Below are 72,089 nucleotides of genomic sequence, written 5' to 3' on the forward strand. Positions count from 1 at the left end.
GAAGAACACCTAACTCTGTTATTTGTTGTTTAAAATACAGGGCAAAATGAAAAATAAAAAATAATTAAAACAACAGAACTCCCAAACATGGGATAGTATCATTTAGAAGCAAAAAGATATAATGTCCCAAGAAATTTATGTAATAATTGACATTATCTTGGCAAATACCATTTAATCCCTACTACAGGACTACTCTTAATAGTTCTGCTCTTAATAGATCTCACTAGCTTGAATGTTGCTAGTGAGAAGGAAGTTCTATCAGGTATGGTCTATTCCTTTTATTGCTGCCACTTAAAGCCAGATATTTGCAAAGTTAACCTGTTCCCCCCCCATCACTCTACCATTCCAATCAAAATAATACCTGTGTCTTCATTTACCAATAATATCACTAAATCTTGAGTCCACATCTACCTAGAGCTCTCTTTCAAGAATATATCAGTTCTTGAAAAAAATTGGGGGCTCATTTCTGTGCTACCCTCCTAAAGAGTATAATACAGAAATGAACCAAAATTCTAGGTATATCTGTACAAAATGGTTGATTAAGATAGTTATTTACTTTAGGTAATATACTATAATGATATTGATATACTCTATTATTGCATTAGTATCTTAGGCAGTAACTTTAGATACATTTACAGAAATGGAATTCAAGTTATCATCAGGATGTCTTCCTTTTATATAAATTAGTTAACACTATAGGCCTAATTCCACACAGGTACAACATACCCACTCCTCAAGAGCCTTACATAATGGCCTCACCATGATGCAGGATGTAAGATTGTAAATCTAAGGTCAATGAAAGTCAGAAGATGAGCAAAATGGAATCTGAATAACATCTTTGAGCCACATAGACTTCATAGGATACAAAAATCATTTCATAAATGTATGCTTTTCACTTCTAGGTCAGACATATCTTAATTATAACCCCAGGTTCATCCTCAGCCTGCCCAAACACAATGCTTTGTTTTATAGAAAAAGCTAAAATTCTTAGGAATATATTTAGAATTATCTAATCACAATTCAAAAAAAAAAATCTGAACACATATATTGTGTTTCTTTCTTATTCCAGACAGAGCATGTCTGGAGTATATACTACATTTATATATTATAGCATTAATGTTTATACTATAATTTTTCTTTTCACTGGGGCTATCTTCCTTGATAGGAGATAATTTTTCCTTCCAATTTTATAACTCTACTATGTAGAAAGTTACCAGGAATAGAGTATATGCTTTCTTTGTATTGGGCAAGTAAATATGAAAGATTCACACTCCTTATCAAATATCAAGATATTATAAAGCTAAAACAATAAAACACTGTAAAATTGATAAAAATTTAGAGAAATAGACAAATGAAATGAAATAAAGGGCCTCAAAAAATTTCCACATATATATCAAATATATATCACAAAACAATGCTAATTAATAAAATATTGGACTGTTCTTAAACTGAGATAATAGACTAACCATATTAAAATGAAAAAATAGAATCCCTACCTCATATCATATGCAAAAGAGTAAGTGGCTAAATGTAGAAGAGGAAACTTTGTTTCATTTAAATAAAAGAGAAAAAAATATTTATAATACCAGAATAGTGAATATTTTAAAAAGGTGCTCTTGCATACACACACATTCACAAAGAACCCGTAAAGCTTAGAGGAAACTTCTGATAAATTTGACTATAATAAAACTTCAGTGCATCAAAAAGAATAGTGACTGGGGGAAGATAATTATAACAACAATAATCACAAAGAATTAATATTCAAAAAAAAGGCCAGACTCGAATAAATAAATATAAAAAAGAAAAAAAGACTCAGAAAAATGGAAAAAATACTTGAATAGGCAATTGACAGAAAAGGAAACCTGATTCACTAATAAACACCTGTAAAGATATCCCATCTCTGTAGTAATAAGAGAAATGGATATTAAAACCACAATGAGGTACCATTGCATAACAGAATAGCAATCCCCTCCAAAAAAATAAAGAAACACATACTGTCTGAAAATGCTGGTTAGAATAGAGCACAAGTATAACTTTTTCGTGCACTGCTAGTGAAAGTATAAATTCACACAACTCTGGAGAGCATTCCAATAATATCCGGTAAAGTAGAAATGTCTATACTCCATGACCTAGCAATTCATTCCAACATGGAACTTCCACATATGTGCATGGGAAAGCAAGTACATTTATATTCATAGCAGGATTTTTAACAGGACAAAACTTTGAAAATAATTTGCAATTGTCATAAAGCTGTTTGTTAATATTATGATTCTCCTCCTTGTGGGTGCATGGAAGAATTACACAGCTTTAACCTAATCCTTTGAAATTGAATGTGGCCATGTAATTTTCTATGGCCAATATAATCTGAACACAAGAAATATGGTCAATTCTGGGTGGAAGTTTTTAACGGACTGTAAATGATACACCTCAATGATTTCCCCAGCTTCAGTGACCAGGATATTGCAGATGGTGGAGGTTCTGTCAGTATGGGTTTCACCAAAAGTAGACATGTAATAGAAACAAAATCCAAACCAGAAAAAAATGAAATGTTTTATTTTAGACCATTGAGATTTAGGCATAGCATACTGTATCTTTTTTAATTTTAAAGATGTGGGGTACAATTCAGGGTTAGGTATACAAATGGTCATTGTATAGGTAAAGTCTGGGCCTCACTTTGGTCCTCACATCACCTGGTTTGACATCAGGTACCCTAACTGATGAAGTGTGCCCCCTCCCCAATCCCTCCCTGGCAATTCCCCACTAATGCCAATCCCTTTCTTATAGTATTATAATAATTGTTCAGGGTCCACTTATGAGTGAGAACATGTGGTACTCAGTTCTTTGTCTCTGTGATAGATCACTGAGCATTACAGACTCTAAATCCATCCAACTTGCTGCGAAGTTCATAATTTTGTCCTTTTTATGGCTGTGTAATATTCCATTGTGTATAGGTACCACATTTTAAAAATCCAGTCCACTTTCTGTGGGCAGCACGGTTGGTTCCGTGCTTCTGCTACTGTGAATATGGCTGCAATAAACATGCATGCACAAGTATCTTTTTTGTAGAATGATGAGTTCCTCCAGGTGTATTCCCAGAAGGAGGATTGCTGGGTCATATGGGAGGTCAATTTTTAGGTCTTGTAGAAATTACCACACTGTTTTCCACAGAGGCTGTACCAGTTTATATTCCCACCAACAGCATAGAAATGTTCGCTTTTCCCCACATCCTCTCCAGCATCTGTTGCTTTTTCAGTTATTGATGGCCATCCTGACTGGAGTTAGGTGGCATCTCAATGTAGTTTTAATTTGCATTTCTTTGATGATTAAAGAGACTGAGCATTTTTTCATGTATCTGTTGGCTGCTCATATGTCTTCTTTTGAGAAGTGTCTATTCACATCTTTTGTCCACTTTTTAATAGGGCTGTTTTTTTTTTCCCCCAGAATGTTTGAGTTTCTTGTGGATCCTAGGTGTTAGGCCTTTGTCAGATATACAGTTGGCAAATATTTTTTCCCAGTCTGTGGGTTGTCTCCCTGCTCTCTTGATGGTTTCCTTGAGTTTGCAGAAGGTTTTAAGTTTGATGAGGTCCCAGTTGTCTATCTTATCTCATGGCATGGGAACTTGGGGTTTTGATCAGGAATTGGTTGTCAGTTCCAATTTCCATAAGGATGTCTCCTGCATTTTCTAAGGCTCTTATAGTTTGAGGGTTTTACATTTAGGTCTTTGATCCATTTAGAGTTGATTTTTGTATAAGGTGATAGGTAGGAATCTTGTTTTAATTTTCTGCATGTGGTCAGCTGGTTTTTCCAGAACCATTTACTGAATTAGTCCTCCTCTCCCCAGTGGTTGTTAGTGGAAGCTTTGTCAAAGATGAATTGGCTGAGAAATTGAGGTTTTGCTTCCAGAATCTCTATCCTGTACCATTGGTCTCTATGCCTATTCTTGTACCAATACCAGGCTGTTTTGATTACTGTAGCCTTATAACAAAGTTTAAAATCTGGAAGTGTGATACCTCCTGCTTTGTTTCTTTTGCTGAGGATTGGATTGTTTTGTTTTGGCTATTTGTGCCCATTTATGTTTCCATATGAATTTCTGTATTGCTTTTTTCAGGTCTGAGAAGAACGATGCTGGTAATTTAATGGGTGTGGCATTAAATCTGTAGATTGCCTTGGGTCGGATAGTCATCTTTACAATATTGATTCTTCCAATCAATGAGCATGGAATATTTTTCCATTTGTTTGTGTCATCTTTGATTTATTTGAGTAATGCTTTGTAGTTTTCATTGTAAAGGTTTTTCACTTCTCTGGTTAGGAAGATGCTATGGTATTTTTTTCTTTCTTTCTTTCTTTCCTTCTTTTTTTGTCACTTTTGCAAATGAGGTTGTGCTTTTTATTTGGGTTTCTGTTTGATTATTGTTGGTATACAGAAATGTGACTGTCTTTTGCACATTTATTTTATACCCTGTGACTTGGCCAGGTCCTTTATCAGTGCAAGGAGGTTTCTGACAGATTCTCTTGGATTTTTGAGGCATAGAATCATATTGTCAACAAAGAGGGATAGCCTGACTTCCTTTTTCCCTACCAGATACCCTTGATTTCCTTCTCTTGTCTGATTGCTCTAGTTAGGACTGCCAACACTATGTTGAACAAGAGGGGTAAAAGTGGGCAGCCTTGTCTTGTTCTACTTTTCAGGGAAAATGCTTCCAATTTTTGTCCATTTGGCAATATGTTGACGCTGTGCTTATTGTAGATGTCTCCTACTATTTTGAGATATGTCCCCTCTATGCCTTGGTGTTCAAGGTTTTTTATCAAGAAAAGATGCTGGATTTCAAAAACTTTTTCTGCATCTAATGATATAATCATGTGATTCTTATTTTTACATGTGTTGATGTATTTAATTACATTTATGGTCTTGTCAGATGTTGAATCAGTTCTGCATCCCAGGTGTGAAGCCTACTTGGTCATGGTGGATGATTTTTGAGATGTGTTGTTGGATCCAATTTGCTAGAATCTTGTTGAGTATTTTTGCATCTACGTTCATGAGGGATATTGGCCTATAGCTGAAGATTGGACTCCAGTCTCTTCCAACCTGTAGTGTTTCTATAGATAAGTCTGCTGTTATTCTAATTGGTCTTCCCTGGTAAGTAGTCTGACCTTTCTCTCTTGCTGCCCTTAGAATTTTTTAAAGTTTTATACCTACTTTGTGTAAGCAGATTACTATGTGTCTAGGAGTTGGTCTTCTCATTTGATATCTTTCAGGGGTTCTCTGAATCTTCTGTATTTGAATGGTCACATCTCTGATGAGTTTTTGGATAATTTCATGGAATGTTTGTTCCAGGGTGGCCTCTGTTTCTCTATCTGCCTCAGGAATGCCAATTAATCTTAGGTTTGGTCTCTTGATTTAATCTTAATATAATATGCCTCCACTTGGAGGCTTTGTTCTGTCTTTTTAAGCTTCTTCTCTATGTTTTTAACAGTTTGAGTTAGTTCCATAATTTAGTTATCAAGTTCTGAGAGTCTTTCTTCTGCTTGGTTCATTCTGCTTTCTATGGTTGTCAGTTTATTTTGTTTGCTGTATTCTTTACTGCTGTCATCTCAGTTATCAACACTTTCATTATTTCCTTTTATCTCTCCTCATTTCTTTCATTCTCGCTATTCCTATCTTGATCTCTGGGTTTGTGATTTGGGACCAGTCATTCTGGATGCCCTTCATTGTTTGAGTTTTGATGTCTGTATTCTCAGGTGCCATTTTCCCAGAAGTCTATGTGGTACCTGTCTTCTTCTTTTGAGTCTTCTTCATTTGTGATGGCTTCCTCTCCCTTTCCCCTCCTTTTTAATTTCATTGCTCAGTGATGGGGGATAGTTTTCACTTCTGCTTGCTCAATCCCCTATTCTTCCTTATGTAGATCCTCTGGATTTGTTCAATTTTGAAGCTGGACTAGGGATGGTGGTTGTGTTTTTTGTAGTTTTGAGATTTGGTTAAAGTGTGATGGGGGAGCTGTGATTCAAAAGCTATCTGCATATCACAGTACACAATGACAGGTATGTGGGCCCCCTGGAACCCACTTCCCACCACCTTATAATCTGCCCACGTGGTGGGCATATATGTATGCCCCTGAGAGCAAAATGAGATAAGTAAAAAGGGAAGAATAAAAAATGAAAAAGGGAGACTAAAGGAAGATAAAGACAGAGGAGAAGAAGGAAAACAGACAGGCCCACCAACTAATGAATCAATGAAACAAAACAAAAACATACAAACAAGCAAACAAAAAACCCCTGATGATGCACTCGCCCTCAAAAATACCCATACGCAAACAGAAGAACAAAAAACACCAAAAAAAACCCCAAACCCAAACAAGTACTAAAACAAACAAACACAACAAGTACAAAAACAAACAAAAACAAGGAATTTGAAGAAAAAAAAAAGCTCCCTCTGCAGTTGTTTTTTGGAACTTCATGTTCCTTTCCCAAGCACCAACTGTCTCCAGCCCCTCCCCTCCACTCTCTGCACAGGCCACTCGGGTGGCTCTTAGCCCCAGGGACTGCTGTGGGAGGAGGGCAATCAGATCCCAACTCACCCAACTTGACCGCTGCAGCTACTGCTGCTGCAGCTGCTGCCAAGTCCTCCATACCTGATGTGTCTGTGCGTGGTCCAGCATGCGGATGGGGCGGCTGTCTCTCCAAGTTTGCTCCTGAAGTTTCCTCTCGGGATCAGCAATGGTGATCCCAGGGGGGTGTGGTGATCGCCTCTGGGTCTCAGGTTGAAGGCTGAACAGAGCCAGCGGGCCAATGCAGGTCTCTACTTGTCCTTGGGACAGAGAAAATGGCAGTAGTCAGTATCTCCTTACTGGTCTCAGGACTCAGCCCCAGATTTTCTCCCTGACGCTCTCCACGGTTTCCTTCTGCCAGTGCCTGGCCCACTGCCACGTGTGATGGCATGGACCGGGTGCCAGGTTCTGAGAGCAACTGACCTCCGCTGCCTCTGCTTGAAAGAACCCCCAAGAATGGTCATCCTGCACACTGGGGCCTCTGATCTCAAGGCAGTGGTAGGTTGCAGTTGCCTCTGGAGGGGAGCCCCAGGATGAGTCTCCTCTAAGAGACTCCCCTCAGTCCAACTTTCACTCACTCAGCACCATGCAGACTGTCTTTATGGACACTTACCCTTGCAGAGATTTTCACTCTCCAGCCGGTTCCCTCTCCATCCTGCCTCCTCTGTATATTGTATCATAGCCTGATGGATACACCATCTAAATGTTCACTGATAGGTGAAGGAATCACTAAGTTATGGTATATTCATACTATGGAATACTATGTGGCAGTGAAAACGAATGAACTGAAGGCATGTATAAATATAGATGAATCATACAGATGTAATGTTAGAAAAGTGACTTCCAGAAAAACACATGGGATTTCATCAATATTAGTTGTAATTTATTTCTTAAGCTGAGTGGTAAATACACTTGGGTAGGCTATTAATATTTGTATCACATTTTTATGAAACCCCAAAGTTTTTAATTAAATAACAGAACTATAGATCCTGTTGGTTAATTACTGAGCTCTAAAGGCAAGCTGAGACTTTTTTGTTAAAAATGTATCTGGTCTAGAAAACTGGAGAGTTCCTTCAGTTTTCTAGTTAGAGCTGCTGAGTAACAACATGAAAGGGCAAAGTAAAAGGTCCATGACACAGATGTTGGTTCTCCATGTCCTATCCACTGCTAGTCTTCATCTTTCATGACTACAAAAAACCATGAAGAAACACACACTGTATTTATTTATTAAGAGTTGTTTGGAAGAGTGGTGGTTGGGTGGCTGAGAGGGCCAGAGAGTGCAGTGAAAGGAAGATGCTGCTTAATTTGGAGAAAAGCATTCACATTAGAAAATAATTTACATTTTCTGGAACTCGGGAACACAAAATGGGGAGCGGTATTCCCCTTCCCCAGTAATTCACTTTTCTTCTTCCCATTTTGTTTCCTTTTCACAGCACAGAGGATATTTTCACTGGTGGCATTTTGTATCATGTTTGTAAGTACAGCCAAGTCATCATGAAAACTGCTAATAAACCTAGCTAGGGGATTTCACCCACTGGAAGCCAGGGATTACAGAATTGTTCCCATCTACATAAAGATAAGAATAAATAGCAACTGTTGTCCTAATTCATTCAGTAGCTTAAATGTCAGTTACAATTTATTACTATGATCTAAGATATACAAGAAAAAATAATTGTGTAGGTCACTAAAAAAGTGGCAACCAACAATACTGAAATTGCATATTCACAATTTGATGTCTTTGTTGCTTTTTAGTAACACACGTGGAAATCAAATGCTTTTGGGTCACTTTAAGAAAAGAACAAACAATGCCCTCACAAAACAATTATGTAGAGTACTGAGAATGCTGTTATATAAGACTTTTAAGTTTAATAAGTACTTTGATTTAAATCCATTCTTTTGAATGAAAAAAATAAATTTCACCATGATTGCTGTCTAAAAGACTTGAAATTTTCATCTCAGTTTGACATAAAGAAAAAATGGCAAGAGGTAATTAATACCAGGCTCAATTGCAGAGCTCTTGCTACTCAGAGTGTGGTCCATACTAGCAGCATGGGCAACACCTGGGAGCTTGTTAGAAATGCAGCATCTCATGTCCCATCCAGAACTAATGAATTCGAATCTGCATCTAAATAGCATACCCTGGTGAGCATGTTCTCATTAAAGTTTGAGAAGCCCTGGTCTGGATGATGGAATTTTACTTCATTATCTTGGGGTTTCCAGATGTTCTCTTCATTGAAGAGTTATGCCTCAAACCTGTACATTCATGATGCCTATGAGTGGGCAAGACAGGAATATATCTTTAACAGTTATAACTACAAATTTTTGTTGGATTCTAGTACTTTTCATAATATATAGTTCATAAATATTTTCCTAAACAAATTATTTGTATTCCCCTATCTACAGCAATCAATAAAAAAAATTCCCTGAGAAAAAGCTGAAACAAATTTTATTTCTTTCAACACTGATTTCCCCTGAATAAATTTTCCTTGTTTATGCTTTCTTACACTGAGATAAGAAATTCAATAAGAATAATTGCTCCGCTGTACAATGATCATTTGTATACCTAACCCTGAATTGTACCCCACATCTTTAAAAAAAAAAAAAAAAATAGCAGCTCAGGATGCTAGGACAAACATGTTAGTATTATCATCACCATGTTTATACAGTAGTTTCTGAAATATTTTTCCACTTTAGTATACTTCATCTTTTGCTTTTGAAAAATAACATTTATTAACTTTTCTGATTATAAGTGTTATGATATGCTAAGGGAGGCGTTTAAGTTAGATTCAGTATATTCAGGTGTGGCACAGTGAGGAATACTCAAACCAGAACAGTGAAAAGACTAACTTTATTACTCACAGAACCTGGAGAAGAAGGACGCGTGCTTCACAGGGCCAACAGGAAAGTGGTGAAGATGAGGGGAATGATATCTAGGACACAGCCATCAACTAGCAAATGAGGAGCAAGAGAAAGAACAAGGAGCCTGTGGGCCAAAACCTTTATTGGGATCTAGGGCATTACCTACGTCAGTTTCCCATGACAGGATTGAATGTACTAGTTTGAAGGAATGTGAAGCTAAGTACAAGAACTTAGGGGGTTATATTGTCAGCTCACAGGCTTAAGGCAGAAGTAAGATGATCAAACTCTTCAGGGTATGAGCTGTTATCTAGCTAGAACACAAAAATGTAAACAGGTAGAGACTGCCTCAAAATATGTAGATCAAGGGTTAGAAGCCTGAGACAGGACACTAAGAAGGGGACCAAGGCAGCATTAAGATCAATAAGAATTACAATGTAAGATCATATTGATTATTGTCAGAAAATTGGGAATTACATAAGTATATATAACATAAACCCAAAACTACTTATATACCTATAATCTAGAGCTAACTATTACTAGCATATTGATATATATATATTATTTAGTATTTTTTCTACAGAGATATACTGACACAATATTTTATGAGTATATCTCAGGTAATTAAAATACTTTTCTAACATTTTTTCAATGGATGTGTGATCTAGTTCATAAATGTAGCATAATTTGTCTAACAGCTAGAATCATTTTAAATAATTCATTTCATGAAATAAATAATGACTGTTCACTCACACAAAATTCTCTGTGCATCTCTAAATGTTTTCTAGAGATAAATTGTAGAAGTGGAGTTACTAAGTCAAAGTGTATAGACATTTTAAAAGGATGCGATAGAATTTTAACTTGTCATTTAAAAAGTTGAGACCAATTTACAGTCCCATTTGCAATGGAAGATCACATTTCCCATTCCTGATCAATAAGCATTATGTAGTTTTAATATTTTCCAGTTTTACAGATTAAAAATGGCATTTCATTATTGTTTTAATTGGCATCAAAAGAGTTTGAATGTTTTGTACATGTTTACTGGCCATTTGAAATATCACTTTTGTGAATTATCTTTTCCTATCCTTTCTTGTTTTTTACTATAAAAGGCACACTGTACTGTAAGACTATTAATTCTTTTGTAAATATTTCTCTGTTTTATGCAAACACTTCCCCATTCTTGTTTGCTTTTTAAATGTTTTTATAATGATTTTTAAAGCATTTAAATTCCTTTTATAATTTTCAACTATATAATTAGTTATTTTCTTAGTGATTTCTATAGTCTTACAACGTACACCTTAACATATTGGAATTCATTTCATATTCATACTAAATTCCAATGAGACACAGATGCTTTACTCTTATATAGCTGTATTTCTTCCCTTGTTTTTGTGCTATTACTGCTATACATATTATATCTGTATATGTAATAAACACAACATATTGTTATAATTATCATTTTTCTATAATTTTGTCTTTTAAAGAAGCTGAGAGAACTAGAACATATCTATAGCTTCTTCTTTATCTCTTATGGTTCTCTTCATTTAGTTCTGTGAATTTGATTTACCAGCTGTAATACAGTTTTGCTCCCACCCAGCTCTTTGTATTGTTATTGCCAAATATATTACATTTTTAGATTATAAGCCCAACAATCAATAATGAGCATATTTTATGACATTGTCTTTACACAAATTAAGAGAGGAATGTAGACTATCCAATTACACTATCTTTTATAATTACTTAATTACCTTTACCTGTAATCATTTTTTTAAAAAGTGGATTCAAATTGTCTAGTATCGCTTGCTTTCAGCCAGAAGAAGAAATTCCTTTAATATATCTTGTAAGGTAGGTCTGCCTACAACAAATTATCTGTTATTGTTTATCTGGGAATATCTTTATTTAACCTTCATTATTAAAAGATAGCTTTGCTGACTATAAGCTTATTGGCTGACAATTTTTTCTTTCAGCAATTTGAATATGTTATCCATTGCCTTCAGGGCTCCATTGTTTCAGATGAGAAGTCAACTGTCATTCTTATTGGGGTTCCCTTGCACATTATCTTTCTCCTGCTGCTCTCAAGATTTTCTGGTTTTGACTTTCAACACTTTTACTATGACGTGGCTGGGTGTGGATCTCTTTGCATTTATCCTAATTGGAGTTTATTAAATTCTTGGATCTGTAGATTAATTGCATTTTTAAAGTCAAATTTGGGAAGTTTTCAGCCATTATTTCTCCAAACACTTATCCTGTACTATCTCTCATCCCTCTTTGACTGGGTACTCCCATTTAGTATAAGTCAGTGCACTTACTATCTCACATAGCTTTGAGGTGCTGCTCATATAATGCCAGAACAGATATAGTTTGATTTTTTATGTTATCCTTACTAGTAGTCGTCTAATTTCCAGCATCATTTTTCATGTAATATCTGCTTACTATGTGGTTTTTAACATATATGTGGGTGTATTTCTAGATTTTTATTCTGTTCCATAAATATAATCTTGAAATACTATTTTAATTGTAGATTTATCACACATTCTAATATCAGTAGTGTAAATATTAAATGTCTTATTATTTATAGATTAATGTTTCTTGTTATCATAGCTAGTTATATTTGATACCTTCAAAATCAGTTTATTCAGTACAACCAAAAATACACTACATCACTTCCATTATACAATTGATGACTAATTTGGAAAACTTTGACATCTTTAAATCTTGATTCCTCCCATCTGAGAACAGTATAAATAACTGTTTGATTCTCCTTGTATCTCTTACTAAATGTTTTGCATATTTTTTTTTTAGTTGGAGTCTCACTCTGTCACCCAGGCTAGAATGCAGTGGCACGCTCACAGCCACCCCAGTGTCGACGTGCTGGGCTCAAGCGATCCTTCCACCTCAGCCTTCCAAGCAGCTGGAACTACAGGTGTGTGCTACCATGCCTGGCTAATGTTTTGATTTATTGTAGAGACGAGGTCTCACCAAGTTGCCCAAGGCTGGTCTCAAACCCACGGACTCAGGCAATCCTCTCACCTCAGCCTCCCAAAGTGCTGGGATTACGGGCTTGAACCACTACATCCAGCTGTTTTGCACATTTTTAAGATAGATCTGCTTAAATTTATGTTGCTGCTCTATATAGCATTTTCCCCTTTATAAAATTTAATAGTTATTGTTAATCACTAAAAACACTGTGACTTTATGTATATATCTTATTGAACTTTGTTTCTATTATTAGACCACAGGACTTCATAGTTAATTCTTTTAATTTTTCTAAGTAGCCAATTCTGCAATTTAAAAATAATTACATTTTAATATTATATAATTCATATTCATGATTACATATTCTAAGTAAAAATTATACAACTGCTTTTACAGTTTCTTTTTCTGTATTATTTCATTGAACAAAAGGTATAAGGTAAAATTAAACAATAATATTTGTATTATTAATAGAAATATATTTGTCACAGAGATATCAACTTTTCACCATCCACAGCTCAATATGCCCTAGGCCAATCTCAAATAAAAATCTAAGAATTAAACTATTCTCTTCCTTGCTTTTCTAGGTATCCAGTGGTTTCTTTGGGCTCACCAGCATCCTGGGATAAATCACAAAAGCATCTCTTCTAGAAAACTGAATTAACTGGAGTATGAGATTTTAAAGCACATAAAATGCCACAAAACTACCTCAAATTATATCTAAGTGACTTTGAAGAAATGTCTTGGCACAGGCACATGACTTTGATTCTCAGAAAGTCTGGCTAGCTGAGGACTGAAAGCACTTGATCAATGCCATGTGCAGCGTGATCAAGTAAGCCAGATACATTCAGTCCCTGGGTTCACTCAGAGTAACTCTTATGAAGGTTCTTTTTCTCTTGTTCATTGGTATCACACGTCTTAGGCTATAGATTTAACATGAGGTCATTTAGCGTTGAGTCTTGGGAATGTGAACTTAATAGACCTAAGTTCCCTTCCCTTTAGCATCACTATTCCGTTCTCTTACCAAAAAAAAAAATCTAGTATCACACTATTTCCTGACCATATTGCTTTGGTCCTTTTCATATAAGTTGCTTTAAGCTTCTATATACCTATCACCCAAAGTGAAACTATCCTTAATATCTGAATAATAAGGAAAATAAACACACATTTAATTTATATTATTATGTGCTAGGTACTGTGTAAAGCTATTTACAAATATTATATGACATCATTTTCACCTCATAAAATACATTCTATTATTTATCTCTATTTTAAGGAATTTGAGACTTATAGGGGCATAACTGCGCCTTAAAATATTACTCTATACTTCCTTTAGTTTTTGAAATTGAGTTCAAATATTTGCTTTGGTTTTAGAGTAGTTTTCTTCATACTAAATACATATCCTTCTATTCCTACTTCCCAAAAAGTATTTTTCATACATTGAAATTGAGTTTCTCAAATGACTCTATAGCATCAATGGCATGATCACAATTTTTCCAATGTCTTTGATTTTTTAATATGATGACTGTTTAAAGTAAATTCTTTACTTTTGAAATTTCTTTACATGTCTGAAATAAAGTCAACTTGTTTGTGGTGTATTTGTATTTTTATATAATGTATTGGACTGGATAGATTTATTTATGATTTTTGAATCTTTATTCTTAAATAAGCTATTTTTGCCATTCATAAAATGAATTGGGGATCAGTCTGTCTTTTTATAAACTTAATAAAATGTTCATAGCATACTATTTTAATACAGTCTAAATTTGAATTACTATTACTTTTTTTAGGGATTTTTGAATCTGTGTTCTTATGCGAACTGGTTATGTTTTCTTTTTTTTTTGGAGTTGGAGTCTCACTCTGTTGCCCAGACTGGAGTGCAGTGGGCTCCGGCAATCCTTCCGCCTCAGCCTTCCAAGTAGCTGGAACTACGCCTGGCTAATTTTTGATTTATTGTAGAGATGAGGTCTCACCAAGTTGCCCAGGCGGGTCTCGAACCCGCGGGCTCAGGCAATCCACTCACCTCAGCCTCCCAAAGGCGCAGGATTACAGGCTGAGCCACTGAGCCTGGCTTTATATTTTCAATTCATAAAATGAACTGGAGATCAATGCATCTTTCCTTTTTTGGAGTTGGAGTCTCACTCTGTCGCCCAGACTGGAGTGCAGTGGCTGCTCCCGGCCACCGCAGCCTCGACCTGCTGGGCTCCGGCGATCCTTCCGCCTCAGCCTTCCAAGTAGCCGGAATTACAGGCGTGCGCTACCACGCCCGGCTGATTTTTTTGATTTATTGTAGAGATGAGGTCTCGCCAAGTTGCCCAGACGGGTCTTGAACCCACGGGCTCAGGCAATCCACTCACCTCAGCCTCCCAAAGGCGCAGGATTACAGGCTGAGCCACCGAGCCCGGCTGAATGCATCTTTTCTTAAGCTCAATAGCATTTTAAATAAAATAAAAATTGCTTCTTTCTTAAAGGTTTTGGGAAAATTACCCTTAAAATATTCTTTATCTGATATCTTTTTCAGAGTTAGTTCTTTAACAATCTTCTCAATTTATTTCATGAATATTTAGAGTTTCCATTCCCTATTAATTTTTAGAAATTCATATTTTCCTACTAAATTGTCCATTTTATTAGATTTGTCAGATTAACATGAAAAGTTGTTCATGACATTCACTTTTAGTATTTTATCTTCCGCATCTGATACTAAAGTCATTTTTTCCTCCATAAACTGCCTCACTGTTGACCATCTACTCTGTGCCTAGCACTCCTCAGGGATTATGAATTACTAATGAGCAAAACACACATGGTTCCAGACCCTTTAGGATCTTACAGTCTAGTGGTAAAGCACAATGGTGAACAAGTGAAGCAAACAAGTAATTAGAAATTGTGATTGGTGGCATGATGGCAACAATGCATGGTAACAGAAAATAACTGGGGTGGAGCTCCAGGTCTCAGGGTAGTTCGAAGTTAGATAGAAAGATCTGAGAAGACCTTATGGTGGGGTGACAATTTAATCCAGACCTGGAAAAATTTAGGAAGAACCAGATTTTGGAAGAAAACATAGAAAAAAATCTAAAAACATTCTAAGGAAGTTTAGAACCTGCTGCATTTGAGGTACTGAAAGGCACACAAGGTGACTGAAAACCAAGGAATGATGTGGAAAGGGACCTGGGAGGATTTTGGAGAGTTGGGCACATAATGAAGTATGCGGGCTCTTCGATGGCTGTCTGGAATTTCCATGAAGGAGGAGATTAAGTACTGGCATTTTCAATTAAAAGGGGAAAGTAAAGCTGAATTTGTAAAATTCTTTACGTAAAATGGAAAATAGTTCAGTCATATATATTCAATAATGGGACAATTTGTAATAAGCATTTTGGAGATCATGGTAATATATATCTCTTTTTAGAAGTTGTAGGTTTATAGAAAAAAATGAGCAGAAAGTTCAGGGTGTTCCCACATAACCCTTTCCCCACCCTCTTTCTCTGTCCTGTCTTCCCCCTCCACATATCTCCACACACAGTTTCTGATACTAACATCTTGCGTTAGTATGGTACATTTATTACAATTGATGAACCAATATTGACACAATGATAACTAAAGTGCGTATTGTACATTAGGGTTTGTTCTTTGTGTTGTACAGTTCTACGGGTTTTGACAAACGTATAAGGTCATGTATCTGCCATCACAGTATCATGCAGAATAGATTCCCTGACCTAAAACTCCCTGTGCTGTACCTATTTATCCTTCCTATCCTTCTTGCCAAACCCTGGCAATCACTGTATTTTTACTGTCTCTATCGTTTCCCCTTTTCTAGAATGTCATATAGTTGGAAACATACAATATGTAGCTTTTGGAATTGGTTTCTTTCATGTACTATATAGCCTTTCCGGACTGGCTTCTTTTCCTTAGCAATATGCATTTAACATTCCTCCAAGGCTTTCTGTGGCTTAATAGCTCTTTTTTTTTTTAATCGCTGAATAAGATTCTATTGTCTATATATACCACAGTTTGTCTACCTATTCATCTATGGAAAGACATCTTGGTTGCTTCCAAGTTTTTGGCAATTATTAACAAAAACATTTCTGTGCAGGTTCTTGAGTAAAATAGATATTAATTTACCTAACTTGTAATCCATTGAAGACTTTTGAATGTGTGTTTATGAAAAGACGATCCTCTGTTGCTGCTGTGTAGAGAACAGAGAAGACACACATGGAAGGTTGTGGCAGTCATCCAGGCAAGGGGGAGTCGCAGCGTGGATGAGGGTGAGGACAGAGGAGACAAGAGAAGAAGACGCATTGGCTTCCAAAACGTGGAAGGAGAATCAACAGGACTTTCTTTAAAGAGGGAAGGTGGAAAACAATAAAGACTGAGATCTGTGGTCTGTGAAACAAAGAAAAACAAACCACCACTTATTGAGTTAGGGAAGAAGTGCTAGGGAACATGTGTGAAGAAAAAGGAGCACTCAAGAGTTCAAGTTTGCATGTCATACAGATGAAATACCTGCCATGTTTCCAAGAAGAAATACTAAATAGAGAGATGGATAAGCAAACTTCAAAGGACACAGGCGGAATGGGACTATAAGTTTGGAAATCACAGATGTATGAATGCTATTCAAAGCCATGGGAGAGGAGGACTATGGATCAACTGTAGGAGCTCCTGTATTTGAGGCCTCACAGAGGACAAGAAATAGTCAAAGGAACAAAGGACATCCAGGGGAAAAGGGGGAAATCCAGTGGGGTAGAATATCACAAAATGCACACAATGTTATGGAGAAGGAAAATTTCAGCCATTGATTGCAGCTGTTTCCGTCTCCCCCCACCCCTCATTCCCATCGTTTTATCTTTCTAATTAGAAGTTATCAATATTTCCTGTTAAAGAATTAGTTCTTGAACTTATTTTCACTGCTTTTTTTTCCTTGTATAGTCATTAATTCTTAACTTTATTCTTTGTAATTCTTCTTCTGCTGTTTTGTTTTTTTATTTACTCTGTGCATTGAAGAATTTAATTAGTAGCCTTTCTAAATAGTTTTATCACTAAGTAGTTTAAACAAATAATTTACTTCTGGATTAAAATCTTTGCCATTTACCAGGAAGCATTAAATGAAATACTCTCATTATCATTATTTACTAATTAGTCTGCAATTTCATTTTTTACTTATTTCTTGATTATAACATACTGAAGAGATTATCTTAAATGCTAAATGTTCTCTTTTTATTTACATATATAGTTGTTTATATTATTAATAGTCATGTTGCATTTTGGCCAGGTAATGTAGAATAACAAATTTATGATTTGAGAAATTTTATTGAGACTTTGTTTATTGAGACTTTGTTTACACGTGATCAATTTTGTAAAAACATTTAGGCCAACCTCAAAACAAATATATTTTATTTATGCAAGTTGTCAAATTAGATATATTTCTATCAAATCAATATTATTATTTTATTGTTCTATTTTCTCAGTTATATTTTTCCTATTTTATCTGCTAAGAACTAAAAGTAATACAGTAATATTTGTACTATCATCATGAATGAATATTTGTACTATCATCATTACATCTTAGCATATTTCTAATAGTTTTATTTACACGTTAAGCTCTGTAATTCATTATGATATCCATAATTCACTGCACACTATACCACTTTTAATGTGAAATTGATGTTTAAAGCTTGTTTGCCCTGCCCTTATAATCAAATATACATGCCTTGAAATATACATGTCTAATATTAATTTAATATCAACTACTCTATTCTTTGTGTCTATCAACTTCACACAGCCATTATGCTGTACCTTACTTTTATTTTACATAATGTTTTTATATTAAGCATAGAGCTCATTTGTTTCAATTCAGTTAATTTTTATTTTTTTACTTTTAAAATTTTACTTTAGACTCAAGGGATACATGTATAGTTTTATGACATGGATATATTGCATGATGATGAGTTTGGGACTGTTAGGCCCATTACCTAAAGGCAAGCACAGTATCCAATGGGTAGTTTTTCAAGACTTGTCTCCTCCCTCATTCTCACTTATGGAGTTCCCAGTATCTGTTGTTCCTATTTTTATGTCCATGTGTACTTAGTATTTAGCTCGCACTTATACGTGAGGGCATGCAGTATTCAGTTTTCTGTTTCTGTGTTAATTTGCTTTGAATAATAGCCTCCAGCTGTATATACACTGCTGCAAATAACATGATTTCTTTCTTCTTTATGGCTGCATAGTATTCCAGGGTATATGTGTACCACATCTTCTTTATCCAATCCATCATTGATGGGCACCTGGGTTAGTTCCGTGTTTTTGCTATTGTTAATAATGCTACAACAAACATATGCGTGCAGGAGTATTTTTGGTAGACTGATTTATGCTCCCTTGGGTATATACACAGTAGTGGGATTGCTGGGTTGCATGATAAAACTGTTTTTAGTTCTTTGAAAAATCACTAAACTGCTTTCCCTGGGGGCTGAACTAGCTTACATTCCCACCAACAATGCAGAAGCTTTCCTTTTTTTTCTCCACAAACTTGCCAACACTTGCTGTTTCTTGACTTTTTAATAATAGCCATTTTGACTGGTATGAAATGATATCTCATTGTAGTTTTGATTTGCATTTCTCTGCTGATTAGCGATGTTGAGCATTTTTTCACATGCTTGTTGGCCACTTGTATGCCTTCCTTTTAGAAGTGTCTGTTCATGTCCTTTGTGCTCTTTTTAATGTGTGTTCTTTTTCTCTGTCAATTAGTTTAAGTTCCTTATAAATTCTGGAAGTCCTTTGTCGGCTGCATAGTTTGAAAATATTTTCTCCCATTTTGTAGATTGTCTATTTAATCTGTTGATTGCTTTTTTATTTTTATTTTTATTTTTTTACTCTGCTGTATGGTTTCTTTAGCTTAATTACGTCCCACTTATCAATTCTGGTTTTTGTTGCATTTACTTTTGAGGATTTTGACATAAATTCATTGCCTAGGCCAATGTCCATAAGGTATTTCCTAAGCTTTCTTCTAGGATTTTTATAGTTTGAGGTTTTCCATTTGTCTCTAATCCACCTTGAGTTAATTTTTGTATATGTAGAGAAGGCATCCAACTTCATTCTTCTACATATGGTTAGCTAGTTTTCCCAACACCATTTATTGAATAGAGTATCTTTCCCCCACAGTTTATTTTTGTCAACTTTGTCAAAAATCACTTGGTTGTAGGTAATCTGCTTTATTTCTGGATTCCTTGTTGTCCTTCCCTTGATCTATATGCCTACTTTTGTACCAGCACCATGCTGTTTTGGTTACTACTGCTTTGTAGCAAAGTTTCACGTCTGGTAATGTGATGCCTCTGGCTTTGTTCTATCTTGCTTAGGAATGCCTTGGCTATTTGGGGTGTTTTTTGCTTCCATATGAATTTAAGTATTGTTTTTATCTGGGTGTGTGAAAAATGACCCTGGTTGTTTGATAAGGATCGCTTTGAATCTGTAGATTGCTGTGGGCAGTATAGACATTTTAACAATATTGATTCTTCCAATCCATGGGCCTGCAATGTTTTCCCATTTTTTGTGTCATCTTTAATTTCTTATAGCAGTGTTTTGTAGTAGAACTCTATGATGATCTCAACAGATGCCAAAAAAAGCATTTGATAAAATCTAACATCTCTTTATGATAAAAACCCTCAGCCATCTAGTCATCAAAGGAACATACTTCAAAATAGTAAGAGTCATCCATGACAAAACCACAGCTAGTATCATACTGAGTGGGCAGAAGTTAGAAGCATTCCCCATAAGAACTGGAATGAGACAAGGATATTCACTCTCATCATTTCTATTTAACATAGTACTGGAAGTCCTAGCTGGAGCAATCAGACAGGAGAAAGAAAAAAAAAGTATCCAAATAGGAAAAGAGGAAGTTAAATTATGCCTTTTTGCAGATGATGTCTAAAAAGTGCCAAAGATTCCACCAAACGACTCCTAGATTTGATAAGTGACTTCAGTAAAGTCTCAGGATACAAAATCAATGTTCAAAAATCAGTAGTATTTCTACACACCAACAATGTTCATTCAAGCTGAGGACCAAATTAAGAACGCAATGTCATTTAAAATAGCCATAAATAATAAAATAAAATATCTGAGTATACATTTAACCAAGGAGGTGAAAGATCTTTACAGTGAGAAACCAGTTGTTTTTTAGTGGCAAGATTTTACATAGTCCATTCATTTTCTTGACTGTCGTTTTGTTTTACACTTTCTGTTACTTTTCTTGACATTTACTACATTTCTAAAATCTTATCAATGCTTTTTTAAAGTCAAAGTTTTTAAAGCCTATTTGAACATTATTTTCTAATTATCAATACTCATTGACTCCCTTATATGAAATGAAGAAATTAATTCTATTTAAATATTTTCTAACTAATTTCTGTTTTAGTTTATGTAATTGAGCCTCTAGACCATATTTTTTCACACTTTTTATTGCTTTCAATAATTATTTATGATATTCATATTCTCATTTGTGACTCTATTAACAACAAATACTTTTATTTAATGCTAAATTTGCCTGTTCTAAATTTACTGCTACTTTTTCTTAAAGTGTGATCTCTGCATATTTAAGTTTTAATTAATCTCTCAGCTGACAGCCGTATATCTTTGGTTAATTTTATCCCCAGGAAATGTACATGACAGAACTATTCTTTTAGTCCACAGTCAGCCTGATATGTTTCACTTGCTTATTTCCTTCACTAATGACAATTTGACTGAGGCGAAATTATTGGAATGAATCTTATCCTCATAAAACTTTTATTATTTTGTGGTCCTTTGCCACTAATGCTTTTGTAGAGGAAAAGTCTGAAACACATCTGATTGCACTTTTTAATTATTAATTCTGATCAGAAAATTGCAAGATCTCGTTATACTTAAATTTAATGATTCATTTAGAATATGCCTAGAGGTTTCTCTTATTGTATACATTGTTCTAGCTTATACTGAGACCTTGTGTTTCAGGGCAGGGCTTTCACTGGTCAGAACCATTTTTATTTATTGTAAATGTTATATTTTCTGTTAAATTTTTCTGATCTTAATATCTATAACCATCTCTATTGTTATTTTTGCCTTTTAAGCATGTTCCTTTCTATCCTTGTTGAGCTTCAAGTTTGTTCTCCATACTGCTTATTTTATTTTCTGCAGATATTAATTCTGGTGTTATGTTTTATTTTTTTACTTTTTTAATTATTGATCTTCCTTAGCTCCCTATGTTCTCCCTACTACACAGGTAATTCTTCATCACAATATGTAATTCTCTCTTATTATTAATATTTTATTTCATAATATATGCTAAATAAATTTTGTTGCCAACACAAAGCAAGTGTCTACAATTACATCTGTAGGCAATATTGTTAAATAGTGTGCCTTCTGTTTGAATTTGGGTTGTAATATTTAACTCCTACTAAGCTGAAAAATCTTTCCATAAACATTTATCTCTAATTTCCAAATGCAGATTATTTTTCTTTGGTCAATTTAGTGGGTACATGGGTGATGAGAGGGAGAGAGATGAGATTAATATCTTACCAAAAATTTTAGAATCAAGAAAAAAATATAAGCAAAACAAATAATTAAATCTACAAAAAGTACAAAAACTAATATGCCAAATTAGATGGCAGTTCTGCATTTTCAATGGGTGCAGAGGTACAGAACAAATTTTCAATGAAAAACTTAGAATGTATTATGCAAAAATCACTAAAAATGTGTTAAACTTAAAAGACTTTGTTTTTCCAAGTTTTGGGGATATTGACATTATCTTACATACAAAATAACCACATTAAGTTCACAATATTATTAGGGCATCGAGAAGTAATTCCAAACTATTTTACAGATGGATAAAGTGAGGTTCAATTGACCAGTTATTTAAGATAAAATGATAAGTGAGTAGAGAAGGTGTATTTATCATCACAAAGCCTATCAACTTATGTAGTTAAAGAAAAAAAAATCATTAAAGAAATTTAGTGATTTGAAAATTAAAATACACTATGGTGCTACTGTTAAGAGTTAAAAGCAAAGTATTGATTCATCACTTTTTTCAGATTTTTTTGTATTTTTGTTTAATGGTGACATTGATATTTTCCCTAACAACATGCTCAGGAATGGAAAATGTTGTTCCACATTAGTCAAGACAATCCAATTGAAAATCACGTGTTAATTTTATGAACTTGTTCAGAATATTAGTGCTTTTGAGCATCACACATCATGTAAAATCACTGTCTCTAAAGTGTGACATGTGCAAGGCAGTCCCCTCAGAGTTCACTAATGAACAAAGCAGCGTGTATTAACAGTAATCCTAGCCATAAATGGAGTAATTAGAATGTGCTTGGTAATGGCTGACACATAATTATGGCAATCACATCAAAACTAAATGAAAATAAAGGGAAGGAAAATAGAGGTCTGATCTTCATTTAAAAAGAAATAAAATAATAAGTTAAATCTCATGCAAGAGGAAACGCTGCTTATTCCAAGTGCACACAGGCAACTCAGAACAGCCCAGTCATAGCTGTTAGTGAGTGGTTAATTGCTGGACTGTTCTGGGTACAAAACATTTGCTCTTCAGCTCTAGAGAGACACAAGTCTTAAGGGACAGGCTTGGCTGATTAGCTTCCTGTTTATGAACAGAATTGTCTTGCTTTAAGGCAACGGTCCCCAGACTTTTTTGGCATCAGGAACCAGTTTCATGGAAGTCAGTGTTTCCATGGATGGGGGGTAAGGGAGATGGTTTGGGGATGAAACCATCACATAACCTTTATTGTGCACTTTATTTCCATTATTATTACATTATAATATATAATGAAATAATTATGTAACTCATCATAAAAAAGAGGTATGGATGGAAGTGGTAAATAAAATGATAGAAGGGTCATGCACAGACTAAAATAAGTGTCGGATTCTGACTTAAAGCCTGCTACCAGATGCAGCTGTACAATTAAAGTACATCAACTCATTTGCTACTCACTGATAGGGTTTTATATGTCTGCAAGCAATTGATTTATTATGGTCTCTGTGCAGTCAAACCTCACTGCTGATGTTGATCTGTATTTTCAGTCGCTCTCCAGCGCTAGCATCACTGCCTCAGCCCCACCTCAGATCATCGGGCTTTAAATTTTCACAAGGAGCGTGCAACCTGGATCCCTTGCATGCACAGTTCACAATAGGGCTCCTGCTCCTGTGGGAATCTAACACCACTGCTGATCTGATAGGAGATGGAACTGAGAAAGTAACACAAGTGGTGAGGAACAGCTGTAAATACAGATGAAGCTTCACTCACTCGCCCGCTGCTCACCTCCTGCTGTATGGCCCAGTTCCTAATAGCCCACTGACCGATACTCATCTGTGGCCCAGGGCCCGAGGACCCCTGCTCTAAGGCGCAGGGTCTGTCCATGCCAATTTAGGATAAATGACTTCCACGGGTGATCAGCTGTTCCCCATTTGCTTCACCATCAGAGAAAGAGAAAAGAACTTAAATGTGAACATGTGGGATGTGAAGGGACGAAGAATTGCTCTGCCAGAGCTGTCTGATCACAGGATAGGTTACTAAATGAGATCGTGACACTTGAGAAATATTAACTGAATTGAACTGAACTTCATGATGGTAGTTGTATATAAAGAAATGATCTTAATACCATTAGCCCAAAGACTGTAGTTCTAACATTATGTCATTCAAAAGGGGTAGGTGGTCTACTGATGCCACACAAATAAGTAATTACACTGGAGAGAGAGAGAGAGAGAGAGAGAGAGAGAGAGAGAGAGAGAGAGAGAGAGAGAGAGAGAGAAAGACCCAGAGCTTGAAAACTTGAAAGGTGAAAAATGATCCTATTTTAACACCTTGCTACCCAGTATTGTTTGTGGACTAACAGCATCAGCACCTCCTGGAAGCTTGTCAGAAGTACAGAATCTCAGGCCCAACCTGAGACTGGCTGAATCAGAATCTGCATCTCCCCAAGATCCTCAAGAGATTTGTATGATATTAAAGTTTGGATGCTCTGATTTAACAGATTCATAGGCACCAAAGGGGAAGAGACAGTACAAAAGGTTTTACCTAATCCCTTCATTTTTCAAACTTGAAAACTCATCAAGTTTCATGGCTAAGACAGGATAAATGTCAAATGATCACTTAATGTTAGAGTTAAATCCAGGTTTTATACCAGTGCATTGGCCATGGTCTACTCTACCAGCAAAGAGTTTCTAAGTCCCTAATAAAATTTTTAAAACTGCTCAGTTAGCTTGTTTCCTAACCCCTCCTCAGCTAATTTTATATTAGCATTTATATTAGCATTAGCATATTAGTTCCAGATTTGATATTTTTAAAACTTTCTCAGAGATGAATCCTCTGTCAAAGAATAAACCTGTCAATAGGACAGATTTACTGAATGTCAAGGTTATGTATTTAAAAGATCTTCTCTCTTCTAGCCATAACTGATGTAATCAAAGGCGCTGTGAGAGATTGCTGGAAATGATTAAATGTGTTTTATTTTAGATTGATAACTTTGGTAGAGAGAGTAAGAGGATATCGGCGAGAGAAGAAGGCAGATCAAGGGAAGGTGGGAGGGGCCAGCAGGAGTCAGTGGATGGCACTGCTTTGGCATGCCTGTCTGATATCCCTGGCTTAACATTTGTATTTCAGTCCATCGCCTGACTAATAACACCATGTAGTGAAATAAAGCACCCATTCTGGAGGTAATTGTTATGTGGTGGAATATAAACAAGCCCCATTCTGCAGTATATTTACCACAGTGCATATTTACGAGTCGGGTTTAATTAAAAGTCAGGAACACTAGAGCTATTTTTTAACTAGATGCCTATTATCTAGTGTCAAATGCTTGGTTTTAATCACGCATTTTATATCATCGTGACCTAGATCACTGCCTGTGACATATGAGATAGTGTGTTGTCTTTCCAGAGAAGATGTAGCAGGACTTGATGGATGTTTTCTCATTCCTAACCTCATTACTACCAGCTTCCCATCCATCTAATAAAATGCTATGATAGAGAGTGGGAAGGTGCTATAAATCATAATATTCCAGCCGCTTCGAGCAGATTCATTAGAAATGCTGACTATATATCTCACAAACAGAAAGTCAACACACAAAGTAGGTTGCTGCTTCTTCCCAGGATCAAGGCACCCTGTTCTCTGCCTCTCCCTCTCCCAGTAAAACCAAGGTTCCTTTTAAAGGGCAAAAACTGCCATTTAATGAACGACTGAGTAGCCCTCCATCCTAACATGATTTATCCAATATAGACTCCATTGATACTAGTTTCGGTCTTGTTATATACAATCATGATCATTATTTCCATGATTGGAAGTGCTGTCAACTTTTAAGTGTTAAGGAAACAAGTGCAGTTAAAATAGTTTAGGTTTTGGAGTTTTTGTCACTATCGTTTTTGTCCCGACAAAAAAAGGGACCCTGTGTCACCTTTGAGGTTAAGGTGGAAATTGTTGAGTGTGTGTGGTCTCTGAAATCACCATTCCTTAAGGTAATGAGGCATGAAACCTTGGTGACATCCTGGGCTCTTCCCTCTCTTTCAACTACTCATTTGCTCATTCACTGAACAAATATTTCATGAGGACGTACCATAGGCTAGGACCCACCATACTAGGTTTGGGGTTACAACCGTAAATAAGACATGGCCTTCCTTCAAGGAGCTTGTACATCAGATGAAAAAATAGAGTGCAATGGGAACACATTTTTTAAAAGTATTCAACCACTCCAGGGGATGGTGGTGGTAGTCAAGGAAGGCTTCCTGGAGGATATGAAATCTATGCTAATAGAGAAGAGGAGAGGAAAAGGTGTTCCAGAAAGAAAGAGCATTGCATGTGTAAAAATTCAGAGCCATTAAAAGCATATGTTCCAGGTTGAGCATAGCTGAGACCAAGAGGTTCAGGGAGTGGTCAGAGGAAAAGGAGTTTAGAAGCAATAAAGGCCAAACCACAAAGAGCCCTGTATGCTCCATAGATAAGTTTAAGCTATTCTAGAGCAACAGGAAACTGTTAAACACTTTTAAGCAGAACAGTGACATGGCAGATTTTTGCATTTTCCAATAATCATTCTCATGGCAGTGGGGAATGAATGCGGGGAGGGGCAGCAGACAAGTTTTTGGTCAGGGAAACTGGCAGGAAGACAGCAGCTGTGAGACAGGCCTGAGGCGTGAGGATGGAAAAAGCTAGCCATAGTTGGCAACTGTTGATGCAGTAGAGGTGACAGGACTAGTGATTGACAATGACTCTAACCTAGCTGGTCACCGGGTCTATCAGTTCTTTGTTCAAATTAAGCCTTATTCAGCTGTTTCCATTTTTTCTAACTATAAGCTATTTCCAAGGTGATAAGCCCCGTGCTGTACCGTAACTGACATCCCATATCTGGGCTGATTGCTGTAGTCTCCAATCCGTGTTCTACAAACTAATACATTCCCATAGGCCTCTTCTCTGTTCCAGAATCTCCTGTGATTGCCATGTACCTGACCCCCACTGTCTGTAGCAGTAGCTCTCAACCTTAGGTGAATATCTGAATCACTAGGATGCTGGGGTGGGGTCAGGAAGGGGCTGTGAAAAGTGCAAAATACCAGCTCCTAGCAAGATAAAAGTTCTGATTTAGAATGGTATGGGATCCAGAAGTAAGTCTTCTCAACAAACATGCAAGCTACTCAAGGTAGGAAATATACTTTGAGATAATGTTCAGTGCTGTGACCCGGAAGTCACAGATCTCTACAATTTCTGCACTCCACACTGTCCCAGTGTCACTGTAACTTACTTCTCGGCCCAAATCACTTTCTGTTATACTCTGGCTTGATTTCTTACTGTAAAATGGACTTGTGCCATCCATAGGCATTCCTACCTCCATACCTTCAGTCGTGTTGTTTTGCCTGTGTCCTCTGCTTGTCTGAATTCTGTCCCTGTATAAGGGCTCAATTTCCACATCTGAAAAGGTTGGGGAGAAATTAAATGGTATTTAAGTAATATCACAACCTCACTATCCTATGACTCATCTCAAATCCCATCTTCGTGAACCATGCCTAATAATTCCAGCCTTCCCTGGACTCCTCTTTTTGAACTTGGTCAGTCCCTTTTACCCCTGCATTTAATTATTATAAACTATTTTTAGAGCTTACCAAAGCAGTATAAACTTGAGATTAAGAGCATAGAAATAAGAAAGAAATAGACTTGGATTCAGTTCTGGTTTGGTTATTTACTAGCTGCGTGGTACTGGGGAAGTTGCCCTCTTTCTAAATCTCAGCTTCCTTATCTGTAAAATAGGAATAAAAGTATCTGCCTTCTAGAATTATCGCAAAGCTTAAGTGAGATCATCTATTTAAAGCAATTAGTATAGTTCATGGAATGTATTAAGGCATTCTATAAAAGTTAATACAAATTCATGTGACAGCTTTGCCTCTTATTTACAACTCAGTCGTAAGCAACTTAAACGCAGACGTCTCTTCTTTTCACTTAGGAGATGAACTGATGCTTACGGTATTCAAAAGCAAACACAAGTGAATGTAGCAGAAATAAATCAGAGTACACAAACTCAGTATTTCAAAATTGTCATACGTCCACATTTTCAATCTGATGACAGCACCATCCTACTGTACTGAAGGAAATTCAGGGTTAGCTATTACTGCCCCTACCAGGAAGTGAGGTCTCATGGTCTTATGTAGCACCAGAGCATCAAGGAATTCTCACACTGTTCCACACTGGTCTCTACTGAGATGCTCAGTGAGCTAGCCCATGTGGTTCCTATAGGCCACAGGTAGCTTAGCTGCTTCTCTGCCTTGCATGGAATGAAGGAAACTGGACCACGTTTAGAACTTCTACACTCAGGATGCAGTTCCCATTGCTTCAGTTGGCCATCACTTCTGAGATTTTGTCACCTCCCCAAGACTTTGCCAGGAATGGGATATAGGCCCCACTCCAAAGGGACCTATTATTCTCTTTTCCCAACTCAGCCAGAGGGATTACCCTCCCTAAACTCCCTGACTTAAAAAAATAATTCTCTTTCTCTCCTTACTTTCTGGGGTACCTAATTATGGATTTAATGACATGCCAAGACAATAACTTTAATAAGTTTAGAATTCTGTTCTCAGCCCTACCAAGAAAAATTATCTGAGGCAGGGAATTATTAAGGGCCTGACCCCTGTGTGAAATGAGGAAAGGAAAATAAATAAAAGAATAGCAAGCACAAAATAATATTTTAATAAGCTATCCTTTCTGACAAGCCAGGAGAGATTAATTTGCCCAACATAGAAGGGTCAAAGCAGAAAATACAGGGAAGTTGGAATGCTGACAGCATATTCTTTTTTCAGATCAGACAAGAGACCTTTTCTCTAAAGCTTTGGCCTTAAGAAAAAGAATAGCCTTTGGTCAAGGTTAGGATTCACTCTCCCTCCTTTCCCAATTTTAGGGAACTCTTGGAGTGTTACAGTAAGAGTATCATCCACGCAAGCAAAGCACATCTTGCCTCTTGACAGAACAAAGGCTCAGAAAGGCTGTAAAAATTGCTCATAAGTTTTCTTAGACATCAAAGGACTCTTACCAACAACATGCAGATGACTTAGTGAAAGTAAATCAAGAACATATGGATTAAGATTCTCTTGAAATATACATGGGTTCAGAAACTAGGTGAGGAGGGAATTGCTTAGGGCCAAACGCATTTGGGATATTCTAAATACATGTGTGTGGCTATCACCACTAACATCCCTCCACCCACCCCCACAAACACTCACACAAACATTTGCTGCATGACCTAGAGACTTCAAAAATGGTCAGACTCCCAGAGACCACACACCATGGGAGATTCACAGATATTTACACAAGACTAGATTAATTCAACAAATGATTTTTCTAATGTTTTCAGAAATTGGGAAAAAGGAAGGAAAGGTTGACTGGTAATTCAAGATAAACAATAAAAAAAGTGTGATTTTGGTTTCTGATTTCAAGAATAAATACATAACTACGGCCTCCGTTTTCTCATCAATAAAACATAGGAAGTAGGTTGACTGATCTCAGAAATACTTGAAAATGTCTTTAAACTCTAACCTCTTTTTTTTTTTTTTTTAATCTGCTCATCTTCTTTGTCCTTCCTTTTCTAATATGGGCATATGCAAATTTTTACAGCAATAATAAAAAGACCTGAAAGTTGAGCTTTAAAATATCTCACATCCAAGCCTGGCCCTAGGAAAAATTCAAAGCAGGTGAAAATGAGCCTTGGATATTCACACACTTACTTTTTCCTGCCTCTCTTCTCTCCCTGGAATAGCAACACAAACACCACACCCCAGCAGCCTAAAGCGCCCATTAGAGAATCCACACTAAGGCCTAAGCTGTAGCATATGATGATCTCTTTCATAAATTGGATGTAGTGCGGAGCTTTTCAGAAAACTGATTAATGACAATCAGAAAGAACCAAGAGTTATGTTGGAAATTGCAAGCCTAGAAATTGGAAGGAATGAGGCAAGACATTTTATTACATATTGAAGTCTTCATTAATAAACCGAGAGCAAAAGTTACTCTCAGCATCAGGCAGATTAAATATCTACTGAAGACTTCTTTCCAAAGCCAGTTTTCTCATTCATAATGCCCTGGCTACCCTAAACCTGAATCAACTCATTATGGGAAAGCCTATTTGTCCTCTGAGGGAGGAAGTAAAGATATTTATGTACTAAGACTAGTATTCAGCGGTTCTCAATTTCTACTGTGACTATTTTGGTACAGCCACGGTTACTTCACAAGTGCTCATTTCTAGAGTATAAGTGAAGCAGCTAATGATTGGGATCTGCATTTGAAACTTTGGTCTGAGTTAACTCCAAGGGCCAGTGATATAATCAGTTCTAAATGAAGGACTTAGTTTTGAGTTGATGACATAGGTGAACTTATACACAGTGCTGACATCAGAACCCTTGATTCTACCAAGATGCTGATCCATAGTGATTGTTTCCTTAAACCTGAGAAAATTGCATCTAACATATGGATCCCAATTACTGTGGATAAAATGGCAAGGCATAAGTAAATATTCTAATGTACTTGAAATAATCTTCCCTATCACCTTGGTCAAGCAGACCATGTTAGTTTCTCCCAACTATATGCTCCCATACCATCTTGTACCTCTTTATCATAATCCTGAAGATTATGAGATCTGAGAAGGGAAGAACTGTGACTATCTTGTTCTCAATTGAATTTGTGGAACCTATACAGTGCATGTAATCGATGGGAAATATTTGCTAAACACAAACAAATGAATTTTATTTTAGAGTTCTGTTACCCACATCAGAACTGAATAACTTTTGCTGATTCTCCCAACAGCCTAGTCGCCTTCATCCTCTTAGTTTACAAACATCATAGTTAAACTTCAGAGAGGTTTATTTTATGTCTTCAAGGGACATTTTCAAGGAATTTATTTGCTCCTCTATATATTTGATTCAAGAGTATCATTAATTCCACTTCATAGATGATAAGCCTGAGGCAAAACCTTCCATGCCTGGCACCCCATAACAATGCAGTCCCTGGATAATAAGGACGAAGGTGAGAACTCAGGAAATCTTGACTTTCAATTTCATTGGTAATCCTTTATGAGGAAGAGATCTTAAAACGTTTCCTGTAAAAGCCAAGGACTTTGTAGATGTGCTTGTGTAGACACACAAACAAAATTAAAATCTGACAATGAAAATGCACTTAAAGAATCAAAGTAAAAAAAAAATACATTACACAGGAAGAAGTATTCTACAACATTGGGGCGATCAAGTGGAATTTATTAAAGCCTACAGTGTTGGCATTTCATTGGATGCTATGTTGGGGCACGGGGATGAATAATAAATTAATAACCTTATATGAAAAATAAAATTTAGTTAAAAATCCAAGAAGGTATATGAAGAAGTAATGTGAAGTCTCCATCAGTATATTTCTTTACATATTAGTTGACCAAAGATAAAAGATACTGCACAGGCTCTCCTTGCTCGTTTTTATATGAATTCCTGGAAGGAACATTAAATTTGTTACTCTGTAAAAACACTGCACACAGACACAACAGAAAAAAAAAGCATTTAGTCCAATTTTTGACATAGCATCAATCTGAAGAATGTTGTGACCCACAGGAGCTAAAGTTCCTATGGAAATGATTGCTAAAATATTTTCAATTATGTCATGTGTAGAAGAGCCCTCCCTGATACTTAAATGATGCCGGGGTATTTCAAAACAGAGTTGGACAACAGCCAAGGGTAGCATAATTCATGTTTCATACTGAAATTTACTGGGTATGTTCATGACAATAAGAATATTTATTATATGATTATTCCAAATAAAAAGCATATGTGTGAATTTTTTGTTTATAAAATAAGCCTCATTACCTAAGCATATCCTAAACACAGTATTCCACTACCTGATAGCTTTAATAAGAGGCACAAGTTCAGTTTGGCAAGTTATGGTTATGAGGTCTTAGTACAACACAGCCACAGAGAAGTTGTGAGTAATGAAACAGACTAAATCTTTCAATATAATAAGCTAAACAACATACATGTATAAAATTCACTGGTGGAAAATTTGTGAATTTCTGACAAACAAAGGCACTAAAATATCTAAAGTTTATTAAATTACAATTTTACACATCTTCTGATAATATTTAAAATATTGGAAAAGTATTCACCTATGGAAAGAGGAAAAGTTAGGCTGACAAGGGCACATGAGCAGAAACTTTCTCTTCATTGGAAGCTTACTTATGATAGCATATGGCAGTTTTTATATGCTGGAATTGATTTAATTTTGGTGTTCACAGTTTTTATCACCTCTTTCAATGTTTTGCTTCAGTTCAACTGAAAATACTTCCAAAACAGCAGAGTAGACGACTTCAACACTGTTACTACTTGTGAGTATTTAAGTGTAAGACTCCAGTACTGTGGAACCAAATAAAATACAAAAATAAATTTGATAAGACTGATAAAAATTTCAATTGGCGCTCAAAACTCCCATTTTAAAGATTAGGTGTTAATCCAAATAACCAGGTTGTTCTCACTATTTCTTTATAACAAGTTAGTGTTATAAAAGTAATTTCATGTGTATATATATGCATACAAAAAAGACATTTTGTAATTTGCAATTTCACATAAGATCTCTGTCTTTGTAAGGTTCCTATTGCTAAAAATGATACAGAGCACTAAAGAACTTCCATTAAAACTTTACCATTTTAGAAACACTGTAGTCATACAGTGCTTTCATATACATTTTTTAACTTGAGTATCAAAACCTATGTATTATTATCTCCATTGTACAGATGAGGAAAACTGATGTCTAGATAAGTTCATAGTTATTGGTAGACCCAGAAAGCAAACAAGCTTCTGATCTTGACTCAAATTCTTAAGTACATCAAACTGCTTCTTAGAAAATGCATTATCAAGTAATATATAAAAGTTTAATATCTAGAGTAATTTTTGGTTTTTTATCTATGAAAGTCTTTATAAAGAACTGTTGTTCTATTAAATGACCCCACCACTACTACTGCATACACAGCTCTATGAAAACTAGTAGATTAATTTTTTCAGACAAATTTGAATTCCATGGTTACTATAGAGACAGTGGAGCTTGCTGTCACTTTTATATACTCTGCTGTCTGTAATATTACTGATAGGTACCTGAGATAGCCTTATAAATTTAAGTTTTTATGTGCCTTCTTCATTTTACAGTATAGGATCACAATTTATAATGATATGATGTATTGTTGCAGAAATTGTCAGCTAGCAAAGTCTAAATATATTTTAAAGATTTGCAGTTACTATCTGTACTGCGGAAAAACCAAAAGTCCTCAAAGGCATATCGATCTATGATTTGGGTCTTTTAAAGCTAATATTTATTGAGTACTTACTATGTGCAGCCCTTCTCTAAGTAATTTATAGGTAAGAACCCATTAGTCCTCAGCACAATCCTTTGGGGCATGTTTTCAGTTACTGCAGGTGACACATGAAAAAACTGAAGCAAAATCAAGTTAAACAGCTTGTCTAACTTATACAGCTTACATGTGGTAATACCAAGATGTAAACCCACAAAATCTGACTTCACAGGCCACACCAGACACTTTGACATACTAGACTGACCACAGTATTGTTCAGTGTATCGGCCCATTAAGAATTATTGAGGTTTTCATTCTTATTTGATGTGGGTAAAGAAAAGTATTCAAAACTTCTAAAATAGTTTGGGTCTAAAATAATTTTTTAGACCCAAACGATTTTAAGTCAAGTTTTAATATTCTGAGTCATCCCAAATGTTTTATTCTCAAAGGCCTATTAAACATTTTACTTACTGAAATAAAATTTTCACATACATAGTTAGAGGTTGCATATGGAAAATAAAAGAAAGGGCACACACGAGAGAATATAGATTACCAGACTTAACTTGAAAGTATTAATAAGTTAAAAGTCATTCCTGCCAAATTAAAGCAATGGACATTATTTTGAACACAGGTATATCTTTATTTGTTTAACGGATTTGTATCTGAATAAGTCTTATATGGATTTAAAATATGTGAAAACACGTATTAACTGACACCACTATTTTTTAAAATTGCTTTCCCATTGACCTTCTAATGTGCTCCACCTTCTCTCTGAGTGATTGAGCAAGTAGATGGTACACCTTAACCATGGAAATGCAGTCGCAAACTTTTATAAATAATAGCATCCTTTAAAAATAATAGTAACTTCTTTAGTTGAGTAAAGCTAGGAGTAAGCAGAAAGGAAGGCGCCTTCATGAGAACCACACAGCCTTCCGACACTGCATGTGAGGGAAAGGAAGCTGCTGAAGGAAATGATTGGGGAAAAAATATCTTTCAAGAATATGGAAAAACAGTGAGCTATGAGTATGCCACAGCAGTCCTCCTTGGAGAATAGAGAGACACTGTCTCTCTCTCGGAAAAAAAAAAAAAAGACTATGGAAAAATAACACTGAATAAAGGACTCCAGACACCAGAGTATGAAAGGCTCATGAATCCAGACCTTTCAATTAAAACTGTACTGGCATTGAGACAAATATGCATGCTTCAACAGAAAATTTAATAAAGAGAAACAACGTGGATTACAGGATGCTGAGGTTGGCACCTGTGCGGTGACATCACACCAATAAGCGACTTTAACATGAGCATCAGTGATTGCACTGGCATCTACCAACTGGCTATGTCCCATTCTACAACTGTCCATAGGTCTAATAAGCCAATCACCAAAATCATCAATAGGCAGACAGAGACAGCTTGGGGTATTGTCTACTTCTGAAAGGGAGGAATGAAAGAGGTAGTTCAATGTTCAATCAATGTGGTTGATTTTCACGCTCATTCTCTTAAAAAAAAAAAAAAAAGACACCCAAATAGTTAAATAGTCATCTGACTGTGTAGATTATAAAGTGGTTACAAACATAAACAGGCTTTTAATTTTGTGTATATGTGTGCTTAAGGTGAGATCTGAAGCTTTAAAAAGACTCTATGTATGTGCACGCTGTGCACCTGCTTTCTTTTTATGTGGCCATAGGAAGGTGTATTTTTTAGCTCTGAAAGCAGTTCACATTCTCAAACCAATATCAACAAGGGTGCCTGAATGAAGCATATTTATATACCTAACCCTTAACTGTACCCCACAATATCATAATAAAAAATATTGATTAAAAAAATGTGAAAAGACAACTTTAGAATGTCCATGGGGGGGAATCGATATCAAAAGGAACTAAGTCATTCTCTGGAATAACTTTTTAATACCCTACCAATTGCTCATTTAATGGAAAGCAATTTGTACTCAAAAATATGATTGCAAATGCTTGAAGCCACATGACTTGGTTTCAGAAGCCATACATTAGCTAACACAATATTTTAAAATCATTTTAGTGTTTTAATTTCAACAAGTCTAAAGTCAAATTGACCAACTGTGGAGACAGACAAATATCTGAAGGATAAGACATATAACATGACTTGTTGAAACTAATGACCCAAAAAAACGTCATTTGGTTGAGGTCTCTATGTCTGACTTCCGTCATGAAAAGAAATTAGTCACTTTCAACTTGTGATATTGGAAGACAGGTTTTATACCATATATGAATAAATAAATATTGACTCTTGAACTTAGGAGCTTCCACTCCATCTTTCGGGATGAAAACAATTTACATCTTATCTTGATGAAAATGTTATGGCCTTATAACACTTCCTGTGAGGAAAAGAAGGCTGCTAACAGAGATTAGTCTGGGGAAAATTGCCTTTCAAAGATATGAACAAAATACTGAATAAAAGACACTAGTGCATAAAAGGCACATGACTCCAAGGCCTCTCAATTAAAACTCAAAATTAAATTTAAGAAATGATTTAGTACCAAATGGAGGAGACAGAACATGACTGGGCCTTTAAGCATGATTACAGATAAGTAACTCAGGGAAAAATATGTTATTCAAAGTGAGGGTACAGCATCAAATGCTGGAGGGAATAAGCATGGCACGTAGAAATGAGGAGAAGAAAGGAAGAGCTAATCACAACTACTACAACCTGTATATTTACTGTACCTTTCTTGCAAGGAGGACAAAGTGCTTTCACATTAAAAATAACAATAGTAACCAACATTTAATAAACGTATTATGTGCCAGGTTAAAAAAAAAAAAAGGAATGGGGAGAAGACAGGGAGTAGTTCCTTGTGATAGGGAAGATGAGTTGATATCGGAGACATGAAAATGTGTTTGAGTAGATTGTGCAGAATTAGTCCAAAATTATGGAGCTCCAAGCTTCTGTATTCCAACCATTAGGAAAATCTGTTGTATTTTGTATCATGAATGATCAGAAAGGTTTATTTTCAGGGTTTTGTGTGTCCCACTTCTTCCTTCTTACTAAAATATGTTCTTTCGTTCTTTCATTGAGAATCTTTTGAGTGGTAAAGTTTAACAGCCTTTTTTGAGGGTTTTGCCTTTTTTGGCTTTGGTATTTTTGTATTTCTTGATTTTGATGATGATGTTTTTGTTTTATTTGGGAGGAAGGTGATCTAAAAACTTTTATTTTCTCTTATTCCTGAATGATGTTATCGGATATATTATAGACTCTGGGAAGCTTTCAATTTCAGTCCAGCATGCAAGGAGTTTGAAATTAATCACTTTCATTCATATAACAGGAAAAAAGCTTAACGCACTCGAAATCAATAACTCTTCTTAGATTCATCAGAGAAATGAGGTCACAGAGACAATCACTGTCCCCAAAGTTAAAGAGACACAATGGCAGATAGAGAAAACCACAATTCTCAAGAGTAAAAATCTACACAGAAACTAGTACCAGTTTAGGAAAACCTAAACTTCAATTAACAAACTATTGGAGGCTCAGCGTAGATAAGTTGGAGAACTAAAAACTCAGAAGGTGTCCAGTCTTAGTATAGCCCTCACTCTTCCATAAGTTTTAACTTCAGGAGCCCTACCAGGTTCTCAAAATGAAGATAAGTGAAAAATCCCTTTGAGCAAGAGGAGGGTAAATACAGCCAGGTTTTTTTTGTTTTTGTTTTTGTTTGAGTTGGAGTCTCACTCCGTCACCCAGACTAGAGTGCAGTGGCCACTCCCGGCCACCGCAGCCTCGACCTGCTGGGCTCTGGTGATCCTTCAGCCTCAGCCTTCCGAGTAGCCGGAATTACAGGCGCGCACTACCATGCCCTGCTGGTTTTTTGATTTATTGTAGAGATGAGGTCTCGCTGCCCAGGCGGGTCTCGAACCCGCGGGCTCAGGCAATCCACTCACCTCAGCCTCCCAAAGGCGTGGAATTACAGGCTGAGCCACTGAGCCCGGCTATAGCCAGGTTTTAATATGCCTAGAGCACTCTTAGTAAGACCTACCCTCAAGAGAAGTTGTTTTATCAGAAAAGAGTTAAAACTGGTTTAATCAATCTGGCGAAAGAGAAATACCCAACTCTAGCTCCTTCTGAACTTTCTGTCCTAACTAAAGGAGAAAAAACCCAAAAAACTAAGAAGCGTTTGTGAAGGTCACAGTCTGGGGACACAGGCTAAGTAAAAGACGGAGATCTATTTGTGGGACTACAGACCACTTCGCCTCCTCCCCCTCACCACCACATCAACAGGACTCCTGTTAATTTAAGGGGAGCACAGAGGAAAGAAACATCCATCTCAGATGTTATCTAAGAAGTCTCCAGGGAAAGTCAAAAACAACAAAGGTACCAGAAGAAAAAACAAAGGTACCAGAGGGAATTTTCGCCTCTGAAACCTGCAGCAACCAGCAAACAGATACACAACATAACCTCTAGTCAGATGAACACAAAACCTCACACTAAAGACTTTGTTACCTCAGTTACTTTTGCTTACATCATGCTTTTAGCAAAAATATTACCAGGCATACAAACAGACAAAAAATGTAAACTGAAGAGACATCAAAACTAGACTCAGACAGAGCAAAGATGTTGGCATTATCAGAGCAGACATAGCAGAACAACCACTCAAAACTGACATTTGAATATACGATTCCATTATTTTTTATTCTTTATTATTGTTTCATATACTTTCACTGCAATTACTGCTTCTTTCGTAGGTAGTCTGCTTTTTCTCTATAATAGCTAATAAAATATTTTTATTCGTTTTTGGTATACTATAGTTTTTCTATACTATGGTATGGAATGGATTTATTTACACTGCCAGAACTTGTGTTTCTTAAAATGATATTAACATATTTGATCAATTCTAGAAAATTATAACCCAATACTCTTTGAATATTAAATTATCTCCTTCTAGCCGGGCTCAGTGGCTCAGCCTGTAATCCCGCGCCTTTGGGAGGCTGAGGTGAGTGGATTGCCTGAGCCCACGGGTTCGAGACCCGCCTGGGTGGCGAGACCTCATCTCTACAATAAATCAAAAAATCAGCTGGGTGTGGTAGCACATGCCTGTAATTCCGGCTACTTGGAAGGCTGAGGCGGAAGGATTGCCGGAGCCCAGCAGGTCGAGGCTGCGGCCACTGCACTCCAGTCTGGGTGGCAGAGTGAGACTACAACTCAAAAAAAAAAAAAAATTATCTCCTGAAATTCCTGTCACACATATTTTCAAACTTCTAACCTCAATGTTTGTAAATGTTTCTTTTATATTTTCCATATAATTTTGATCTGAATACAGTCTACTTAATTTAAACAAATTGATCTTCCAGCCTATTTTCTCTTTAGTTAAGTCTAATCTGCTGTTTAATTTGTCCATCCAGTTTTTTCAATTTTAATTATTATATTTCGTGTTCTTACAAGCTCTTTTTTGATATTTTACAAATATACCACTTCCATATCATATCTTGTTCTTTTCTCATATTTGGGTCTCTAATCATTTACAATACTTTTATTTTATAGTCGCTAATTAAGAGTGATTATCTCTAACATTCTGGGAAATGAAGTCTGATATATGCTGCATCTGCTGATTCTCAATCATAGCTAAGATCTCATGTTTTTTGTAACTGTTTTGAAGTCACCTTCAGCTTGAGTTTTTCTATATGAATTATTTCTATAAACTGGTTAGAAAAATATCCCTCCAAGGTAACTCTATATTTGTCTATGCAAGTGCTCTGGGGCTAATACTAGCTCAGGACCAATTTTTATATTCACTTTTCAACTTGGGTTCACTTCCCATGCTGGTATCATAAAATCAGACTCAAACTTTTGTTGTTGTTGTTTGTTTTTGAACAGGGATCCTAGGCAAAGGATCTCTGACGTCTCTCTGTGTCATTGAGAAGAATTTTAAAACTTCAGTCTTTAGCTATTAACAGATATAATATCTGCTAATATCTGTTCATCCTCCTCTAACCCAGGATTTTTATGACGTTGATTTATAAACTTTACTATGAATTATTATGGTTTCCTTACTGTGTTGAAGAGTTTACAGTGATAGAGTTTTTATACTGGCTTACACCACATCTTTCTACACATGTTCAAGTATCTTTTAATTCAAATTTCAAGGTGACTTTAATTCTCTGCCAATAACAAAGGAAAACAAACTTTGGAAAATGTAGGGAATAAAGATCTGTGGTTATGTTTTTCTGTCTCCTCATATGACACAGATACAGACATGGGAAGCACACATACTCCCCACTTTTTTTAAAGATGTGGGGTACAATTCAGGGTTAGGTATACAAATGTTCATTATGCAGGTACTCTTGTTGATGAGGTGTGGGCTCCCTCCCCTGGCAATTTCCCTCAACTGTCAATCCCGCCCTCCCTCCTTGGAAGTTTCCCACTACTGCCAATCCCTTCCTTGTAGTATTATGATAATTGTTCAAGGTTCGATTATGAGTGAGAACATATGGTACTCTGGTCTTTGTTTCTGTGATAGATCACTGAGTAAGATTGACTCTAAATCCATCCAAGTTGATGCAAAGTCCATATGTTTGTCCTTCTTTATGGCTGCATAATATTCCATTAAATCCAGTCCAGCTTCAATGGGCAGCATGGTTGGTTCCATGTTTTTGCTATTGTGAATAGAGCTGCAACAAACATGCATGTACATGTATCTTTTTTGTAGAATGATTTGAGTTCCTCTGGGTATATTCCCAATGGGGGATTGCTGGGTCACATGGAAGGTCAATTTCTAGTCCTTTCAGAAATTGCCACAATGTCTTCCAAAAAGGTTGCATTAGTTTGCATTCCCACCAGCAGTGTAGAAACGTTCCTTTTTCTTCACATTCTCGCCAGCATCTGTTGTTTGTTTTATTAATGATCGCCATTCTTACTGGGGTTAGGTGTATCTCAATGTGACTTTGATTTGCAATTCTCTGATGATTAGTGAGGCTGAGCACTTTTTCATGTGTCTGTTGGCTGCCCGTATATCTTCTTTTGAAAAGTGTCTAAAGGCTGGGCTCGGTGGCTCAGCCTGTAATCCCGTGCTTTGGGAGGCCGAGGTGAGTGAATTGCCTAAGCCCGCGGGTTAGAGACCCAACTGGGCAACTTGGTGAGACCTCATCTCTACAATAAATCAAAAAACTAGCCAGGCATGGTAGTGCGCATCTGTAGTTCCAGCTACTTGGAAGGCTGAGGCAGAAGGATCACTGGAACCCAGTAGGTCGAGGCTGCGGTGGCCAGGAGCGTGCCACTGCACTCTAGTCTGGGCGACAGAGTGAGACTCCAACTGAAAAAAAAAAGAAAGAAAAGTGTCTATTCATGTCTTTTGCCCACTTTTTAATGGGGCTGTTTGTTTTTTTTCCCTTTGACATGTTTAAATTCCTTTAGATCCTGAATGTTAGGCCTTTGTCAGATATGCAATTAGAAAATATTTTTTCCTATTCTGTGGGCTGTCTCCCTACTCTCTTGATGGTTACTTTTGCTTTGCAGAAGATTTTCAGTTTGATGAAGTCCCATTTGTCTATCTTATCTCTTATGGCATGGGAACTTGGGGTTCTGATCAGGAACTGGTTGCCAGTTCCAATTTCCATAAGGGTGTCTCCTGCATTTTCTAGGATTCTTATAGTTTGAGGTTTTACGTTTAGGTCTTTGATCCATTTAGAGTTAATTTTTGTGTGTGGTGATAGGTAAGGGTCCTGTTTCAATCTTTTGCATGTGATCAGCCAGTTTACTCAGCACCATTTACTGAATAGGTTCTCCTCTCCCCAGTGGTTGTTGTTGGAAGCGTTGTCAAAGATGAGTTGGTTGAGAATTTGAGGTTTTACTTCTGGAATCTCTATCCCGTTCCATCAGTCTATATGCCTGTTCTTGTACCAATACCAGGCTGTTTTGATTACTGTAGCTTTATAGTAAAGTGTGAAGTCTGGAAGTGTGATACCTCCTGCTTTGTTTCTTTTGCTAAAGATTGCTTTGGCTATTCGTGGTCATTTGTGCTTCTGTATGAATTTCTGTATTGTCATTTCCAGGTCTGAGAAGAATGATGTTGGTGATTTAATAGGTATTGCATTGAATCTGTGCATTGCCTTTGGTAGGCTGGACATCTTAACAATATTGATTCTTCCTATCCATGAGCATGGAATATTTTTCCATTTGTTTGTGTCTTCTTGAATTTCTTTTAGTAGTGTTTTGTAGTTCTCATTATAAAGGTCTTTCGCTTCTCTGGTTAGGAAGATGCCAAGGTTTTGTTGGTTTGTTTGTTTTGTGTTTTTTTGAGGCTAGTATGTATGAGATTGTGCTTTTTATTTGGTTCTCTGCCTGCTTTTGTTGGTGTATAAGAATGCAACTGTCTTTTGCATGTTTATTTTGTACTCTGAGACTTTGCCAAAGTCCTTTATCAATGCAAGCAAGTTTTTGACAGACTCTTTTGGATTTTCGAGGTATAGGCTCATATTGTCAGCAAAGAGGGACAACCTGACTTCCTCTTTTCCTATTTGGATACCCTGGATTTCCCTCTCTTGTCTAATTGCCCTAGCTAGGACTCCAACACAATGTTGAACAAAAGGCATGAGAGTGGGCAGCCTTGTCTTGTTCCAGTTTTCAGGGGAAATGCTTCCAGTTTCTGCCTATTTAGCCATATGTTAGCAGTGGGTTTATCGTAAATGGCGCTTACTGTTTTGAGGTGTGTTCCTTCTATACCTAGGTGTTTGAGGGTTTTTATCAAGAAGGGATGCTGGATTTTATCAAAAGCTTTTTCTGCATCTAATGAGATAATCATGTGGTTCTTGTTTTTGCATCTGTTGATGAATTTAATTACATTTATGGTCTTGTGAATGTTGAACCAGCCTTGCATCCTGGGGATGAAGCCTACTTGTCATAGTGAATGATCTTTGAGATGTGTTTTTGGATCTGATTTGCTAGAATCTTGTTGAGGATTTTTGCATCTATGTTCATAAGGGATATTGGTCTGTAGTTCTCTTTTTTTTTGGATCTTTACCCGGTTTGGGTATCAGTGTGATGTTAGCTTTGTAAAATGATTTGGGGAGAATTCCATCTTTCTCAAATACCTGGAATACTTTTAATAGGATTGGTATCAGCTCCTCCCTATACATTTTTTAGAATTTCTGCTGGAAAGTCATCCAGTTCAGGGCTTTTTTTTTGTTGGTAGTTTTCTTATGACAGAGTCAATTTTCTGGGTTGTTATTGCATACTCCCCTCTTCTTCTCCCTCGTAGAGTGTATCTGGATTGAGGATGACAGTGAGGGCAGAGCAGGATGACAGCCAGAACTGTCAAGTAAAAAATGGAAATGTTCTACTCTATGCTATGAACCTAAACTCAAGGATTGGGACCAAACTGCTACAGAGGTTTATCCTTATGCAGGATAGACACTGGGTGGACAAATCAAGCAGGTAGACAAACCAAGCGGGCTAGTGCCAGATGAATTCCCCAAAGTGGGAATGGTGCTCCTTGGGCTACCAGGAATCCCAAATACAAATGTTTCTCCAAGGCTTGATTTCCTCATATCTAAGATGAAAATAACAGTAGCACTTGCCGTTTAAAGAGTGGTGGTCAGGGATGATATAAAAAATATTAAGTAACCAGTAGAACATAGGCACAAGACAATCAGAACCAGAAGCAAAAAAACTAGTCCAAGCCAGAAAAATTGCTTATTGGTGACGTTGCGGTTTATAAATCGTACAAGCAAAGCATTATCCTGACACAGAGCAAGCATCTAATAAATATGAACTATTATTATTAACCCATTTGAGAGGAAAAATTAAACTTGGCATCACAGAGGCAAGAATTGGATCTGGAATTAGATAAAGTCAACTAAAAGCAAGTTGGAAACAAACAAGGAAGAATGGAGTCCTGCATAAATGCCTCCGACACATGACTCATGTTCTCAGTTCACTTTTATTAACTGGTGCATGAATTGGGCAAGGGGGCCTAATGAAAGTTAGGTCAGCGACGCCCAGAAAGGATCATTGATTTGCCCAATGTTACACAGTAATTCAAGGACACAGCCAGAAGAAGAACTTTGTTTACCTAATTCTTACTCTCTCACATCTGAATACCTCAATAACATAATAATTATTTTTATTTACATAGATTTTTATTTGACAGCTTCCAAAACATGCTGACATATATTATATCATTTTTAGGGAAAATAAATGAATAAACAAATGAACATATTAGCCTTTAGAGAAACAAAAAAGGCAACAATACACCTGGATTTCAAATCCACTTTGGGGGGATCCAAATTTAAAGAATGTGTTGTCTTAAATGCCACAGTTCAAGAACTGGGCAAGTTCAATGTATACCAATGCAAATATGTTAGAGGCAATGCAGATAGTTGCCATGGTAATCTCCATATGATGGATGGATGGAGAGATTAAATTTTTGTTTTGAGTTTCTGAAAACAAAAAGACGACACAATGCAAAAATGGCTTGAGATCGCATCTCATAAAAGGATCTTTTTTCTAGTAATAGTCAGGATACATTTTTTAATAACCTATTATAGCCATGGACTCATCAACTAAAACATGGACTTGGCTTTCTGCTTTTACAAAATAGAAAATGTAAAGCAGAAAATATAATAATTTAAAGTCTACCCTGGAACTTGGAATCCGAGTTCCATCCCCTCCTACCTGTTGGCCCACAGGCAGGTTGCTTGACCTCCCCATACCTCTGCTCCACTGATAAAATGGCTGTAAAACAGAACACAATCAGGTTACTGTGAGAACTGAATGAGTTGGTGCATGAAAAGTTCTTACATAAGTGCTTGGCGCATAGTATATGCTCAATAAATGCTAATTCTGCTATTGTATTGCTTATATTCCTCACTATCTCTTGTCACAGTTCTATGTCACTTTTTTTTAGTATTATTTTTCTGTTTTTTCTCTTTTAATTTTAACTTTGAAATTGTGGGGTACAATTCAGGGTTAAGTATAGAAATGTTCATTGTGCAGTTACCCATATTGATGAGGTGTGCCCTCCCCGCCTTTCCCTGGCAGATATCGACTACTGTCAATCCCAGCTACTCACCCCCCACCCCCCTCCTCGCAGTTTCCCGCTACTTTCAATCCCTTTCCTATGGTAATACAGTAGTTGTTCAAGGTCCACTTATGAGTGAGAACATGTGATACTCAGCTTTTTGTTTCTGTGAGAGACCACTCAGTATTATAAACTCTAATTCCATCCAGGTTGCTGCGAAGTTCATGATTTTGTTCTTCTTTATGGCTGTGTAATATTCCATATATGTACCACATTTTTAAAAATCCAGTCCTCTTTTGATGGGCAGCACAGTTGGTTCCATGTTCTTGCTGTTGTGAACAATGCTGCGATAAACATACATGTGCAGGTATCTTTTTTATAGAGTGATCTGAGTTCTTCCTGATATATTCCCAGTAGGGGGATTGCGGGGTCATATGGAAGGTCAATTTTTAGAACTACACTGAGATACCACCTAACTCCAGTCAGAATGGCCATCATTAATAACTCTGAAAATAAGAGATGCTAGAGAGGATGTGGCAAAAAGGGAATACTTCTACACTGTTGGTGGGAATATAAACTAGTACAGCCTCTGTGGAAATCAGTGTGGCGATTCCATATCACTTTTAAAGGAATTTTTTAGTGAGGCTGTAGCAAGAGCTTTTTATATTGGATGCTATAGTTAGGAATATGCTCATCAGCAAGTAACAAAATATGACCTGTAGTGACGTTAAAAAAAAAAAAAAAAGCGGGTTCTGTTTTCTCGGATAAGAAGAAAGCGAGAGGTGGGTGACTGATCCATGGCTCACTGGGGTCAGGGTCAGTATCTGTGCATTTCTCAACCTGTACTTAGAGCGGCTTTAGCCCCACACATTCCAGACAGAGAGAGGGTAGAAAGGAAAAGGGTGGCTCCGGAAACATCTGCCCCTCTTATTCAAAAAACAGAAACATTCCCAGAAATCCCCAACAGTCTTCCACTCATGTCTTGTTGGTCAAAACTTTCCCTTGGCTGCCCCAAGTTACAACAAGCGAGTATTTAGCCAGGCTCTCTGCCATCCTGTTCAAAATGGAGATTTTGCTGGCAAGGAAGAGGAAGGAATGGGTAGCAGTTGCCACAGGTGCAGAGGGGATCTTACAGCCTCTGATAAAAAGGATTCATCAGTAACACTCCCTTGAACACTTTGAGAATAAAACGAGCCATGAAACATCTAAGTCGTTTTAGTTGCCAATTAAAACGTATTTGTTACCTTCTCCTTTTTGAATCCAGTCCCTCTGTATTCGGTACTCTCGTTCCTCCTATAATCAAAATTTAGAAATTACCATATGTGGATGAATGTGGCCACATTGTTATGAAAGCCAATCACCGCTTAGTTGCTGTGGTACTTCTGCAGGTGTATAAAGGCACCAGGAAGAAAAATCTAAAATGCTTGCTTTCTGTCTCCCATTGCTTCGCTCCAGAATCCACACACCTACTCTGCCTCTGCAATGAGCATAATCAAAAGAGTGCAGGTGCTCAGCCTGATTGAATTGAGCCTGCTTCTCTCTCAACTACTGCAATTCTCGTTCAGGGGAGTCGTACCTTGGATGTGATGGAAGAGACCTCTCCCTAATTATGGAGATTTGTTGTTGGTGTTGGGGGTTATTTTTTGTATTATTTACACTATTCTGTCTGGCAGTAATATTTCTGTCTGCCAGTGACAATTACATTGCTCTTGACTGGCACAGATCAGCAGTTTGTGATAGCTCTGAAAAGCTGGTGTGCAGCACATGTCACAAGCAGACATATTAATGCTGGCGACGAGAAGAGCATGTGATGTAACACGATTAGATGGTGCTAAGATAAAGGACCATCTTGAAGCCCATGAATAACCAAGAAGCAGTGAGGTGATGGCTATCAATTATTTATTGCCCTTGTCCAGTATATTATTAACAGCTCCAGGAAAGCAGACCGTCATCCCGTCCTGTTCTCTCTCCTTCATGTTAATGCTCAGCTCCTCAGCTTAGGGGAGGTTACATCCTAAGGGAGACATTTTGCTTTCAGCTACCATTAGACAATCCAGATAAAAAAGTGAAATGACCTCAAGGCAGACTACATTCAACATTTTTGGCTACCAGAAAAGAGGCATCGCTCGCTGCTCTCCGCAGGTGATTTCTCTGATCACCTTCACATGCACAGCATTCTCTTTATTCTCTAGCCCTCTAGTCAGGTGGATTGCTAATTTCACAACAGTTCACACTTTGAGAAAGTGATGTTCGATGATTGAATATCACACCTAGACTTGCAGTTAGGCTATCATTTCCTAGGGAGACAGTTACAGGATCTTATACTGATTCCTCTGCCGAGTCAGGAAGAGACTATTTTGTATCTCAATTTATACTAAACATAGAGAAGTTATTCATAGGTGCTAGCTAGGTGGCTTTCAGCTGCAAGTAATAGGCAATCTGCCTCAAAATGATTTTAAACAATACCTAACCCTGAATTGTACCCCACATCTTTAAAATTTAAAAAAAAAAATTTTTTTAAAGTGTGTCACCTAACACAGACACTCAAATGTGTTATCAAGTATGCAAGGCCTTTTCACCTCTCTGCACTGCCATCATGGTGTGGATTCCCCTCCGGGTTCTAAGATCAAACGAGGCTTTATTCTTCCTCACTTCTGCCCAGCACATGGGGAGATAACCTCTTCTCAACCAAGGAGAAAAAGGAACTGCCTTCAGGCTGAATAAGCTCACTTGGGCGTGGGCCATGTATTTATCGCTAATAGTAATGTGATCATTAAACTAAATAGTCAGTATCAGTTATGAAAGCTGAATCCAATTTGGAAGAACAAAAGCGAAAGGCACCTTTCAAGATTTGAAATGTGTTGTTCCTGGATGTCTGGTTCAAATTCTACACAACACGCACCTTTAAACACAATAATATTAATAGCGTAATGAGTCATAGAGGTCACAGCTTTTATATGGTGCTGCCAAAAAAATGTATGCACATTTTAAGTATGACGTTCACTCAAGAGATGGCATTAATCGAGTGAATGCTAACATCACCATATAACAGGAGGACAGTCAAAGAAAATGGTGGGAGCACAGTTGAATGAGCATCATATTACACATTGCTACCATAATTCAATTCAACTTCAAAAAGTTATACATAGATATCATCTCTTATACATAAACATTTTTTGTGCCCCTTGTATTTTCATCTTCACTATAACCAACCTAATTCATTCACATTCCAGTTAGTCTACTTTATTTATAAAACGTGATATAGTAATACCAACAGCAACATAGAGCACATACCCCGTTCCAAGATATATGTATTTTAAGAGCCTTATTTGTATTTATTTCCTGTTGGTACCAACATCAGCCATATTAGATAGATATTATTCTTATCCTTCTTTTACAGATAAGCATACTCAAGTCAGGGAGATTCAGTAATGTGTTTGCCAAAGATTATGCAGGCATCAGTTGCATAGGTAAAACAAAAACCTTATGAATTTGACTTCAAAATCTAAGCCTTTAACAGTTTCATGTTGCTTCCTGGTTTCTGGCATTTTAAAATAATCTGTTCTGAGTCCAAACCATGCTAAGTTTGCTGGTAGTTACAAAGCATGCATAATTTCTAACTTATCTTGCCTATAAGATATGATTAGCACATAGAAATAATTTTTGAAACAACACTAAACAGAGTATAATACAGTACTGAACAATGTAATGTAGATTACTGTAGCTTTAGGGGTTCAAAGAGGCATGAGATCAAAGTGGGCTGAGGCAATCAAGAAAAGTTTTGAGGGATGTGAGCTTTGAATTAACTCTTTGAAAAATAGTTATGATTTCTCTAGCTAAATAAAGGCAAGAGGGAAAAGGTATTTGTGATTAGAGAAAAGCATTAAAGAAGGCAAATTTTGCACTGAAAGGATAATTTTTCTAAAAAATAAAAAAACTTATAGAAAACTTCTAGGAAATAACAAAGGAACATCTAGCTGGCCTAGAGTTTGGCAAGGATGTTTTAGATACAACACCAGAAGTACAAAACATAAAAGGAAGCATTGTTAAATTGAACTTCATTAAAATTAAAAACTTCTGCTTTGTAAAAGACACTGTTAACAGAATGAGAAGACAAGCACAGATTGGGAAAAAAATATACTTGCAAAAGACATATATATATGATAAAGTAGTTGAATCCAAAACATACAAAGAACTCTTAAGACCCAACAATAAGAAAACAACCCAATTTTAAAATGGCCAAAAGATCTGAACAGACCACACCGAAGAAGATACACAGATGGCAAAAAAGCATATGAAAAGATGTTCAACATCGTATGTTGTTTGGAAACTGCAAATTAAATGGCAACTCACTGACAACACCAAATGCTGGCAAGAATATGAAACAACAGGAACTCTCATTCACCACTGGTGGAAATTCAAAATGGTACAGCCACATCGGCAATTTCTTCCAAAGCTAAACATCAGCTTATCATAAGATACAGAAATCACCCTCAGGTTTTTACCCACATTAAAAGTTAAAAACTTATGTACACTAAAAACCTGCACACAAATGTTTAATGCATGGCTCATAATTGACTAAATCTGGAAGCAACTAAGATGTCCTTCAACAGGTAAATAGAGAAACAAACAGTGGTACATCCAGACAATGACATCTTCTTCAGTTATAAAAATAAGCTATCAAGTCATGAAAATACATGGAAGAATCTTAAATGCACATTGCTAAGTGAAAGAAGCCAGTCTGAAAAGGATACATACTGTATTATTCCAACTATATGACATTCTGTAAAAGACAAAACTGTAGAGACTGATGGGTCTGATATAATTGGGGCAAGTTTGAGTGACGTAAAAAGTTGGTGGATGCCAGAGATTCAGAGGAAAGGGAGAGGTAAATAGGTAGAGTACAGGGCATTTTTAGTACAGTGAAACTATTCTATATTATACTGTAATGATAGATACATGGTATTATGCATGTGTCAAAATCCAAAGAACTGCACAGCACAAAGAGTGAACTCTAATAAATCCTTATTGGGTCATCAGTTGTAACAAATGCACCCCACTATTACAAGATGTTAATAACAGGAGAAACTGTGGGAGAGGATAGGTGGGAAGAAATATATAGTATCTCTGTACTTTATGGTCAATTTTTCTGTAAACCTAAAGCTGCTCTAAAAATAGTCTATTTTAAAAACTGGTAGGAAAATTCTATATTCAATGTTACCAAATTTGTTATTAAACTTTCACATTCATTTCTGGATAGCATCTACAATATGGAATGAATTGGGATATCCGCAAATATCCAATGCCCACAACATTAGTTCCTTGCCTATGAGGAGGTACTCCCAAAAAAACAGAATTATCTTTTTGAAGGGAGAGCCTCTTGTAGTACAGGTTTTTCCTGCTAGGTAAGTGTCTAGGAACCCCTCGGCATCAGTTTACCAGTTAGCATTATTGCGAGAGGCTGTGTTCAGCTTCAGTGAATTTTGGGGGGCAGGGGAATTCTTTCAATGTGTTTGCCCATTTCATAATGGACGATTTACGAACACACCTACCTACACTATGCTGAGTGTTCAGAATTTTTAACCAAAAACAACATAACTCTCACCACGCCCCACCTTCCCTATTCACCCAATCTCTCCCCAAGTCATTTTGTGTGTGTGTGTGTGTGTTTCCCTGGATAAAAAAAAGTCCTCAAAGGGAAACACTATGCCAATGTGGAAGAAGTGAAACTAAAAACACAGAAGCACCAAAAGACATCAAAATTGATGAGTTCAAAAACTGTTTTGAACAGTGGAAAAAGTGCCTCAATAGGTGTATTGCCACAGTGTATTATAAATAAATTCCGATCATTTGGGGTCTCCCCCATATGTTCCACTCTACACTTTTTGTTGGTTTCTCATATTTTACTCTTACTTTATCTTTCTGAGTTAACTCTTAGCCTTATTTCTCTGGGTTTTTTAAATGTTTATAGGGTTGGGTATATATATGCATATTAAACTCAATAAATAAATATATTTACATGTATGCCAATATATAGTATTCCATATATTTAACATGAATCTATAAGATTAATATCCATTACAAACTAAATAACAACAATAATAGCAAACAGCATACGCCTAGTACTCTTCTAAACATAATGCTAAATAAATTTAATCCTGACAACATTGATGTCAAATCAAATCAAACTCCATGCCAAACTTTGATGTTAGCCATAACATTTTCAAGATGCCAAGGTATTTCATTTTATTTATGGCTATTATCAATGGGACTGTTTTTTATTTGGTTTTTATTTGGTTCTCTGCCTGTTGGTATATAAAAATGCATCTGACTTTTGCACACTGATTTTATACCCTGAGACTTTGAACCCTTGAGCATCTAGGCCTAGAGGGAACATACTTCAGAATACTAAGAGCCATCTACAATAAACCCACAGCCAACATATTGCTAAACAGAAATTGGAAGCATTTCCTCTGAAAACCGGAACAAGGTAAGTCTGTCCACTCTTCCCCCTCCTGTTCTACACAATATTGGGACTCCTCGCTAGAGCAATCAGACAAGAGAAGGAAATCAGGGGTATCCAATTAGAAACATCAGTTATCCCTCTTTGGTGATGGTACAGGGAAACTGGCAGCAGACCACATGCAGAAGAATGAAACAGGACCCCTACCTATTACCATATACAAAAATCAACCCTAAATGGATCAGAGACCTAAACATAAAAACTCAGAACTATAAGATTCTTAGAAAACACAGAGACACTCTCATAGACATTGGAATAGGCAACCAAAAGTCCATGCCATATGAGATAAGATAGACAAGTGGGTCTTCATCAAACTGAAACGTTTTTGCAAAGCAAAAGAAACCATCAAGAGAGTGGGGAGACAGCCCACAGAATGGAAAAAAACATATATATATGCCAACTGTTTATCTGACAAAGGCCTAACATCCAGTATCTACAGGGAACTCAAACATGCCAAAGAGAAAAAAAACAGCTCTATAAAATAGTGTGCAAAAGACATGAATAGACACATCTCAAAAGAAAATATAGGAACAGTCAACAGATACATGAAAAAATGCTCAGCCTCACTAAACATCAAAACAATGCAAATCAAAATCACACTGAGATCCCACCTAACTCCAGTCAGGATGGCCATCACTAATAACTCATAAAACAACAGATGCTATAAAGGATGTGGAGAAAAGGGAACACTTATATACTGTTGGTGGGAGTATAAATTAGTACAACCTCTGCGGGAAACAGTGTGGTGATTTTTAAAAGACCTAAAAGTTGACCTTTCATATGATCCAGCAATCCCCCTTCTAGGAATATACCCGGAGGAACTCAAATCATTCTACAAAAAAGATACCTGTGCATGCATGTTTATTGCAGCACTATTCATAATAACAAAAACATGGAACCAACTGTGCAGCCCAGTGAAAGTGGACAGGATAAAAAAAATGTGGCACATAAACACAATGGAGTATTACACAGCCATAAAGAAGGACAAAATGATGAACTTTGCAGCAACTTGGGTGAATTTAGTGTCTATCATACTCAGTGATCTATCACAGAAACAAAGAACTAAATGCCACATGTTCTCACTCATAAATGGACCTTGAACATAAATCACAACACGACAAGAAAGGGATTGGCATTAGCGCGACACTGTCAGGGGTCAGGGGAGGGACACAATATCACTTAAGGATACCTGATCCTAAACCAAGTGAATGGTCAATGGGGCCGATGGTCAATGGGGAGGTCCAAACTTTTTTTTTTGGCGAGTAGGAGTCTGACTCTGTCACCTGGGCTGAAGTACAGTAGCACACTCATGGCCACCACAGCCTCGGACCCCTGGGCTCAGGTAATCCTGCCTCAGCCTTCCCAGTAGCTGAGGGAGGTCCAAACTTAACCTGTATGTAGACCACTTATGTACCTAATCCTGACTCGTAACCCATGTCTTTAAAATAAAATATAAAAAAATTTTTTAAAGATTAATAAAACAGTCATAGATTGATGACCACACTTAAAGAACGTGCTTTCTGCTATTCTGCATCGACCCTTGATTATTAAACAGCACTTTGGTCTAATGTTGACATTAGCCTCATATAGAGACTAACCTAAGCATACTTAGTGTCAAGCAAATTATAGTTGCCCAAGACTCAGAGCTTGATAGAAATTAGGCTGAGTCAGAGATTTGAAGCAACATGCTTAAGAAAAGCACAACAAAATACAAAGATACATTACAAAATCAGAAATCTTTTTCTCATAGACAACCATGAGATGCAGATTTGTGATGGTGGTGGTAAGCATAAGCATAAAAAAAGAGTTAGGAAATGTTTGTGGTCTGGTAAGGTTATGTTATTATTTATCTGTCTATGTATTTCACTCTATCTGTATTATACCAAACTGTCTATATATTATACCAAATATTATATATCAGAGATTATATACTATATTATATATATATTATATTAAATTATTATATTGTACTTGCTGTATATATATGTAAAATTATTGTTTCTCCTGTAGGTGCAATATCTCCAACTGGAAATAATACTATAGAAAACAATGAAAATCTAGGTGTGCAAACCCCTGCATGCATATACAAGTATCACTTTCTGTACCAGTTTGGCAGTCTTGTAATATGGAATCCAGTAAGATTACTTGGCAGTGTTTACTGTCTTCCCTTACTCACTTTGTCACTTTGTGAACATCAAAAACTCTTCAAATTGACAAGTAAGGGGAGAGGGGTTAGGAGGTGAGCAGGAAGAGTTGATTCTCTCGTGAATTTTCTGTGCCAGTCTATAAGATTTAAAACATAAACACACACATGGAAAGAATTAGTTTGCTGTCCTTTTCTCCAAAGTTCCCTTTTACCCCACAGTTATCTTGGTAGTATCTTTTTACATATCCTTCATTCCTAAGGAAAAGACCATTGATTTAGGAACTGGCTGGGAATACTCCCTTTCCCATCCTAGCTGTTTATTCCCCAAAAGACACTTTAATGTTAACTTCTGAAACTCAGATACAGTTAAAAAGCACTCAGTTAAAAAGCACTCAGTTAAAATCTTCTTGCTCTACAATTTTGAGACAGATAAGAGGTCAATTATCTAATTCAGGGTTAGCAAATCTTTTCTGTAAAGGTGCCGAAAGTGAATATGTTAGGCTTTGTGGACCATATGGTTTCCGTAGCAATTATTCAACTCTGCCACGGAGACACAAAAGAGCCATACCTTTGTTTGTTTTTTGTTGTTATAGAGAACTACCAGAGGCTGAGTAATTTATAAAGAAAAATATTATTCGGCTCACAATTCTGATGGCTGGACAGGTAAGACAGAGCATCTGCTGAAGGCCTCAGGTTGCTTCCCCTCGTGGCAGAAGGCAGAAGGGTAGCCAGTGTGTGCAGAGATCACATGGCAAGAAGAAGCAGCAAGGGGTAGGGAGGACAGGAGTAGAGGTACCAGGCTCTTTTTAATAACCAGCTAACCTGGAATCTAAGAGTGAAAACTCACTCACTGCCCTCCTTAACCCACCCAGGGCATTCATCAGTTCATGCAGAGTCTACCCTCAAGACCCAAATACCTCCCATTAAGCCTACTTCCAACACCGGGATCAATTTCAACATGAAGTTTGGAAAGGACAAACATCCAAACTATAGCAATTTTATTTTTTTTAAAGAAAGGTGGCAGACCAGATTTGTTGACAGGCCACAGTCTGCCCCTCTAGTCTGACCTAATACTTATATTCTAAAATAGAATGCATTTTGTGTTAGTCATTGTGGTTGATTTTTACTCTTTTCTACGTGATTATAGAGAATCTTTCTTGTCTACAGTCATTCCCCATATAGTTTTTTCCCATGATGACTCTGTGGAACAAAATGACGCAAGCAGAAGCCAGATAAAAGCTTATGCGTTGGTGCTTACCTTCTCTGCTTGCTAGAAACTCTTTACTACAATGTGGAAAAGATTGAGTTGGCCTATGGAAGGTGAGAAGGCATGTAAAGAGCAGCCTGGGTTGCTGCAGCCATGGCTCAAATGTAACACTGAGCCTAGCCAAGCATCTGGTGGTGCAGACCCAGCCATCCCAGTCAAGCCCAACCCTATTACCAGACTCATGAGCTACAAAATTGTGGGTGTTTTAGCCATTATATTTGGACTAGACTGATGGATAGCCATAGGTAGTTAATAAAGTAATCTAGGAGTGAAAAAAACCTCAAGTACTCATTCACAAACACATTTGCTCTGTCAGTGTAACCAAAGCAAAAATGAATGAGCTATATGTTCAACTTTGTGCATTTGTGGCTATCTTAACAGTTAGTCCAGATGATTCCAAATTTCTAGATTGTCCTAGCGGCAATTGAATTGTTCTGATATTTCCTGAAACATTCAGAATCGCTATGGGGAATAGCTCAGATTCACCAAGCAATTAATAACAAACCTCCATTTTCTTGATTAAAAAGATTTCATGATGATGATTCAGAGAAAAACTAATAGAAATAACTAGTTTGTACAGAGATTGCCCTGCCTGAGATTCCTAGAAACTACTTTCTCTCAGCTCTCAAATACCAAATCTCTTAGCTCCCAAATATCAAATCCAAATGAAGCTTTATATAACAAGCTAATCTTCATGCTAAGTGGTTAATGCATGAGTCATCAGATTAACATACATCATATCTGAGGCTTATGAAAGTCCTGGATTCCAAGCTTTTTGGTACTCTTCTCGGGACTGTGTTATGCTCCTAATAAGCTCAGCATTGCCAATATAGCTTTTTAAGAGACAACCAAAGATCCAATTTTATGACTATTGATCACATAATTTTATAAACTTTCTTAATAATAGACCTGGAAATACACGCAGCCAAGAAAACCTTGAAGTACGTGTTTCACATATGAAGTCTTATCGAAAGAAATTTAGAGGGTAAATTAAAATTTTCTCAGTTTGTAAAGACAAGCAAAGACTCTTACGTGGAAAACCAATTTTCCATAACTGACTGATGAGCATCTACCACAAGACTAAAGACTTACCAGTTAGAATTAGTGAAATTTGCCCATTAATGTATTGTAGATCTTCAGGTAATGAAGCCTCTGCATTTGGACTGAAATGTCTGCCATGTTTTCATAGGTGTGTTGGCGAGCTATAGATCACACTGAACATGGTTTATGGATGACAGAGAATATCATCATGGATCTTATAGTCTCTCATCTATAAAACACTTGGTTTATGCACAATTCTACATGTGATGGTTACTTTTTACTGATTAGAAAACATTGGCTAAATTTTAATGCATTCTGGGGTAGAGGGGTCTCTAAAACCTATGGAAAATAGACACACCAGGAGTCTCCGAAAAACAGAGATGTTCAAAGATAGTGAAATTTCACAAAGGATTTGGGGAGAAGCTGATAGATAAAGGGTAGACAAATTAAGGAAATGCAGATGGTACTGGGAACCTAGGGAGACTGCACAACTGCACCTAGAGACCGGAACTAGTGTCTTTTCTGGAATGGAGAATGAGCATCCTTCTATGGGAAAAGGAATTCTCCATCTAAGGTGACAAAACACCTCTGAGAGGAATGGGTCCAGATCCTCAGGCCTCTGGCCACTCTAACCCGGATTCCCAAACCCAGCAGTCTATGTTAGGGAGGTAATAAGGTGAAATGAAACAAAGAAGGAAAACATGCTCTTTTATTCTAGGACATCTGCCCTAGATCTTATCTTAGCTAATTGTGCCACTGTCTTGGACAAGACATAACTTATATGAATAATAACACCCTAACAGTTTACTGTTAGAATTAAACTAACTCACTTACATGTAGAATCCTAGCAGGATATGGCATTTAGAACACTCTCAACAAATCCTCATTTTTCCTTTTCTTTCTCTCTCTTTCTTTCTCTCTCTCTCTCTGCCCGCCTCCCCTTCTCTCTCTCTTCTTCTCGCTCTCTCTGTGTCTTTAGCTAAGTCAATTAATCTCCTTGTGCTTCAACTTCGTTTTCTATGAAATGGTTTGGACCATTTAGCAAATCTTAAAGGCTGCTTCCATCGATAAATCCATGAATTGTGAAAGGTACCAAAAGCATTCATAATAACTTTTTGATTTCCATAGATATATATGTATGCAAGGTATAAACATACTCATTATGTGTTAACTACTCTTTTAAATTTTAGCAATTCTTAACTGACAGAAACTTACAAATCACTTTGAGTTGATGAGGTCTGCTGAATACATTCTCACTGAGCTGCTAGGTAGTGTCTTCCTTAGTATTAGGCCTTCCCCCAGCACTCACCCTTTCCCCAATATGCTTTCCCAGCTAATTTATTGTCTCTGAAGTGGCCATTTAAGGGTTATTAGCCTCCTCACTATTTCAGATGGGGGCAACTGAGGTGATGTCAGAGTAAGTCTTAAGCACATAGGAATCCCCCAGTCCCCAAACCAGTATTCACTTCACACCTCTCAGTCAAAACCAGGATTGTATCTGGTGCCAAATTATGCACAGCAGTGCTTTCATTTTTTATTATTTAAAGATTTCAGGGACTGAGGAATGATTAAATATGAGTTCTAAGAGATATAAAAGGATATGGAAAAGACTCAGGGGACTTCAGTCAAAAATATATGCTGCCATTATTCAAGTTTCTACTCTTATCACAGAGAAAACTATATAGCTAAATTTGGGAGTAATAATGCCATGGAACTGAAGTAATACTATTGAATAACAAAAGGAGTGTGTAAGTTGAGGACCGCAGCCGCTGGGTGACAGGCATTTTCTGTTTGTGAATACCTGTGCCCTCACGATGGGACCATTCACCTACCAGGTATTGAGCTTATCAATTCTTGTCCATTTTCCTAATTACTTCATGGATTTCGGATTGTGTAAAAATAACCAGTTAGCATCTATTAGGCAGAGAATTGATTTTAGCCAATCTCCCATCTATTTGCAGTCACATTTATAGACTAGAGACTTCCTTCGAGGTCTGTGCTCACAGAGAAGCTCAGAGAGTCGAAGGTACTGAAAAGAGTCAGAATATGTAAATTACTCCCAGAAAGTCATATTTTTTTTCACTGTTTGATTTTTTTACTCTGATCAGTGGAAATTAGTCATCCTGGAAGCATTAGCTCACCTACAGAAACCCCTAAGCCATAAAGGACTTGCTTGGTTCAAGCTCAAACTTTGTGAAAGCAGCATCCTGAGCCAAGGTTAGGTTTTAAATTTTCTGAATGTTTCTAACCAATGGCAACTGCAGAAGCCAAACCAAATGTCTTTAAGCCTTGCTATTCAAGTATGATGTGAGAACCACAAATATCAATACTGTATTACTTGAGAGCTTTCAGGGATGCAGAATCTCAAACCCCACCCAGAACTACTAAATCAACACCTGCATTCGCACAAGAGCCCTAGGGACTGGTATGCTCTTAATGTTTAAAAAGCACTATCTGAAAGAATTTATGGGTCAAGCCTATACTATCATTTAGAAGGCCACATCTCAAACACATTTGGGGTGAGGGGTAGAAAGTAGGAATTATTCAATGAAATATATGGAAAAATCCCAAATCACAATACTAAACGGGAATAGATTTTGCTCTGTTATCTATGTATTACTACACACACACACACACACACACACACACACACACACACAGTATATCACTCATATACATATATAACAACATGTTTTTCTTTTCTTTTTTTAGGGTCCTGAGTCTTGCATGCTATATTATCATTCTAAGAGGCTTTACAGAAAAGCTATGATTTTTCTCCTTCAAGTGCTCCTTTTCCTTATAACCTTCTTATGGTAAAAGAACTCCTCTTCCTCTCTTTTCTTTGACTCATTTCATGTGGTAGAAGAGCCTAACCCATCTTAAGATAAAGAGTAATAACCATGACAACCTTTTATGAGCTCCTGAGTCCAGCCATGCCTGAGGACCACTTTGAGCTTTATACACACAACAAGTTTCCCTTTTCTGCTTAAGTTAGTTTGAATTGAGTTCCTGTAAACCACAGATGAAAAAAAAATCCTGACAAACATAGTAACCCATCAGTTCTATTTTTCTGATGCCTCTATTCACTGACAGCTAGGGGTCAACAGGCATTTAAGGAAAGCTTCAACAGAAAAGCAAGATTTGTTTAAAAAATAAGAGACTTCTAAAACTTCTCAAATATTCAGAATAAAACAAAAATTAATGTCTATAAAGCAATAACCACATGCTATATAAAATAGAAAAAAATATTGAGAAAGAGTTCTTATAAATTAAAAATATGCTCATCAGAATAAACATGCCAATATTTTAAGTGTTGGAAGACAATGTTGAGAAAAATCTCTTAGTAAAATAAAAAGATAAAGCTAGAAAAAGTGAGAAAAATAACAGAAAATAGAGAATTATGTAAGAGTTTTGCCTTCACATTAACAGTAGTTTCAAAAAGAGAGAAAAGGAAAAAGGGCTAAAAACTATTAAGTAATATAAGAAAATTTCCCAGAACTGAAGGTCATACATTTCAAATCACGCAAGTCCACTGGAAACCCAGAACAATAAATGGAAAAAAGTACCAAAGTACATAATCATGAAATTTCAGAACACCATAGATAAAGAGAAGACTATAAAAGGTTTCATGCAGAAAAAAAGACTTGAGGTTAGACTTGAATAATGCTTCTTACTAACAGTAGAGTCTAGAAGATAATGCAGCCAGCTTTTCAAAATTATAAGATTATTTTCGACTAGAATTCTCTGTGCAGCCATATTACCAAACAATATTTTCAGACATTTATTAAATAATAATAATGACAGTAACTTCAATGTGCCTCTTCCTAGAAAGCTCTCGAAGGACATGCTATGAAACATGGGAAAGTTATCTACATGGAACCCAGCAACCAGGGCTTGGAAAATAGGTTAGTAGTAAAGAATGTACCAGAGAGACTGCTATCATTCTGACAGGAGAAGATGAAAGACTAAATTAGAGAGATGTCAAAGCAGTGTACCTGGAAAAGAAAATAAACCAATTATTTGATGTTTGGGAAAGTAGAAACATTGTTAGCACTGTAATAGAACCGTTGAAGTATTGGGGAAAGAATAGCAATAAATTCATAGAAAACTAAACAAATAAATACCAGGGGTGCCAAAAAAAGTATACACATTTTAAGAGATGTTATCGATGTATTACTTTTCTAAGTTGAATTGAATTATGGTAGCAATGTGTAGTGTAACATTTGCTCAAAAGATGACGCTAATCAAATGAATGCTAGCGTCACCATATGACAGGAAAGACAAAGAACATGGTGGAAGCCCAGTTGTCCTTCCAGGAGTGCAAGACCAATTTGAAATGGTATTTGAAATTTGAGAACATTGTGGAAGAACAACGACATTGGAGACGTGAGTATGCAATAGAACCTCCAACATGCCTAACAACTGCAAGCATTTGTGGTAAGTTTGAGATGCAAGGTGCTGCGTGTGATGTGAGCCAGAGAAGATCTGGGAGACCTCGCACAGCAAATCCTGCAGTAGCTCGCTGTAATCAGAGGTATCTGGACACTGATGGAAACCACTGTGAGCAACTCTCGTGCAGGAGTCAAATGTGACTGTATTCATCTTTTGTTATCCGTATATATTGAGTATTACAGCTTGCATCGTTTTTTCCTTTCTTAAAATGCATATACATTTTTTGGCACCCTCTGTATTTGAGGAAAATGTTAACGATAGGAAAAAAGTACCCTAAAATAAAAAGAAGTCATAGTATATTCGTTACTAACTTTGCAACATACAATAGTTATAGGTAATAATACTGTATATACTCACAATCAATGTAATTTTAAAATGTTATAGAACTGTAATAGGATCATCAGAGCAGGGAAAGCAGAAGAATGATAAAAAGAGATAAATGCTATACTGTTATGTCAGAAAGTTAATATAGAGGAGGGACACCAAGACGGTGGACCAGCAAAATCTGGTACACACCTTCTTCACAAAGAAAAACCACAGTCATTAGTAGATAATCACACTTCAAATATATCACCTAAGAGAGAACAATAAAGTTCAACAAAGTGATAGGAAACATCTCAAGCAAGAAAGGAAAGAGAAGCCGGGCTTGGTGGCTCAGCCTGTAATCCTGCGCCTTTGGGAGGCTGAGGTGAGTGGATTGCCTGAGCCCGTGGGTTCGAGACCCGCCTAGGCAGCGAGACCTCATCTCTACAATAAATCAGAAAAAATCAGCCGGGAGTGGTAGCGCATGCCTGTAATTCCGGCTACTAGGAAGGCCTAGGTGGAAGGATCGCCGGAGCCCAGCAGGCGAGGCTGCGGTGACCGGGAGTGGCCACTGCACTCCAGTCTGGGCAATAGAGTGAGACTCCAACTCAAAAAAAAAAAAAAGAAAAGAAAGGAAAGAAAAGAAAGGCAGCCTGCTTACCCAGGATTGGCAGGAAGCCTGGAGACTCCCTAATTTGAGAAAAGGGCAGGTGGCAGGTGAGGAACCCCGATGGTCCACATTCCCACTATGAACTCCTGCCATCCTAAGACCCCCTAGACCCTAACACATCCTGAGACTAACATAAGGAGCTATCTGGAGACCACAGGAAAGCATTGTTCCAGAGAGGAAGCTTACACTAGTTCCAAAATGCCCCTAAGTCCCAAGCAGCTACAGCAAAGTGCCATATTGAGAATCCAGGACCCATTAGACTATATCCTGCCCAGGATTCTGACAGCTTCTGTACCTCTACATCCTTGGTGTCCCACTGACATGCCCCACATGTAACCACTACAGCAGCTGGCTGCTGCCACCAGGGTTAAAATGCAAACCATCAGCAATGACCTTACTTATCCCAGAAGTAAAGCTGCCACACATTTTCACCCATCATGATGACAAACTTTGCTGCACTGTGGGCTCCTGCAGCTGGGACCAAAGCATGAATGAAAAACACACTCCAAAGCAACCTGCAAACTGCTGCTGCCACTGAATAAAAGTCCACCCTCCTCAGCTGCAAAGTTGTAGGGCAGCTACTGCCTTTCTGACTCAGGCATTCTGCAGAGGAACTAGGCCTACAGCAGACAGCACCTGCACACACCAACAGCGGCCCTGAGGACAGATCTTCCCGGCCTAGTGTTACCCCTCCAGTGCCCAAACATGCCATCTGGGGGATAGGGGACCACCCAGCCCAATCTACTACCATTAGCCTCTGAATACTGCTCCAAGGGTCCCAAGGTCAGGCCCATCCAACTTGCTACTACCATTACAGCTGGCATTCACTTTTGTGTACCACCTTCAAATCTACTAAGCCCATCAAAGACACCATAAATACCAACACAGATAACTGTGGAGGCAGAGGATTGTCTTGCTAATGCTGCAGCCATCACCTATGCCATGCCTACTGCCCAAGAACCCAAGAACCAACTCACCTACCCAGCCCACTGTTGCCACTGCAAGCACCCAAGCAAACTGCTATAAGGCCCCAAAATCAGCACACTTGGACAGACTAACTTCAGTGCCAGCATACAACACCATGGGGTCCAAGGACAGGTATGCTACTACTGTCACCACTGGAGCCCAAGGACAGGCCCACCTGACATCCCCATCCCCAGCAAAATTTTATCACAATGTCTACTATCAAAAAAACACATGAAAGTATAAAATCCACTAGTAGAGCAAACAAACAAATAAGAGAAAGGACTAAAACCACCAAACTACAATGTAAACAATAAAAGAGAAAAAAAGGAACAAAGAATATACAATTGCAACCCAAGTTACTGAGGAAATCACAGACACCACAAGGACTGTTTACAGGTAAAGAAATCATACTATGAATACACTACTGTATACACCCAGAGACACAACCAGAGTGTCCTAGCCAATCAATACCACAGATTCATCTTTAGGAAAAAGTTCTCCCCTATGAAAGCAATTAAAAAATAAGAAGCAACTGTTATATCTAATATGCAGATACCAACATAAAAACACAAGAAACATGAAAACACAAGGAAATATGATACCTCCAAAGGAATACAATAAATCCTTAGCAACAGATCTAATCAAAAAACAGTTTATGAAATCCCAAAGAATTTAAAATAATGATATTAAGGAAGTACAGTGAGATAAAAGAGAATTCTTTAAAAAATGGAAAAAATTACAAAAATAGTTCAGGATATGAATAACAAATTTGCCAAAGAGTTAGATAATATAAAAAGGAATCAAGCAGAAATTCTGAAACTGAAGAATTCACTGAATGAAACACAAAATACCTTTGAAAGTTTTGACAACAGACTATATCAAGCAGAAGAAAGAATTTGGAATTTGAAGACAGGTCTTTTGAAAGAACCCAGTCAGAAAAAAAATTTTTTTAAAGGGTGAACAAAACCTATGACTAATGGGACACCATAAAACAACAAAATATTTGAATATTTTATGTCCTAGAAGGCAAAGAAAAAACAAAGGGACAGAAAACCTATCTAACAAAGTAATAGCTGAAAAGTTCCCAAGCATAGCAAGACACGTAGACATCCAGACACAGAAAACTCAGAGATGCCCAAACAGATACAATTCAAAAAGATCTTCATGGCAAATTCTAGTCAAATGTCAAAATTCAGAGACAAAGAAAATTCTAAAAACAGCAAGAAAAGTAATTCATCATTTATAAGGACCCCCCTGCCCATGAGACTAACAGTGAATTTGTCAGCAGGAATCTAACAGGCTAGGAGAAAATGGAATGATATATTCAAAGTGCTAAAGGAAAAAAATAATAATAACTGTTAGCCAAGGATACTATATCCAGCAAAATTATTCTTCATAAATGAAGGAAAAATAAAGTCTCATCCAGATAAGCAAAAGCTGATGGAATTCCTCACCACTAGACCAGGTCTACAAGAAATGTCTACTGGAGTCAAATACCTGGAAGTAAAAGAACAATATCTACTATCATAAAAACACATGAAAGTATAAAATCCACTGGCAGAGCAAGCAAACAAATAAGAGAAAGGACTCTAATATTACCACTACAGAAAGTCACCAAACCATGATATAAACAATAAAAGATTAAAAAAGGAACAAAGAATATACAAAACAACCACATACCAATTAATAAATGACAAGAATAAGCCTTCACATCTCAATAATGACCTCAAATGTAAATAAATTAAACTTTCTATTTAAATGATACAAATTTGCTGAATGAACTTTTTTAAAAAAGGACCCAGCCAGGTGCAGTGACTTATTGAGCCCAGCAGTTGGAGACCAATCCAGGCAATGTAACAAGACTGCATTTCTACAAAATATAAAAAATAAATAAACAATGCTACATGTGGTGGTGCATGCCTTAGTCCCAGCTACTCAGGAGGCTGAAGTGGAAGGACCGCCTGAACCCAGGAGTTTGAGGCTGTGGTAAGCCATGGTCATGCCACTGCACTCCAACCTGGGTAGCAGAATGGGACCATGCTTCAGAAATAAACAAACAAACAGATAAGACTCATCTATATGCTGGGAGACAGAACCGGACTATGCTTCAAAAAAAAATAAATATTTTTTGAGTTATTGATGATGGCCATTCTGATGGGAGTTAGGTAGTATCTCGGTGTAGTTTTAATTTGCATCTCTTGATGACTAGTGAGGCTGAACATTTTTTCATATATTTGCTGGCGTCTCTTATGTCTTCTTTTGAGAAGTGTCTATTCGTACCTTTAGCCCACTTTGTAATAGGGCTGTTTGTTTTTTTCTTTTCAGCACGTTTGAGTTTCTTGTAGATCCTAGATGTTAGGCCTTTGTCACACATGGAGTTGGCAAATATTTTTCCCAGTCTGTGGGCTGTCTCCCTGCTCTCTTGATGGTTTCTTTGGCTTTGCAGGAGCTTGTCAGTTTAATGAGGCTCCACTTGTCTATCTTATCTCTTATGGCCTGGGCAGAAACAAAGAGCTGAGTATCACATGTTCTCACTCATAAGTGGACCCTGAACAACTACCGTATTACTATAAGAAAAGGATTGGAAGTGGCGGGAAACTGTGAAAGGGGGTGTAGGGGAGTGGGGAGGTGGAATTGACAGTAGTTGATATCTGCCTGGGGAAGGTGGGGGGCACATCTCACCAATAAGGGTAACTGCTCAGTGAATATTTATACACCTAGCCCTGAATTGTACCCCACAATTTTAAATAAAAAGAGGGGAAAAAAGAAAATGTAAAAATAAATAATAAATAATTCCAATAAAAGCTTTCATGTGAACATACACCTCAAATGAAAGAATGAATGAATGAATAAATAAATAAATAAATAAATAAATAGAAAGACTCATCTATCTGCCACCTAAAGGAAACGCATCTCATCTGCAAAGGTACGTATCTATGCAAATTTAAATTAAAAGCAAGCAGGAGTAGTTATACTTAAGTCAGATAAAACAAAGTTAAAGACAAAAACAGTAAAAAAAGACAAAGTAAGTCATCTATGAAAGGATCAATTTAGCAAGAGGATGTAACAATTCTAAACATATAAGCACCCGACACCAGAGCACTCGGTTATATATACCAAATATTAGATTTAAAGAGAGAGAGAGACTTCAAAACAGTAATAGTGGTCTGCTCCACGTCATCACAACGGGCAGGTAAGCACAGGTACTGATGTCAGGTGATAGACGGCCAGCAGATGGGTGGGTCAGTCACACGATTGCTGCCATGTTGATGGGGTTTGCCATGAAGATCATGAAAAGTTGATTAGGTTAACTTGTCTACAAAACAAACTGGGGAGGCGTTATGAAATATTTATCAGTAGCTATCTCTGAGAAACAGGTTCTGTCCTTGGCTAGTGATTAGAGGGTTAAACTGAAGTGAACTGCTAGAAAAACATGACAAAGCTAAAAAATGTTAAAGTGGCTTCTCATTGGCTACCTTGACTTCGGGTTATATCCTTTCAGGATGAAAACAAAAAGCAATGTATCTGATCAAACTCAAACTCTCCATAGAAACTATGGAAGACAGTGCCAGAGTGGAGAACTGGAAGTAATACTCGAGCTTGTTTAATGAGAGAAGCAGAGGCAGCAGTAAATAAAAATGTGACAGTGTTTTGAACATGAGTGAAAGCTGAGAATTCAAAGAAAGGGAAAGAACAACAGAGGAACCAAGAGATTATATTGCTGCTTGAAAATTGTGAAGATCTACATTACAGGCAACATTCAGGGGTGGAATTAGTATCAAATCTGAAAAATGAAATCCCAGGGTTGTCCTTTACAGCGTTACCCTGAGCAATTCAATTTACCTTTTAGGTCTCAGTTTCCACACCTATAAAATGAGGATAATACCTAGCTCACATGCAACACTGAAGTGATTTCAATAGATAGAGCACTTAGGGAATCGTAAATTTTCATGGCAAAAGTACCAGTGTGAAAGGGATGTCTCCCCATGAGAATCCTGAAAAAAAGGAAAATTTAGTGAGGTAAGCAGTAAAGAAGCAGCTCATGGTTTTACTCTCAGTTTTCTCTGGGGAGAATATGTCGAGGCCATCATCTGTTTCAAAATACCAAGTTTGATACATTTTTATTTGATTCTGGCACTTGAGATTCCACAACCAGAAATTTAAAAAAAGAAAACATTCCCCTCGAGATTTAAATATATTTCCAATGGCACAATAATTGAGCAAAGGTGAGTATTTACATAATGCAAGGAACAAGAAACAAAATAGTAGGATTTTTTCAGGTTTTTTTCAGTAGTATTTTTCAGTCTCTCATTTTGTTTGTTTGTTTTTTGCACCAAATGACAGTGTGAGGTAGTACTAGTTCCAACTCACCTGATTTTTACCAGTGCTGTGTGAAACTGCAGGATCATTAGAAAAAATAACAAATATATATCAGAAAAACCTTTAAGTGATCTGTGGCAAGGGCTTCTTCCTCCCCATCCCCCACCCCTGCCCCATTATGAATTTCATATTGTTTTGCAACAACAATATGTGTTGTTGTTTTCCTCACTCTGACTTTCATTGCTTTGGCTATGTATTTGAACCTTCTGATTTTCTGCTTAATTACAATAGTTCCTGCGTTGCATCATACTAGAGTGGTTTTGAATGTGAAAATATTATGAAATAAGGATTTAACATGATAATACAACTAACTACTATCCTCGAATTTCCCATAGTGTAGAGGAGGCTAGGGGCAGTAATCCTTTTGCATTTTGATGGGTCTTTCCACCTAGTTTGAATGAGAATGATTACCAAAAACTATTAGGAAAAAAGCATACTAGGATTATAAATTGATTTCATTTGAGGTAATTTTTCAAAAAGAAAAATCCTAATTTTTTTTTTTTTTGGTCAATCTTTAAAGTGTCATTGAATATCTTCTCTAACTTCAATCCTTATATTCGTTTTTTTATGATCCTGCAGTTTCACACAGCACTGGCAAAATCAGATGAGCTGGATCTAAGCTATTACCTCACACAGTCATTTGGTGAAAAAAAATAAAAAAGAAAAATCATAGACTAAAAAAACTACATGCACCAGTTTGAATGAATATTTAAATTGCCTTTACAGCTACTTTTTTCTTTCTTTTGGATAATTTTTTGTATTATTCTAACAAGAGAAAAGGCCTGCCATTATCTCAGGGGCTTTGTAGGCAGCATGATTGGGCTACATTTAGGGAAACCGGCATTTGTTGTCTTGAATTTCTCATGAAACAACAGAGATTCCTGTCTAAAAATCATCCATTAAGGTTACCCGTGTTTATTTGTTCAGCCTAGGGTTGCAAGTTCATTTTCAGTCTGAAATCCTAGAATAATGACTCTTTTAGTTTTACATTTAAAAATGAAATTCAGCTAACATTGGTTTTTAAAAAACAGTTGAAAAATCTAACAACAAATGGATCCTATACTACTCAAATTGCATAAAACCTACGATTTGGAAACGTCTAATAAATACAATAAAAACAAACATCCAAGGATGAGTATGTAACAGATTTACCATTAAGACCATCTAGCCCATGACTGTTAGGTAATACATGCTTTGCACAACACTGGGTCTGAGTAATAACTTCTGGTAGATTTTTAAACTTCTTTAAACAAGTCCTCTGTGATGCATTAAAAATAGTCATCCAAGTTTTCACCACAAATATAATTGCTTTTTGGTAGAGGGCTGAACAGATACACTTTTCAAACAGGCATCTGAGTCGGTAGACCATGACTCTGAGTTTTGTTTTTGATGCTGTGTGCTTTCTCCAGAACCTTGTTTACTGGATACCTGGTAGTTCTGCTGATTGACTGTTGAGGAAAATTCATAATTCTCTAACTTAATTCTCAAAATAAAGCCAGAAGAATATGCTTCAACAATTTGTAACGTGATAAACCTTTAATAAAATGCCGATCAAAATGTAAGCACCTTAAATTAAGCTTTGTGTGATTTTCCACCTGCTTTTGCTGTGCTTTCAATAAAAAACATTCTAAAACTGTTAGGGGTAGCAATTACTTAGAAGACATGGACTGGGCAAACTTTCAATTTCATTCTTTATGCCACACCCCTTGAAGAAGAAGATTTCAGAAATGCTATGATGGTCATTAGTTTCAATTAACAACAACAAAAGAAAACTCAACCACAATATCCAGTACCCTCATACTCTCTTCACACAACCTACTGACATGACACACCTGGACCGGGGTGTTTACCAAGGCACCCTGCCACTCCAAAAGAACATTTTTTCATTCCCTATGCAGTCGGTTATACTGAGAACAGTTCACACACAGACTGAAATTCAGAATTTGATATAGACAGATGTAGGTTGGTGGTTTCGAGCTATGCCAGTAGCAGGTTGCATCTTTAAAGTGTTTTAGTTTGGTTGTTGTGGTTGAAATATAATTCACATACCATAAAATTCACCCTGTTAAAGTCCATAATCAATTGGGTTTTAGAGTAAAGTTGTGCAATTATCACTAATACCTAATACCGGAACATTTCATTATTCCCCCCTCCAAAAAAAAAACTCATAAGCATTAACAATCTTTACACAATCCCCTTGCCTCCAGTCCCTGGAAACCACAAATCTCCTTTCTGTCTCTACAGATATGTATATCCTGGATATTTCATGTAAAAAAAATATATAGTATGTGAGCTTTTGGGTCTAGTTTTTTACTTAGAATAGTGTTTTCTAGGCTCATTCATGTTATAGCATGTATTAGTACTTTATTTCTTTGTATGGCTGACCAATAGTCCATTGCATGAATAAATCACACTTTATTTATCCATTTTTCAATCAATGGACAATTGAAAGTTGTACCTAATGCCTATTATGAATAATGCTGCCATGAACATTCACGTACTACTTTTTGTATAGACATAGATTTTTGATTAACTTGGGTGCATACCTAGGAGTGGAATTACTGGATCATATATTAAATCTATGTTCAACTTTCTGAGACATTGCCAAACCATTTCTGCAAGGAGCTACACCACTTTACATTTCCACCAGAAATGTAGAAGGGTATGACTCTCCCATAACTTCACCAATACCTATTGTCCATCTCTTTGATTATTGTCATCCCAACGGTAGGAAGCGGTATTGTATTGTGATCTGATTTTCATTTCCCTATGACAAATAAAACTGAGTATCTTTTCATATGCTAATCAGTCACTGTATATCTTCTTTGGAAAAACGTCTATGTAAATGCTTTGACTATTTTTATAACTGCTTTATTGAAATATAGTTCCTATATTATACAATTCACTCATTTAGACTGTAGAATTTAATGATTTTAAGTCTATTCATAGGATTGCCCACATATTTTTGGAATATTATCATCAACCCAAAAGATACTCATATCATTAGCAGTTACTTCCAATTTCCCCCAAAGCTTTAAGGAACCACCATGGTTTTTGTCTCTATAGCTTTTCCTATTCTGAGCATCTAATATAAACAGATTTAAATAATATGTGGAACTTTGTGATTAGCTTCTTCACTTAGCATAATGTTTTCAAGATTCTTTCATGTTGTAGCATTTCTTTTCATGACTGACTAATATTCCATTGTATGGATATACCACACTTTATCTGTTCTTCAGCTGATAGATAACTGAGTTGTTTCCACATTTTGACTATTATAATAATTCTGCTATGAACATTTGTGTACAAGTTTTTGTACAGACATACGTTTCCAACTAACTTAGGTATACCTAAAAGTGGAATTGCTGGGTTATATAGTAACTTCATGTTTAATATTATTATGAATTGCCAGTCTGTTTTCCCAAGCAGGTGTATTGTTTTACACTACCACCAACAACATACAAGGACATCAACTTTTCCAAATCCTTGTCAACATTTGTTATTATCAGTTTTTTAAATTATAGCTATCCTAGTGAATATAAAATGGCATCACCATATGGTTATAATTTGCATTTCCCTTATGAATAATGATGTTCAGCATCCTTTCATGTGCATATGGTATATCTTTCATGTGCAGTTGTATATATTCATTGAAGAAATATCTACTCAGATAATTTGACCATTTTTCACTGGGATACTTGTCTTTTTATTGTTGCATTATAAGAGTTTGTTATATATGGATATGAGTCCTTTATCAGATAAATGGTTTGCAAATTTTTTTGCTATTCTGTGACTGCCTTTTGAGTTTCTTAATGGTGTCATTCAAAGCATAAAACCTTTAAATTTTGATGAATTCTGAGTTATATTTTTTTCTTTGTACCTTTGGTGTCATATCTAAGAAAGCATTACTTAATCCAAGATCACAAATATTCATTTCTGTTATTTCCTAAACATTTTAAGTTTTGCATTTAGGTTTTTGGCCCATTTTGGATTTTGTTTTTGTATGCGGGATAAGGTAAGGGTCCAACTTTATCCTTTTGTAGCACTGCTGTTAAAAATAAATTCTCTACCCCCACTGAATTGTCTTGAAACCCTTATACAAAAATCAATTGACAATAAATATAAGAGTTTATTTCTGAACTCTCAATTCTATACCATCAATCTCTATATTCTTATGCCAGTACTATCCACTCTTAATGTAGCTTTGTAGTGAGTTTTGAAATTAAAAAGTATGAGGCCTCCAACTCTGTCTTTGTTTTTATTTTTTTTTTTCAAGAATGTGTTGACTATCCTGGGTCCACTGAATTTTTGTATAAAATGTTAAAATCTGCTTGTCAACTTCTGGGGGAAAAAGCAGCTATTAATAGTATTTTGATCAGGATTGCATTGAATCTACAGATGAAAGTAGAAACTATTTCCAACTTAACGGTTTTTTTTAAATCCACAAATGTGTCTTTTCCTTTATTTAGTTCCTCTTTAATTTTTTTCAATCATGTTTTATAGCTTTCGATGTACATATACCGCACATTTGTTAAATTTAGTCCTACACATTTTATTCTTTTTTGACACTGTTGTCAATGTATTTGTTTCCCCAATTTTAGTTTCAAATTGTTCATTGCTAGTGCATAAAAATATAAATAAGGTGACATCACCAAGATGATGGAGTAGAAGATACTAGTCATCATCCACCCACAAAAAAAAAATATAGACAGCTATCTACAAACTAAAATAGCTCTGAGAGGGCTCAAGCTTTCATTAAAGAACCAGTAGTAACACAGTGGATTAAAACAATCAAAGAATATCCACACAGAAAGAATCACTGGTGAGACTGGCATACCTGAGATGCCAAGAGATGGCCAGGAACAAACAGGAAAGGTGGACACTATGGGTATCAACCATGCAGCAGGAGCCACTGTAGTCCCCAGTGGCGTGGTCCACAGAAGATACTGGCATATTTTGCCATTTACGTAACCAACAGTCATTCCTATCAGGAAACCTAAGAGAGAGATGTGGCTGCACACCCCTTCCCCCCAAAACAGACACAGCTGTGACACTTCAGGAATAGAGCTATCATTTCTCTCAACCTGATTTGCACACTTACGCCAATCAGTAGCTGCCCCATGAGTGCTCAGGCTCTACACCTGGGTTCTGGACTGCAGTGGATTTGCTCATATCTCCAAAACAAGAAGCATCATCAAAGTGAGCAAGTTCAAATGCTGAGTCCCAGAGCCAAGGTCCCACTAAACATGTCCATGCTCCAGGCACTAGCTTGGCTACTATAAAGAGCTAGGTCCCTGCCCTGATCCCAGACCCACTATAACCGCACACACCTATGCTCCTCGTCTCTGCGCCCTAGCTACTTTACAAGCACCTGAACCCTGCTTATAGTCATTACCATGGCAGCAGGATTCCTGCATGGTGGGTACCAGTGCCATTACTGTACTGGACCCCAGAGCCATAGTCCCACCATGTGAGCCTGTGTTTCAATACTCAGCTCTGTGGCTACCCCATAGGCACTGCTCATCAGACAGTGATGCCCACAAGCTGGAACTAGTGCCGAGAGAGCTATCCTTAGCCACAGCTTCCACAATGGGAGAAAAGGAGACCAGGCGTATCTTACTAGAATTTCCAACAAAAAAGTCCCTCAAAAATCCTTTTTGCCACTGCAGCCATCCACAGTGTGAGCCTCTGAGGATCCCTGCAATTCTCATCAACACTGACCTTAGCTGGCAGACCTGCATAGAGCCAATGCTCTCATACACCTTTGTAGAAGACGGTCTTTCTATGCTGAACCTAGTCTGTAAAGCCTGGAAGAGGTGACTACTCTAAAAAAAAAATGCAGACATCAATGTAAGGTAACAAGAAACATGAAAAACTAAAGACATATCATTAACAAAGGAACACGATAATTTCCCAGTAGTGAATCCTCCCCACTAATTAAGATATAAAAAACCATCTGGAAAAAAAGGAAAGTTTAAAATAATTGTTTTAAGGAAATTCAGAGAACATCAAGAAAATACAAAGAAATAATTCAATAAAATTGGGAAAACAATAAATGGAATAAATTGAAAAATAACAGATTAAAATTATTTTTGAAAAAACAGAAATTCAGGAGCTAAAAAATAAAGTGAATGAAATAAAAAGTGTGAGGCAGCAGCAACCACAGAATTAATCCAGCA

Source organism: Carlito syrichta, unplaced genomic scaffold (genome assembly GCF_000164805.1).
Source record: "Carlito syrichta isolate Samal-C Ts95f unplaced genomic scaffold, Tarsius_syrichta-2.0.1 Scaffold314331, whole genome shotgun sequence".
In the NCBI taxonomy this organism is placed as follows: Eukaryota; Metazoa; Chordata; class Mammalia; order Primates; family Tarsiidae; genus Carlito; species Carlito syrichta.